The 70,251-nt window shown below is 46.9% G+C and overlaps 2 protein-coding genes across 6 annotated transcripts in view; one reads left to right on the forward strand and one right to left on the reverse strand.

Moving 5' to 3' along the window:
* ITPKB (inositol-trisphosphate 3-kinase B) overlaps positions 1-9,791 on the forward strand; it is a 65,527-nt gene extending 55,736 nt beyond the window's left edge. Inside the window, exons 6-8 of the mRNA XM_033055932.1 lie at positions 3,810-3,911; positions 5,262-5,333; positions 7,478-9,791. Coding sequence (XP_032911823.1) covers positions 3,810-3,911; positions 5,262-5,333; positions 7,478-7,693 — 390 coding nt within the window. The 3' untranslated portion in view covers positions 7,694-9,791. The remainder of the gene's footprint in view (positions 1-3,809; positions 3,912-5,261; positions 5,334-7,477) is intronic.
* Positions 9,792-16,465: 6,674 nt separating this feature from the next.
* Positions 16,466-60,324, reverse strand: STUM (stum, mechanosensory transduction mediator homolog). 5 transcript variants are annotated; one of them, XM_033055236.1, is made up of 6 exons: positions 60,122-60,324; positions 30,167-30,346; positions 25,251-25,259; positions 21,492-22,317; positions 19,795-19,928; positions 18,588-18,955 (listed from the first exon to the last, which is right to left on the reverse strand). In XM_033055236.1, the coding sequence occupies exons 1-4, from the start codon at positions 60,309-60,311 to the stop codon at positions 22,277-22,279; spliced, it is 420 nt and encodes a 139-aa protein (XP_032911127.1). In that variant the 5' UTR covers positions 60,312-60,324; the 3' UTR covers positions 18,588-18,955; positions 19,795-19,928; positions 21,492-22,276. The 5 variants fall into 5 exon arrangements, with proteins under 5 accessions (XP_032911125.1, XP_032911128.1, XP_032911129.1 ...); XM_033055234.1 differs by lacking the exons at positions 18,588-18,955; positions 19,795-19,928 and adding an exon at positions 16,466-18,578; XM_033055237.1 differs by lacking the exons at positions 18,588-18,955; positions 19,795-19,928 and adding an exon at positions 16,466-18,578 and having other exon boundaries at positions 21,492-22,498.
* Positions 60,325-70,251: the final 9,927 nt, after the last annotated feature.

Here is a 70,251-nt window from a genome sequence, read left to right on the forward strand (position 1 = left end):
AGGCCATGGGTTTAAAAGGTCAGCAGGAGTGGGTCACTCAGAGCTGCTACTTCTAACCACCCACAGAAGGGAGATGTCTCTTGCTCTGTGCACATTCCACCTTCTTCATTCAGCTGTTTCATGGCCAGTAGGATACAGTGCATTACCTCTAACTCAAACGCTCTCAGAAACCCCAGGAGCAGCTCTTGGGCTGAGCCCCTTCAAAAGTTTCCTGGCCAGCAATGCAAGGCACTCCTGCCCATCCCGTGTCTCTGCCTAGGATGCTCATGGTCATGCTCCCCACAACAGCTTTCTGCAGGGCCTGCATTGGGTAGGGCACTTGCCTGCTTATACAGCTTTTCCCTGATGTCCCCAGGTCTCCCAAAGACCTTTTCCTGCTGTGGATGCCCATGAGCACACTGAGCTGCTCCAGCTCGGGACAACCCCATGCCTAGTTCCCATTACTGTTTTCCTTTTCATGAAATTTAGGTTATATAAAAAAGGGAGACCAGTTGGGACTAAATCTCCCAAGCACTGATCTTCTTCCTACTTTTTTGGTGTAATCAGAAATATTTATAGTCCAACATGATAATACATCCTTGGTCTCCAGTGGTACTTCTCAGTCTGAGCATGGGGATAGGTCATATGTGAAGCACTTGAAATTAAAAAATGTAAAAAAAAAAAAACCAAAAACAACCCACACAAATAATATCCCAAGGGAGGCCAAAAAACACTGTGGAGGAAAATAAAAGCCATAAAAGAGTTATGAGATTTGCACCTCTGTTTAGCCAGCTATAAATGAGTTGCTGCCTGATCTGAGCAGTGGATTTTTTTTCAGAGGTGAAACAGCCCTTTAATTGAAAAATTCTGAGAAGTGCTGGCCTCCAGCAGTATTCCTGCTGCTACTGCTGCTAGGGTGCTGACTAATTTGATCAAGGCTCTAATTACTGTAATTTTCCTTAAATCCCTCAGCTTCTGGGTTATTTTCCCCTAAGCTAAAGCATTAGCAGTTCATGCTGTTTCACGGCTGGCTTTTTTTCCAACAGGGCTGGTCATGCTGTGCTGTATCCCTGTTGTTCTCCCTGTTTCTGGGATTGAGTTTCTGTGTTAGGGAAAGTGCCTTCAGTGCCCTGGCTGTCTTCCCGTGCTTTATTTCTTGCTGTGGATGCTTCCCTGTGAAGAGCAGTGGTGAATCTGCCCTGCCCCTCACTCATGGATAGGGGCTGCTAGAGGAGAGTACTGAGAAGTGCAAGGGAAGGACAGGATTTGACCCTGGACGTGTGAGAAGGGGTCATAGGAAGGAGAGGAGCAGTGGAAGCCTTTTGGATAGCACATTCAGATAAGGCAAACAAGCAGTTCAGGGTTGGGCATGAGGACAGCATCCCTTTCCTGACTGAGCTCTCCCTTTCCCAGGGGGCCTTGAGGATCCAGTTCTTCCTCTTTAAAATGGAAATTTTCCTTTGCAAAAGGAGATAATGACATTCATCTGACTTTCTGGAATAGCTTGAACCTGTTGGAAACAGTAGCTATTAATAAAATTTCCATGCTGAAAGTAACAGAATGATCCCTGGTGGCCCAGTAGAAACTTGCTGGGGCTCAGTGTAAGAAGTGACGCTCCTGAGCTGCTGCTCTGCTGTGAGTGTTACTCACCACTGCCTGCAGCAAGGCCACTGTGGGATGGCATTCCTCAGGGCTGGAATGTTTGCAGGGTCCCAAAACCAGCCCGGAAAGCCTCCACCTAACTTTGCCAAGGCAGACTCCCAAGCCCTGTCCAAGGCCAGAGGCAGTACTGGAGGGAGATGTGGCTGACCTGAGCCCTGCCCCGGTGACGCCAGCGTGAGCTGGAATCGCTGGTGGAGCGGAGGTTGTAATAGTCCTTATCAGCCCCCCTCACATTTCTTCTGTGTGGAAGGCAGCCCCTCGGGGCCTGGACACCTGTAAATGTCATGGCAGTTGTCAGCCTCATGGCAGCAACCTCTGGCTGGGCAAGGAAACTGCAGGAGGCGGGTAATGCTGGGAGCAGCACTACGGATAGGCTGCTTGGCTTTCCTGAAGCTGAGATTGCCTTATCTGAAAGGCCATCTGTGATTTTCTTTTATTTTTAGGAGCACTTATAAGTCCATCTCCTTTCTTGGATGCTTTGTGGAAAGTTGTGCTCTGTACACATGAAGTTAGTGCTGTGGCCCTTCTCCAGATTGATATCGATCATCCCCCTGGGAGAGGGTGGGTTCATTTCTGAGCTGCCACATCAGGGCTCGCATGAAGGACATATAGCAAAGTGCCCTTCCCCCATACATGACACACGTGCCACCAGAGCATCCTCAGCAAGGTCACAGCTAAAAGCAGAGATCCTACTCTGCATGGTCCATCAGCAGCTGGAGTCTCCTGTGAAAAGGTTGTCCCTGATCCCTTCCAATACACGCTCTGCCAGCCCTGAGCATTGCTTTTACACCCTGTGGAAGCAAAATGGTCAGGCTGAGTCCAGTGTGATTTGAAGCTGGGTGCAGTCGTTGCAATTGGTAAAAAGTTTTTCCTGGAGTTTTGCTTTTGTACGTTGCTTTTGTTACCACCTTTGTTAATGCTTACACAAAATACAAGCTGAAAGCTGAAGTGTGCTGTATGATTCATCCCAAACTGCAGTTCAGATGTTAGTTTGGTGGCAGGTTTGCCTTGGGCACTTGATCTTCCCCCAAGTTGAATTGGCCACCATGCCCACAGCAAGCCCACTCTCCAGGGAGATGCAAATTGCCCTATGCTGGGACACTTCCCTGAATGGGTCTCTAACCTCCAGGGCAGATTTCATTGTGCCTTCTTCCTCCCCCAGCCTCTGTTCTGCTCCTTCATCCTTCATCTTCCCCAGCCCACAGGATATCTTTTGGCCCCTGTCCCTTTGCTCTATTGTGTGCAAACAAGCTGTCTGGAGCAGTGGGATGGAGCCCTGCAATGGAGCTGTGAGCACAAGCAAGTGTGGTTTAAAATAGCCCCTGTATCCAGGAAGTGAGCTCTGCCTGCCTGTCCCACGGCCCCTCTGGACAATGAAACGAGTTGATGTAAAAATCAGAGCCCCAGAAGGACCAGGGAAAGGGAGAGAGACCTACAAAGCTGTCCAGAGTTCAGACAGGAGCCTCTGAGCCAGGGCTGAGTGCCGTCCCTGCACTGGACAAGCTATGCCATCCATCCCCATGGCAGGCCAAGGATGGGTGTGCCTCTGGGGAAAAGGCAGAAGAGAGCAGAAAGCTTCTGCATCTTGGTGCCAGGCTGCTGCCTTGAAGGGTTTGTGATCCATGGGCTGTCAAAGGACCAGTGAGGCCAGACAGCCATGGGGCTTGCTTCTTGCTGCAATGGTCCATGGAGGATTTCTCATGAAGCAGTTTTGTTCCTGCTCCTGAGGTGTTTCCATCCACGCTCAGTTTTGTCCCATCATGCTCTCTTGTCTCCCCAAGCCAGGGAGACAGTCCAGGGCTGTTGTCAGTGCCATTCTCAGCCACAGGAGCATGGGAAGCCATTTGGGCACAGAAACACCAGGAACAGGTAGTCTCCAGCAACAAGCACCAGGTCTCTGAGGAGAGTTTGTCCACACTGCCAGTGACCTGGGCAAGTATGTGATGATGGAGAGTTTCATTTGCAGTAGAGATTGGGGCTGTGAGATAACTTGGGATGTGCAAGCAGAGACCTGCTGCCTCTGCTCACCCCTGCTCCACAGACAGATCCTTCAGCTGCCAAAAATTCTGGTCACATCCTACTTGGCAACATGCATGGCTGTAGAAACACTACTCCTGCCCCAACTCCCTTCCTCCCCATCCAACTCATCCCTGTCCCTTCTTTTCAAGAAAGAGGATGGCACTGTGAACCGGGACTTCAAGAAGACACGGACAAAGGAACAAGTCATGGAGGCCTTCAGCGAGTTCACCAGAGGAAACAGGAACGTTTTGGTGAGTGGGCACTGCCTGGAGAGGGCATTTCCTGGCCTCAGGTCATCAGGTCCTGAAGCCTGAAGGGCTGAAGCCTTAGCAATCTCTCCTAACAAGCATGAGAAATGTTGAAGAGAAACAGCATCCTGGTGCAGGGTGAGGGGAAAGTAGTGGAGAGCTGGGAGGGGACTTGGCAGCAGCAGTGCTGCTTGACCCAAGTCTGAGTCTGCTGAGGATCTCCAGGGTTGGCTCCCAAAACCCACTGAGGAGTCACAGCCATGCTCTGCCCCTCACCCCTGGGCTGGTGGTCACCCCAAGCCCTCTCTGTACCCCTCTGTGTGAGTGGTGAGTCCTGGCAGGGTGGGCTGCCTATGCCTGGTCTCACAGAAGGGTGGTCCTGTGCCAGGCACACTTCACATGGGCAAGCCACAGCCGGCATTTCCAAGCTTCCCTAAGTTGCCAAGAGAATAAGAGATCTGGCTGTAAACAATTTACACCAACTGTGTCAAATAATTTATTTGACAAAGCACTCCCATTTTAAGCTGCACTGTATAAAGTCTCCAAATGCAAGGCTCCAGCTGGAGTGGCCCTTGGCACTGTCTCCTTCAAACTGGCATGCTTGCTTTCACGAGAATTACCCAGGGATTATTCCTGGATCTGAAGATGAAGTTGCCTTGGCTGCATTTTATCCCCAAAGAACTTGGAGCACACATCATGCCGTGGCTCTGGATGGGGCTCCTCGGCCAGTGCATTTTTATACAGCAATCCCCTCTTGTCCCCTTGCAAGTGTGTTACAGTGCCCAGATACTTGCTCTGTGTGTGCTCCTGTGCTTAATTCTTCTATATAAATCCTAAAATCAGTGGAGCCCCCTGAGAATGTTCAGTGCCTTCCAGCAATTTGCAGTGATGCTCGAACAGGCTCGTGGATCTTGACCTGTGTGCTGGCCATTGTGAAAGCCCTTCTGCCTATGGGACCAGCTTTGCAGAAGTGCTGATAACGGAGTTGCAGAAGTGTCTCGTGATGTGTGATTGACTGAGTGCTAAAAAGACAGATGAAGTGAAAAGTTGATCTATTAAGAGAGTTCAGGGGAGAAGAAGAAGTAGCAGCTGCTGAATTAGGTGTTCTCACCATGGACACAGCAGGGACACTCTGCAGAAAGCACCAGCTCAGCAAAAGCAAAGGCTTTCACTAAGTTTTGAAAGCCACAGGATAAGTGGATCATAAAAAAGGGAGACACTCTTGAAAGGGAAAGATCTGTGGGAGGATGCTGGGCACAGGGGTGACTTTCCTGTCTGCCCCAATGCAGTGGTTTTTATTTAGGTTTCCTGCAACACTGATGGCTTGGATTTGGTTTTTTTTTGTAATTCCAGAACAGTTATCTTAACCGGTTGAAGGGTATCCGCGCTACCCTGGAGACATCCCCGTTCTTCAAGTGCCATGAGGTAATACTGCTGTTTAGATAGATCTGCCTGGAGAGGCAGACTGTTTAATCTCAGCTTGTCCAAGCAGAGAAGTTGAAGTCAAGGGCTGTTTTATTCTTATATCTTTATTTTCATACGTGTATTTAAATACTTACATGCAAATATAGATGATAACGTACATTGTTTATGCATTTGACATGGGATCACATCTACTGAAAGCCAATGTTCAAACAGATTAAAAGTGATCCAGGAGGAACTTGGGCTGTTTATGACAGGGAATATTCCTGTCATAAACAGGAATATTCCCTGTCAGTGTAAAAGCACAGGGTTTTTCTCAGGAGAAATGTCTGTTTGAATGCAGGTATCTCTTGGCTGACAGTTGCTCCCCATGATCAAACAAGACTTCAACACAAACCATAAATTGCAGATACCCCAAATATGCCTTTCCTGAGGTAGCTGGGGCACTACAGTATGAACTCTTCCTTTAGGAGGAATTTCATACAGAAATGAGCATCCACAACACCAACATTTTCTACAGTGAAGATTCAGTGCTGATGGGAAAATAAGGAGGGAACATTATCTCTTTTGACCATTTGAGGAACTGAAATGCTTCACAATTTAATGCAATAATTTTGCTATTGCATCTACTTAACAAAATATGAGAGTGTATGTCCTTGTCACATGTGGTGTAGGAACAGAAGAGCCTCATAGGAACCTTTGACTCCCAGGATTCCAGAGCCACAGTTCCAAGGGCCCATTGTCCCTCATCCAGAGCTACATGAGCCACCTCAGCCCCAGCTACACAAGTAGGGTCCTGCCAGGAGCTAAAAACAGATGGGGCCATGCCTCCTGGTGGCAGCGCCTGGAAGGCAGTTGGAAGGGAAATGTCAAAACTGAGGGTTTCAGGGTAGTTCAACACAGGAAACAAAATTCTCCCTGAAACAGAGTGCCAGGGTTTCATTTGAAAACACAGAAACAAAGCAGCCTTTCAAAGAGGGTTTGAAAGGAGTTTCCACTCCTTAAAAATTAAAAAGCAACAGCTTTGACTTTCCATCCTGCTTTGAAATGAAGCACAGCAGAAGGTCTGCCAAGCTCTGTGTCCCTCTGTGGGGCCCTTGCTGAGCAGGGCTCCTCCAAGGAGCTGCAGGGGAATTGAGCAGTCCAGGACACGCAAATGAAGAATGTCAGCAAAAGGCTTTTCCTTAAAATTAGAATGCTATGTCCTGGCCAAGAGAGGACTGTAAGAGGTTAGCAGGAGGAGAGCTAAAGATAAGCATTTTTCGGAAATAATACGCATCTCTGGACCTTGGATGTTTTCCCAACACACTGGAGGAAAAAGTCTTCACAAAAATGTAAATTCATAACGGCTTTTGCAAACAGTACATGCATCCTGTTCAAAACCCTCATCTAAAGGTAAACCTCAGGCTAAGCCCTGCTGATAGCACGGATGTGGGAGTCCCCAGTAACATTTAGTGCTGCTGTTCTGGAGGGCTGACACCAGCTGGATTCTCTTCCATGTACCTACACATCATAAGGAGCATTGCTTGCTGCAGGATTTTCCCAAAGGCTTATCAGGATATGAAAGAGCCCTTCAAAGCAGATGCAGCTGAGTGAACTCAGGGAAAAGGAGATTCATGAGCATGCAGCTCTGTACCTTGCACCCCCAAAGTGCTGTGAGTGCCAGGGTCAGTCTGGGTGTAATTGGATGGTGTTTGAGGCAGGAGAGCAGGTTGCAAGTTACTTGTACTTGGAGTGTCCCCATCCCTGGGGTGGTGTCTGCAGGATTGGAGAGTGTGAAAAGCACAGGCTGATCACAAAGACCCAGCCTTGAAAAAATCCCCATCTGAAGGCTGAGACAATTCATCTTATTCCTTGCTAAGGGACCTTAGCTCATTTTCCAAAACAACATCTTTATCTTTCATGCCCATGTTTTTCTAATCCTTTCCTTCTGCCAAGACCTGGGATTTGTGTGAGTAAATCAGCTTGTCCAAATGCCCCATTTGCATGTGAGAACACAACCAGCAGCACCCAGAGCTTGCTTTTCCTCATGCAAAATTGCAGCAGCATCTCTTGGAAATGCAGGCTGAGATAAAGTGTTTGAAAGCCCCAAAGAGGGCTGAAAATGAGCAACAGGAGCACCATTAATTGGTCTCACCTCTCCACAGGTAATTGGGAGCTCTCTCCTCTTCATTCACGACAAGCAGGAGCAAGCCAAAGTCTGGATGATTGACTTTGGGAAAACCACCCCGCTACCAGAGGGACAAGTTCTCCAGCACAACGTGCCCTGGGTGGAAGGGAACAGAGAGGATGGCTACCTCTGGGGGCTGGACAACCTCATTCAGATCCTGACAGAGTTGTCCCAGAGCGAAGACTTGCATTAAAGCCGCGCATCCGACTCTGCCACTACCCCCAACCTGCCCCCGACTGACTCTTCTGAACTGCACTACAAGACACTTTCCAGCCCTCGCCCTTCCCATTTGGAAGCTATACTCTCCCTATTTAATGTGTTTTTGTTGTGGTTTTTTTTAGGTTGTCTTGGTTGTTTTCCCCCTACCCCTCCTTGTAAATAGAGAGCTAACCTGCCAGAGCAAAAGCTGAACTTGAAACCTTGGCTTTGCAGAGTCAGTGGGAGCAGGTGGCCCAGAGCAGCCTGGTGGGGTTGCTTAGGCAAGTGCATGCTTTACCTATCGTGTTTTTGTCTCTTGCTCAGCCTGATGTTAAGGGGGCTGGCAGAGGAAGGAGCCTGTTCTTGCACCAGGATTGTCCTGAAAACACTCAGTGACCCTGCCCAGGACCCTCTGGCAGTCAGAGAGTGTGAGTGAGGTGTGGAGATGGTGGAGGACACTGTAGTGGGAGCCCTTTAGTTGTCTCTGCCAGCATCCTTCAGCCCAAGGAGCTGGGTGTGCCAAGTCCTTCAGAGCTGCTAGAAGGGCAGATTTGGGGTGTCATTTGAATTCAAGACATCTTGTACAGGTTGCTTAGTTATTTCTGAGTGGCACTGGAGGGCCATGTAGTCAGGCACAGGTATTTGCCATGGCCAGGTGCTTCCCACCCGTGTCCCCCGTGCTGGGTGCCCTGGTGAGCAAAACTTTGGGCTCCTCTCTAGAGCTCCAGCTCCCCTGCTAGGAACTGCTTCCAGCCTACCTTACCTGGGGTCTCCAATCCTCCCTAGCTGGGAAAAAAAAGCTTATAAAGGACTACTATGAGACCTAAAGTAGCCATCCAGGTTGATCAGTCTTTTTTATCACCGGCTGAGCCACCAACACTCACACCTAGCCCAGGGCAACCCTCCCACCTGGAGCATCTCCATAATTTCCATCTGCATCAAGTGAAGGATTACAGCAGGAAGGCAGCTCCGGGGTTAGACACCTTTGGCAAAGTAGAGCTGGGGTCAGGCATCCCCGTGGTGCCTTCCCCTTTTTCCACAGAGCTGCGCTGCTCCCCAGCCTGGGGCCGTGTGACGGCTCCTGTGCTCCCACTCCTGCGAAAACACCCAGTTCCCTATTTAGGGCGGAGGCTATTTTTTAACTTCCTGGAACATTTGAACCGAGCGCGGCAGGGCTGGTGCGCTAAAGGTCACCCCTGGAGAGGCTGCTGGAGGCGGCAGCCCCCACATCGAGGAACGTGCAGCGCAGGAGCTTGGCAGCCACGAATCCCTCGCCTGCTCCATCCATCCCCAAACCCACTGTCCCATCTCACTCCCCAGGAGCAGGGCTCCAGACCCCTTTGCCATTGTTTGATGGGTCCAGCACCCTTGGTGGGGGAGACCTCCCTTGCAGCAATAAGGAGGAGTTGGCCACCAAGCCATCTGCAGCCAAGCCTCTTTCCCAAGGACTGAAGTTTCCTAAGGTTTTTCTCAGTTCATATCTCACCAGACAGGTGTCTTTTGTTCATCAGATGCCATTGTAAATGGTTGCACTGTTTTAGCTCCTTGCCAGGCTTTCTAGAATAGCCCATGTGGAAGTGCCTTATAGACTTTGCCTCTGTTCCATTAGTGTCATGGAAAAGGTTGGGGTTTTTTTTAAGTTATATTTATTTTCATCCCATTTTAATTGCACAAAACACTAAAACGTAATGCATGGAATCTTTTTTTTTTTTTTTTTAACTGTGTTTCTAGTTTTTAAGCCATGCCTTTCCCAGCTTTGGAGAAAGGGTGTGCACAGATACGCGTAGCTATGTTCCACTTACCGCTGTACTTTAGCTTCGAGCCGCTCTTATATATGTACGTTATTTTTTAAGCCTGTTTATAAACCAGATTCCTCGCTTCGTGGCTTCGGAAGAAGCAGATTGTTGCTCTCAGATGTCTTATGCTTTCCTGGAGGCTGGAAGGGTTGCTGTGAGGGGTTTTCCGTACTCCCACCATTCCTCTCGGTCATTGGGTAATACAGACAAAAAAAATCCAACCAGTCTGGAACATCAACGCACAGTGCCTGTAAAAACGTGCTGTAACATTGCAAATAAAGGCATATGGGAAGCATTCCCCTGGTGTGCATTCAGTGTCTGCCCTGTGCAGCTTGTGGCAGCTTTGGAACAGCATTTCATGTCCGTGACTGGGGGGAATCAGGCTCCAGCAGTGCTGCATAAAAGCAAGAGTAGGGAAGGACCCTGCATTAGGAACAGATCCAGACAAACAGGAACTGGCTCTGCAGGGAGCAGGGCCGGGGGAGAGCAGAGCTGGGGCTGTGGGAGGCCCAGGCTCAGTGGGAGCTATCCCCTAGAGAGGCCTGAATTTTTCCATCCCCCTTCTGCAGGGAAGGCCACTGAAGGCAGTTTCAATTTTTTTTTAATGTTTTTGGCTCCCACCGAGCAGTTTCTGAGTGCCACCTTGTGATTTCTGCACTGGAGAATACCAAAGTACCCAGGACAATCAGAGCTGCTTGGCACAGCCAAACACTCCCCCTGCTCCTCTCCCTCTCAGCTGCACTCCGGGCAGGGCCAGAGGAAGCGCTTTGGACCAAAGGGCACAAAAACCCCCAGACTGTTTCTGCAATGAAGGAGGAATCAGGTTGTAGAGCCTGAAGGCAGCTCCGTTCCCTCCTGGTTGGTTGTGCAAGCACAGGAGAGCAGGAGCTGCTCTGGCACAGACGTGGCTGAGGAGGGCCAGGTGAGCTGCCCCTTAGAAAAGCCAGATTTAGTGCTCAAATCCTCAGGAGCAGCCTGGCCTGGGAACCAGACCAGGCTCACCATGGGTCCTCTAAAACAAACTGCTGGAGGATCCCTGCAGCATGGAATTTGAAGACTAAAACCTCTTGGTGGGAGGCAGAGCTGGCAGGACACTGGATGGAGGCTGCTGCCTGTGCACCCAGTGGTGTCTCCTGAGCTGTGGGAAAGCAAACATTTCCTGTCTGGCTGCTGAGCTCACTGCAGCAGAGCTGACAGCCCCTGTTTTACTTACAGGTCCAGTTTTTGGGGTCTCTCTCTTATGTGACTCCTCTTCCTACCTTCAGAAGAAACCAAAAGCCTCCAAAACTTACCTAGCTGCATTCTGAAATGCAAAAACGCAGGGTCAAGAAGCCTGTTCTGTGAAAACCTCTTTTGAGAGTTGAGGAAACACCATGACATTGTGATGGAGAACATGCAGAAAAATTCACAATGCCAGAGGCTTATGTCCAGAAAGGAGACAGAGGAGTCCTGCAACTTTATTTGAATAAAGGGAAAGGCCATGGGGCATTTCCCCTGGGATCTCTCGAATTGCTGGAGGATGCAGCCTCCTTTTTATTCTAATTTCCTGTCCACAACACCCTCTTCCTTTCCCTTCCTTCCCTTCCATTGGCTGAGGTACTTGGAAGGTACAGAATTCTCAAAAGGCCTACTGTATGTCCCCCTTTAATATGCACATCCCCCCTTTTTTATATATAACAAAACAATATTCATAATTCCATTCAGTCTTTGTTCTTCTTCTCAACGTTCAGTGTTTTATCAGGGCCTTGGCTGAGGAGCAGTCTGTGTCAGTTGGTAACATTTTTTAGAACTGGTAGTTTCTCCCATTACTTCCCTATCTCTAAGTCCCTGGCCCTATCTACACGCAGATTTACATGGTCTGTAAAGACACATTCATCCTATGCCTTCGAAGAGGAAAAGGAACTAAGTCAAGAAAAGAAATCCCTTGTGACTGAGTGCTGGCATCTGCTGACGCCAGGTTTATGCAGAGGGCTGGGAGGGACGGGCTCCCATCGGCACATCTGTGGCTTGGCCCCCCAGCCCAGCTTTACTGCACTCCCAAGGCAAAGCCCAGAGCTCCCTGCCACCTTCTGCATTAATAAACTAAATTACTCAAAAACTCAATACAGAGAGGCCAGGACTTCCATTAATGCAACAAAGAAAACATTAGACCTTCTCTAAGAGAGAACAGATAAAACTTCAGACATTCTCTCACAGAACAGAGCCTACCAGCACCTCTAGCCGTGCCAGGGGGTGCAAGGCAATCTGCTTAGGCTGTAGGTAGGAGGGGCAGCTCCTTTCCTTCAACATTGTCTGATTAGGCACTACTTGACAGAGCCAGCCTCCCATAAATCAGGGGGTGCTGGGACATTGCAGCCTGTGAAAATGCAGGACTTGAGTGTGGTGGTTGATAGGGGTCAAACGGTGTGCTCAGGTTTGCTCCCAACACAAGCTGGTGGGGTTTTGGGGTCTCTGGGAAGGGCCTCAGGAGGGATTTTACCCTCTATGGATGATGCAGAGCATCAGCCCCCAGCCTGAAGCTTGGCACCAGCTCCGGGGCCCCTATATCCTCCTGCCCAGTGTGGCTGGAGGGAAGCAGGAGGTTGCCAGAGTGGAAAAGCTCCTGGCTGTGTGCTGCTGCAGGGAATGGATGGCCGGGAATGCATGGGGGACACCACGGCAGCACTGCCAGGTCCCGCGGGGGTGGATGCGAGGTCTCGGTACCGAGCAGGTCCCGGCGCTTCCCCCGGGAGCCGGGAGATGGCGATGTGCCCCCGGGAGATGGCGATGTGCCCCCGGGAGATGGCGATGTGCCCCCGGCGCGGGACCGGGAGCGCTTCCCGCGGGAAAGCTCCGCGCCCCAGCGCTGCCCGGGATGCGCTCCGCGCCCTGCGCCGCCCCGGGCGCCGCTGCCTTGAGGCTTTTCCTCCACTCCCGGCACTTAGGGGATTTGGCTTTCCCAGTACGAGCTGGGAGGGCCTTACAATTCATAAACTCCCGTAGTAGTGTCAGCTGTCTCGGTTCATCTCTTTTGACGCGTAGTTGGAAGTCCGTGAAAGTGGTCACACACTGCTCCTGCATCCCAGGGATCCCAGGGATGTCCTGCCGTGCCCAGCCCCCCCATAGTGGGGCTGTGGACTCTGCTCTGTCATGTCCTGCACCTCCAGTGCCTGACCCACCACCAGTGATGCCTCCAGAGAGGAAGGCTTTATGTGGGATTTACTGCTCTGGGGATGCCCTGGGGGCTGCGGCTGCTTTTATACAGTCAGGCGTTCTCTTCCCACCCTTAGGGGACCTGTCTTAGTTGCTGCTGCTCTCCAGGATGAAACTGTGCTTCCCCCCTGGAGCAGCCAGAGAGCACAGGAGAGCTGCTGCTAGTGACACTTAGAAGAGAAAGCCCATGGAGGAGACTGCTGAGTGAATCCCATTTGGGTCAGCTCTGGAGGAAACTGGAAAATTTTGGAGCCCCAGCAGCTCATCCCACTTCTGGCACTGCTGTTTGGGTCTGGTGCTTTCTCTTTGTGGGGACTTTATGCCTCCTACCATTTGTTTGTATTAATAATGTCAGACCTGCAAGACCTGGGGCCAGCTCCCCTCTCTCCACATTGCCTGGTGCCAGGCTGTTCAAACACACTTTCCCCAATGAAGAAATCTAACACTTGAAACCACCAGGACAAAGGAGCACAAAGAGAAATAGAGGCACAAAATTATTTACTCAAACATCTGACCGGAGCCAGGAAACAACATCAAATGCTTCAATTTCTACTGGCTGAGCTCTGTGTCAGAAGGGGCTTTTCTGCAAAGAGGTTTACATGCTGCTTTCCATGGCAGGAACCCCTGGACTTCTGCAGGGACACACATACACACACACAGAGAACTCTTCTCTTGCAGCGGTGAGAGTTGACTCAGAGAAGGGAATGTGAGAAGAAAAAGCAGCAGGAGTCTGTAGTAGCAAGATAGAGATGCTACAGATATGTTTCCCCATTTATAAAGGATCTGTGGCTGGAAAACATTTCCCACTGGCAGTGTGGTATCTTTTTCTAGTGCTAAATTCATGCTTCATCTCTTTTTATGCCTCCAGAACAAGGAGGGGAGATGGCAGGACCTGTGGGTGGGCTCTGCAGGGTGCCACGTGCTTCCTCCCACCGTTCATCAGCCCCAGGCAGGCACTTCAAACATGCCCAGCTGCTTTTCCCATGGGAAATGGCCTTGCAGGAAGACTCACAGCCCTATGGTTTACAGGGGGATCATTAAGGATCAGAGAGGATGTCCCTTGAGTGCTTGTGTGCCAGCATGGTACAGCCCACAGCGCTGCTGCCCAGGGAGCATCTCCAGGGCAGGTTGGTGCCATCCCATCCTCTGAACCCACTGTATCCTTCAGCCACAGGTGGGACAGGCAGTGGCAGTGGCTGCTTTGGTGGGCAGAGGTTCCAGCAGGGCAGGTCCCAGCATTCTGAGAGTGCCAGGGTACTCACACATTGTCCCTGCAGGGACAGTGGCTCCTAATCCCTGTGCTGCCCAGGCTGCTCAGCAGCATGTGGGCATTTGAATAAACAGAATTTAAGCCTGGAATTTGGCATTTGTGCGGCTGGCTTGGAACCAAGACCTATCCCTTAAAAACGCACAACCTCCCTTCACATCTCTGGCAGCACAATGCTCAATGTGCCGTAGACATAAGCACACACTCCCGCCAGTCTTGCAGCTTACATCCTCTTCCACAGGACTACAGTTTTCCTGTGGAAACAAGCTCTGAAATAGCCTGTAATTGTAATATTACCTCCTAGGATCAGGTGCTATCTTCTCATCGCTGTGTGTGGATCTGAACATGTATTTGGGCTGCATGACTTTGAGATTTAGAGATCATATGTGCATACCCAGCAATAACCCTCCTCTGCATGGACATTGTTTTTTAAAATGGTTGCTCAGTTTGAACAGAATACAGTTGAAATTATGCTTTTCTAAATGTGTATCGCTAAATGATCCAATATCCCAGTGGTGCATTTCCATGTCGCTGCATGGCCAGCAGTGAGAGCTGCTGGTGGGCAAACCCTGGCTCCTTTTTGGGGTGAGCTGCAAGCCATGACCTCCTGCACAAGCTGCTTTTGCCCCACCAGTGTTACAGCAGCCAACAGCCCAAATTCTCATGGATGGCCTGATGCAAAGCACACCTGGTTACACTGATTCTGGATCAGGCAGGAATTCACAGCTGCTCCCCATCACCCTGGGGGTGGTGTTGGTGCTGTGGCTGCAGCCCTATGGGGCTCCCAGCGAGAGGCTGCATGGCTGCATGTATCCCAGAGGTGTATGGCAGCTGTAAGGAGGTGAGTTAGTTTGGGGAGGCTGCAAGTGGAGAGGGAGGGAATTGTCCCTCTTGTGAGGTGGTTGTGATGCCTTGGGTTTTAGCTTTTATATTTTTCAGATTCTCTGCTCCTTAGTCTGTAACTCTGAAACTTCGTATTACTTGATACTAAGTTCTCTTCACAGGGTAGTTAGACAAAACAATCCCTTCCCAGCTAGAAAATCAAGGATGCCCCTTAACCAAAAAGCATAAACAATGTCAAAGGAAAGGGGCAAGCCAGGGGGCTGAGACTTCATAGCCTGGGGGTGTGGTTGGACAATTGACCCCAATATAAAAGTGTCAAAACTCATGACTGGGATCCATCTTGGATTCGATTTGGGTGTAGCCCCAGCCGGGCTCTTGCATTGCCCAAGGTGTATCCTTGGCAATAAAATACCTATTTTATTCCTTTTGCTCTGTCTAGTCTCTGTTCCAGGTCAGCCTTTCCAGGCATCAGTTGCTGGAAAAGGAGTTTCCTTGGACCCACTGCTGTGCTGCACAGAGAGGTGACAGCAAGGGCTGGGCTGTGCTCTGAGGGCACCTGGGCTGGCTCTGCTCTTGTGTTGGGGGGGGTGAGCCAGCTCATCCCTGAAGTCAGGGTGAGGTTGTGTGGTGGCTGTGGGCCTCCCCTTGGGCCACAGTGTGGGAGAGGTGGGTAGCTGGGCAGGGGGGTGCCCAGAAATGTGCCATGGAGGTTTTCCCTGTGTCTTATCTGTCTTCACCAAGCTCCACTTTTTGACTTTGCTTTTGTGTGGTTTATTGCTAATTTTCCTCTTCCTCTTCTGAAACAGTTCCATTAGCAGGGTGTTAAAGAAATCTCTTTCAGATAATTATTCCAGATCTCTCTTGTGAGTTTGCCACGTGCTGATGTGTCTGCATTGGGTGTATTAATAGTATCATACTACTATATACCAGTTTTCATCCCTGCTGAGGGCTGAAGCCTCAACAGGAACATACAGCAAGTGAAAGGAGCTTCTGCCCCACCTCCCAGACCCCTCAAAGCCATGGGGTGTGAGAAGACCCTTCTTGCACCAACTCTGAGTTTGGCCTCCCAATCCAGTTGGGATCTCCCATGTATTTCCCTACCCACAGTGGCTTTGGGGAGGCAGCACAGTAGTGTTTTGTGGCATTGGACATCACAGGATTTACACATGAAATGTGAGATGTTTTGACATGCTGCTGGCTCTTGCAGCAGAGCTGCCTTTCATGGGGAGGCTCTGCCACCTGCTCAGCTCTGTTCAGGTGTCTGTGGCCAAGCTCCTGACAGCACGTGGGCTGCTCTCTCATGGGGAATGGGGATAATGCGCCTGGAGTCATATTGAAATGTTCAAATTGCAAACAAAACCCAGTCAGGATGGATTGCTGGTAAGCATGTGCACAAGGGAACACAGGGTGGCTTTTCCCCCTCCCTTGTCTCCATTCCAGAGGTTCAGGTGAGGCTCCTCACCAGCTTTCTGCTCCCCTGGAAGGTTCTGGTCATGAATTCCTTAGGGAAGCCATGCCCTGGCCTCTGCCTCCTCTCCTCAGGGGATATGGGTGTGGGCTGGTGTCTGCTGGATGCTCTCCATCATATTGCTGGTGGGAGAACGAGAACCCATTTGGAATCAGGGATGATGGGGTTTCTCCAGGTGACATAAAGAGACTCTGCATTCCATTCCAGCTGTCCAGCAATAGAATATATTTAACTTTAAAAAAAAATATCCACAGTATCAAAACACAAGAAGTCACAATCCAATACTTGGTGATATAAATAGGCATACAAATGGTCCTCTGCAACCCCTCAGTTTGGGCTCCAGTACGAAAATTAAAGGTGGGCTCACCAGCAAGGTGCAAACAGCACAGGTGGGCAGGCCCCTGCTCCCTCCTTCCTAGGGTGGAAACTCTGATGTACCCATGCATGGCCAAAACCAAGGAGAACAGACTTGAGCCAAAGATCCCCCTCCCAGCCTTGGGAGCAGTGCCTGTCTTGGTGTGTGGAGGGGGAAGGAGGGGTGTGGGGCAGGGTGGGATCACTTGCTGGGTGTCTGGGGGAGCACTGCCATCACCTCCAGGCACTGCTGGTAGAGGTGAGCCCCTGTTGTGATCCCAAACCAAAACTGCCATTCCCTTTCACCTGCCTGTTGAAAGCATTCTCAGAGCTGGAAGATGGATTGAGCTGCTCTGGCTTTTGCCATTTTTCAGCCAGAACAAAGCCTTCACTTCCCACTGCACCATTCCAGCACTGGGGATAAGGCGTTGTTTCTCCCCTCTGGCTGGTTGGGTGGGTGCAAGAGAAGTAGGACTTGACTTTTAGCCTGGCTTAGTTATTTATACAGATGACCAGAGAAGGAAGGATGGGTTGTGGGCAGCATGAGCTCTGGTGATTCACTGTAATTAACCCTGTTTCTGATGGTGCCACTGTGACCTGGGGTTTTGCACCATGCTGCTCCCACAGGGATATGGGAATGCTGAGTGCCAGTTTGGGAAATAAATTGCAGCACTGCTTCAAAGTGCCTCATGTGTGTGAGCATGAAGCAAAGTCAGCTGGAAAATACAGGGCTGTGTTTCCACACCATGGTTAGCAGGCATGTGGGAGAAGACATTGCTTTTCCTGGGAGGAATGTCAGATCTAGCCAAGGTCTAAACCTGGGATTTAGATGTCAAGGAACTCTTGGTGGTATCTTGCAGAGGATGCAGTTTGGTCTGGGTAGCAATAAAATGCACCCTGGCTGGAGTGTATGCATGTGTGTGAACTGCAGGGTCATCCCACAATAAGCAGGAGGCAAGGAATAATAGGCCTCTGAAGAATATTGGGACTGTGAGCTTCAGCCTCCTGTCCACAGAGCTCAACACAACACTAAGCAAGACTTAAGGGGCGCTCTCCAGCAGAACTAGAAGGTCTTTAATAAAATGTGTGACAGTCAATGCACGCGGGGAGGAACATGTAGCTTTGTATCTTGGGAAGCTTGGGGTGTGGCACAGATGGAGCCACCTCTCTCATCTGGCACTCCTGACCCCATGGCTGCAGTGTGCCAGAGCTGCTCCCAGCACAAAGCCCCACTGACCTCCCCAGCTGTGACTCCATGGCTCAGAGCGATGCTGAGCCCCTGCAGCAAGCATGGCCAACCAGGCAAAAGGCTGGGAGGGTGGGGGTCACCTGCCAAAGCACCTTTTCCGTGGTAAATATGGGGTTGGCAACACCAATGGACTTGGAAAAATGGTGCTGTGCCCTGCATTGCAATGGCTGGGCTGACCCAGAATGAAGCTGGCTGCACATTTGGGTTGGTTCCTGCATGGAATTGCTTTCCATTGAGTAGTAAATCAGTTGTTTAGCCCAGCTGGGTTCAAGTACCAAGAAACTATTTCATTGAAGCCCTTTTTTTTTGTTTTTGTTCTGTTTGTTTGTTGTTTTGAGAAAGCTGGTTTTCACAATCGGAGAGGAGCAGCAGAAAATTCTGTGTTGCTGGCAGATGGGGGTGAAGCAACTCTGTTTATTCTCTGTTACCCACAGCCACTCTTCAGCTGTAAAACTCGCACGTCAAACATCTACATTGATAAAGCAGGTGATGGTGCTGGGGTAGCTGGGGGGCTGTGCACACTGGACCAGAGGAAGAACCTGGGACTGTGCCCTCTGTCTGTGCTGCTGAGGAGGGCAGGCTGCTTCAAGGCTGGTCCTGGCACAGCTCCCATGGGAGGGAGGGATTATCCAGCCCCGGTGGAGGTGGAGGTGTTTTCCCTCTGCAATGCTCCGGAAAGAGGTGTGAAAGCTCTGGGTGGTTCATTTTACCCTAAAGAGAAAGAAAGTAATTGTTGATGGGGGGAAGCTCCAAATTTTCACTCGTACCTGTGTCTTCACAGCGTGGCTCTTCTTGTCGTTGCCTGGATTGTGGGCACCACACACATCCCTCCAGCTGCCCACAGAACTCTGACTGACCTCTTGTGAGAAGAGGAAAACCAAGTCAGAGTGGAGTCATAAAGACAGGATGAACAGAACCCCTGGTGACCACAGCCCTGCCCTGGGCTCAGTGTCTGAGCTCCCCACAGCTCCCCAGTACTTGCCTTGGAGTGACCTGAAGCCAAGGTGGGGGGCTCACCATTGTCTCAGAGCAGGCTGCTGCTCACACCTGGGCTGGGGGGAGCTTGGCACTGCTAGTTTTATTCAGGGCTATTGGAAAAAGCAGAGGGATTTATCACTGTTATTACTACCACAGGACAGCCTTGGGGAAAACACAATTTGATGCTTGCTGCCTGGTAGCAAGGCCGATCTATAAAGTGGCTCCTGTCCTAAAGCAGAGAGTGGGAAACTGTCTGCTTCTAATTAAAATCAATTAAGCAAATCACCACAATAGGCAAAAATAAGGGTTTTTTTCCTTGGGTGTCATTTGACAGATTTCAGAGCCTCTGAAGTGGTACATTGAGTGTTTTCTTGGCTTCACCAATTGAGTCAGAAGGTCAAAGATAGGAAAAAATTTTACAGAACAAAACCTGAAAGTAAATTATAAATCCCACACCTGGTCTGTGCAGTGCTGCACTGTGGAACCAAACTCCCTCATGCAATAAATGCAGACAGCACCCAGACCTAACCAAAGTGATGCTCTCAGAGACCTGCAGCCATCCCAGGGAGGGCAGCATTTCCATTCAATCCTTTCCCTGCCAATCCAGTTCTCCCACCCTCACTAGAGCACAGAGACAGACAGCACCAAATGTGGCCCAAAAGGTCAGCAAAACCCTGGTGATGCTGATGCTGTCCCTTTTTGTTCCCAGGGGACCTTTTGTGCAGGTGCTGGGTCTCTGGGATGGGGCATCTGCTGCAGATGCTGCAGCCACAGAGCTGCAGATGCCACAGCACAGTCCCTTTGGTAGAAACGAACAAAGACACTGAAATTGTTGCATGTTGGGAGCAGAAATCCTTTTGGCCATCGCTGTGGTTGTGGTAATCTTGAGGAGCTCATCCCCTGGCTTTAGTGCAGATTCCAAATGGCTCTTGGGTTTTCCACCACTGACCTGCTTGACTGGTTCCCTCCAGCAGCTGCTGTCCTCCAATCCTATGCCTGGCAAAGCAAAGTAACTGTGGCTCACTGCAGCCTGGCATTCTGGCAGGATAACTGTGCTGCTTTTCCTCTTGAGAACTTCCAGCCCTGGGATGATGAGAAGCACCAGCTGGTACTTGTCTTCCGAGGAAACCTTTACTCCTCTGCTTCCTGTGTTTGTGCAACTTTTGTCGCCCTAAAAACTGATGGTTTTTCATCTTTTTTCCTCTAAAAGACAAATGCAAAGTTTTCCTGTCTGCACCATGTCATGATCTTCACTTTCTATGCAGCAGCCCAAAAAGTTGAGCTCAGCATCCCAGTTTGGATACAGGGTAGTGACTAAATACTTGTTTCTGTCTGTCCAGCATCAGCAAGCAGCAGCTTAGGGTGTGAGGCAAGAGAAATGCTGCCTGAGATATTCCTATGCTTCTGCCATGGATTTGCTTAGGAGACTGACATTTTTCCTTACTGTATACTGTCCTGCCTGAAGTCTGGCTTGGTAAAATATACAATTAATTGTTTGTGTTACAGATTTGCCTCTTTGCTTACATATATATATATATTTATTTTTTTTTTCCAGTTAGGACTGCTGAGATCCAAGGAAATGCTTGAGCCAGCATCTTCACAGTGAAAGCTGGTGCTCCCAAGGCTCCTAACTTTCTCCTGTTCTGGCAGCCCAAAGCTTTTTATAGTGCACAGCCACAGAAGGGTGAAGTGCAAAAAGTCTGTCATCCCTTCTGATGCCTGCATCGGACAAACAGGCATAGTTTGGAGGAGTCCTGTCCCAGTACAAGTTAGTTGGGACTGTGGATACTTGTCCTTAGCCCTGAAGAAGGATGTGCTGAGCTGGGGAGCAGAGATGTACTGCTGCCTGCTTTCCACAGCCTGTGGGCTCACAGCACAGTGCTGGCATTGGGCAGGGAGAAAACTGTCTGGGAAGAGAGATGTTGCATTAAATCCAGACAGTGTCCAGGCATCAGGAGAACAGCAGGGGCTGTGGGCATGCTAAGCCACAGGTTTGCACCAAAGGAGCTTCCTACCCCAGCAGCTCTCTCACTGACAGGTGCCCTACCCAGCACAGGGCTCTCCTCCACCCTTGGTGGGCAGCTCAAGGGCACTCACTGCTTTTTGACACCCCAGCTCTCTTTACAACAGGAGGTATTTTAGCTGACAGGACCTGCTCTGCATGAAAAATTAAAACCTTTGTTAAAAGCAGACCATGATACCAGGAGAGGCTGGACACTTGTAGGGCAGTGGGGTTTGCTGCCATGCCTTTCTCACCATCTGGGGCAGGAGTGATGGGCTGGGAGTGGGTCTCAGTTCTGCCATACTTGGGTGGCTCCCAGTTTTGGCAGCGAGTTTGTGTGAAACTCCTCTGGCTGGAAGGGCCCTCCCTGCACGTGAGCAGCCTGGCTTTGCCCTCTTTCAGCAGGGCTCCTCCTGCCATCTTTTTGGAGTGGAAAAGCATTTAGGTGCTGACACAAAGCAGAGCTTCTCTTGCCCTGCTGCAATCAGAGGGATCACTATACCTGTGGCCACAGCAACTCTGCACATCTTGTTCAAGCCACGAAATCACAGCCTCACCCTGTTTGGCCACGGGCCTTCCAACCACAACAGCTGCCAAGCACCTGGCTAGTACCAGGCTGTGATCCTGGAGCTTTGGACACTTACCCTGGGAAGTGGAGCTGGGATGCTGCTTCAGCCAGGAGCACTCGTTGCGCTCTAAGGGGATTCATTTCCAAAGCATGGAGACACTGCCAGCAAGTCCTTTCAGGGGCAGGAAAAGTCTTGTTCTTTGGCTCCCCCAGTATTGTTTTATACGAGAGGCTTTTGGCAGCATGAGGCTGTACTTGCTGCCCTGGAGGTGAGCTGCTGCAGGACACCAGTCCTGTGCTAGGGAAGGTGTTTCCTGGGCTGGTGGGAGCTCTGGTCTTTGCATGGTGGCAGCAGGTGGAAGCAGGGGATGGCCCCAGTCATTTCAGCGGTACAATACGATTTACAACAAGCACTTTTCTCAGGACATCTGTGGGGACAGAGCTTCAGTGAACATCATATATACACAGGCAGTAGAGGGGGCTGGGCTGGACCCTCCACTACTGCAAAGCAGTCACGGATGGAATCTCAGGGCGGGAAGAAAGTACCACTGGTTTGCTTTTACATCCTGTACATGTATCTATGAATAGCTCCTTGGCATTTGATGTTCACAGCCAGCGTCCTTTAACAGCGAGCGTAAAAAGGAGGCAAAACGTCTTCAGCAACCTCTCCCCGGGAGCAGAGGGAAAGCAGCATCTCCCCCTCCCTTGGTTCAGCTGCCTGCCCAGGTGCCACCTTTGCCAAGGGTGTTTCCTTGTCCTGGCACCCTCGTCCTCCTCCTCCTCGTCGGCCGCCCACCACGTGCTGGCCGGGACCAGTGCTAAGCCAAGCCGTGCTGGCCTCATCTCCACTGCTCAGGGGCATCAGTGCAAGTCTGCGCCGGCTGCTCTGCATCTCCGCTCCGCTGCACGGGCAGGTGGACCGGGCAGACACAAGGAGACAAAACAAAAGGGAGAAGAAGAGAGACAAAGGGTAATGAAAAGGTCCGTGGGCCACGGCTGCCAAAGGAAATCTCTCGCCGTGTTTCTCTGACCATACTTGTCCCAGCCACTACAGCTGCTGTGGGATCCCCTGCTCCTTGTAGCCTGTGAGGAGGGAGGGGAAGGGAACATGATTAGAGTTAATTCCAAATGAGGACCCTCGGTGAGGCTCAAGCAAGCCACGAGCCTGGTTTACCAGGAGTGGCAAAAACCACGTGGGAAATCAGGGGTGCTGCCACATTCCCCCTCGTGGCCAGGCTGCCCAGGGCAGCCACCCTGCCCTGCTTTAGCCAAGAGCTGCCTGGTGCTGCCACCTTCCTGGGCACAGCCACGTGGATGCTGGCAGCCAGCCCTGCCACCAGCCTGGCACGGGCACCTCTGCTTGAAGAGACTGTACCAGTGGTCACCAGTTCCAGCCCAATGAGCTGAAGTTTTTATGGAGTGTGCTTTTTCTGCAGCGCAGGGGAAATGGATGCCCTTGTATCCTGCTCCAGAGACACGGCTGTTCCCAAGCACTGCCCTGGTAGGTCGTGCATCCAACACACATCTCTCCTTGGGATCTACTTGTGTTTGAACCTCGTGCTCCAAGAGCACTGCCAGCTAGGAGGAGGTTGGTTTCCTCTATCCATCTTTTTGTTCCCATGCTGGCTTGTGCTGACGGCGTTCCCCAGCAGCAACCAATTTGCACTGCAGTCTGCACAGGTGAACAAACACCTCTTGGAGGAGAAGGGGAATGCCTTGAATCACAGGCTGGCATGTCAAACATAGACCTTGGGATGCCTCTAATCATATCCTCACTGCCTGGTTCTGCACTTGCTTTGCTCCAGCCCAGCAGAATTACAGGTGCTTTTGTTAGGCCACAGCAGCCATCCAGTGGGCCTCGAGGAAATTGATCTTTTCAGCAGCAAAACCAAGGAAACTGCCTGGATCCCTGTTCCTTCAGGCCCTTTCCTCTTGTGGCCGTGAGGTTTGATGCACTTCCCAAGACAGCAAAGCCTTTGGGGTCCCCACTGTGTTGCAGCCATGTGGATGTTGCAAGGGCTCAAGCAGCCTGTCCTGCTGTTTGTCACAGCTCCTTGGGGGTCCTGGGCCCCACATTATTTACTGTCCTGCACACAGAGTTTGAGGGCAGGCTGCAAATCCCAGAGGGGACAGCTTCATCCCTGGGGGACTACGGCAGGGAAGGGCAATAGGAGAGCACCTGCAGCTCCTGTGCTAGTACAGGATGATGAGAAAAATACTGGATTTTTTAACACTTTGCTAAACTATTGCAATGACTGTGCCAGAAGCTTTCCCCACTTTCCTTTCAAGAGAAGCTGGGCTTGTTATTCTGACTGTATCAATGCAAAAAACTCCTTATTAAAGAAGCAAACTGTCGTTTCTTGCAGTGCTTGCCACAGTGAAGATCTTTCAACTAAAAAACTTTCTTCAATTTGGAGGGTTTTTTTTTCTTAGCTTAAATAACGTAAGTAGCCTGTCATTTTTACATTTTGAATCTCAAAGAAGTCTGAAATTTCATATCTCAGAAGAATGCTTAACTTTTCAAACACTTTTCCATTTATGCTTTGTAATATTTCTTTCTAACCCTTATGTTAGGTTTTTGTAAGTCCCTTACAAAAGCTGAACACAAAATACCAGCAGGTGCCAGAACCCCTACCTTTAAGGGAGTTTTTTCTGAACTAAGAATTGACTCCAGTGAATAACTTTGCTGTACCTTGGAAATAATCCACACATTCACCCAGGTCTGGCAGCCTGGATCTCCTGCTGTTAAACAAGCATAAGGGACAGAATAATGACACTTAACTGAATTTCTGCCTATTGTGTGCAGCTGAACAGAAAGACTCTCATCCCTTTCAAACAGCTTTTTCTAGGGGGCAAAATGATGATTTCACATGCATTTATGTTTTAAGTGTGAGTCAGCTCTGAAAGCAAGGTGAGCTGACTGGGAACTTGTAACTTGGGCTTGTCTACAGCATAGGTTCAATTTGTTTAGGGAGCAGAGTTAAAAAATGAAACAAACAACCCTATGGACCAGAAAGGTGGAGCCTGCCTTAAATCTTTAGCTAAAGTAAGAGTAACTTATCTGTGCAGCCATGCCTTTTATTGAGATAGAAGAAAATTTAGATTGAGAAATCCTTTCAGTCTGGCTATCAGTGTTGAAGCTGGCTGGAAGGAAGTTATAGTGGCCAAGCCTGTCTCTTTACATGACCATAAACCAAAAAATGACCTGTCCTATGATAAACTTGTTTGTTACAATACTTCAGACTTAAATAGTTTATACGGGAAAATTGTTATTGCATTTCTTGCATAGGAATAGATGTTCTGTATGAAGCAGCTTTACATTAATATGCCTGCAATACAATTGAGGTGCAATTCTGTAGAACAGACAGCTCTGGTTTCAGGATTAAGTGGGCCTGTGCACTAAGTCACTGATTTAATCAAGTTTACTTGAAATTGCACTTCTCCTGTAAACCACTGTATGTAAGATTGAGGCAAAAAGAACCCAGTCTGTGCACAGGCTGTTCTTCTGCCACTGGGTTGGTGCAGAGGGCAGCTTCAGGATACTCCCAATGCTGAAATGGGTTCCTGCTCTGCCCCAAGGGTGTCCTTGGGGTTCCCCAGGGACATTTCAATGCTGTGTGAGGATTTTGAGCATCTGTGGGGCTGTGCAGCCACAGGACAGGCACAGAGACAGTGGGACACACACACATGTAAAGGCACATGGCTGGGCTTGGGCTGGGAGCGGGCAGCTCTGGCCAAAGTGAATTCCAGGTGTTCTGCCCCGACCGATGCTCGCTGCTCTCCGTGGGAAACGGCCTCGGAGTATGAGGAGGAGGAAGAACAGAAACAAACTTACCTTGTGAGACTTTGATGGTGAACAAAAGGAGGCAAAGGAACATGAAAGAAAGAGAGAGGGAGAAATGTAAACGAAATATCTGAAACACATGGAGAACCAGAAGAGAATGAACAAACTGAGGCTGCAGAGTAAACAGAGAACAGCTGCTCTACCATCAGACGTTCACACCAGGGCTAAACATTTCTTAAAATCCTTGTACTCGAAGTGGATCATTTCATTTGGGACTCTTGTTTAAAGATGATGGGGGAATCCTCATCTGCTTTTCCAGCCCCAAGCTGGACAGGCTGGATGCGTGAATGCTCCCAAAAACTCTTTCCTCTGTGCCACTGGCATTTCGTGGGTTTGTCTGAAGGGGAGCCACTGAAGGAAGGCATCAAACAAGACATCACAATGTACCAAAGAGCTCATGGCATACCATTCACAGTCCCAGAGTTGGGAAAACGACACCTGAAGAGTTTTTGGCAGCTTCCCTGCTCAGTTTGCTTGTGCCCACAGGTAACTCACAACCACAGCATGCCTCAACCTGCAAAAACTGGTGCTATGTAACATTCCTGCAATGTTTTAAGAACTTGCCCCACCACTGCATTTGGTAGGAAACAGCAAAAAAAGGGTATTTTAACTACTTTCCTCAGACTTAGTCTGGGAGACAGCTCTTTTTAGATTTCCTGGAAAGGCCATTCCAGTGTGCTCATTCCGCACAGCGGGGCTAACGGAGGTGTGGGCTGGGCACAAGGTGTGCCTGTACTTGAGGGAGCTTTGCCTGGCAAGCCTTAGGAGGTTTGTTCTCCAGTTGGCTTGGCCAGCTCATTAGCTGTGGTTTGCCCCAGCTCTGTGCCTCGTCCCCGCAGAGCTGGCCAGGGTTTGAGGAGAGCGTGCTGCAGCAGCGCTGCCCAGCCACTCTTTGGCAGAATAACAATTAAGTGCTCCCTTGTAATTCTACCTTTGCTTTCAGACCTAGGTACAGCAGAGGACAGCTCCCAAAGCCATATGGCTGCCTGAAGAAGAGATCTCTGGTGTCCAATGGGGCCAGCTGGCAATTTGTTTAAATTAGCAGAGAAAATACACTCTGCTGTAGTGCTGCCAGAAATAATTAAGTGTGACAGCAAAACTGCATTCAATTTATCTTCCTTCTGGGATATTACCCCGCTAAAGGGCACCCTGGAGGAGGTGAGAGTTGGACAGACCCCCAGGTCAGTCAGTCTCTTGCTGTGCCCCACCTTGTCCCTGGCAGACATGGATCTACCCACTCTTGGAGTCTTCCAGGGATGGAGAGAGCAGATCCTGCCATGCCACCTCTGCAGGATTTTGATCTTACTGGAGGAAAAATGTCTTTTAATTTCCACACAGATCCTTCCTGGTGTTATTTAAGTCTGTCTTAGGCTGAACCACTGCCCTGTCACATTTACTAGGCCTCTGAACACCTTCCTCATCTACATAGCTACTGTCTTATGGTTCTCTGGACTCTCTCCAGGTTTTCCACTCGAACTACTATGCATGCAAAGATAGGTGATGGGATCAGCAAAAGCCCTACAGGCTCTGCTCCCACCTTCCTGAGTGGCATTTGTTCCTTCGGCAGCAATGTTCCCTCTGTGCCACTTGTGACTCACTGCAGCCACCGTGTCCTTCCCTGAAAAACAAGCTGTTCCCTGGGGTGTATTTATGAGTCAATTAATCCTTCTCTGGAGCCTTGGGCTTGTCCCTGCTGAGCAGCACTTACTGTTTCCAGACCATGTCTTTGCCTGCCGTGGATCCTGGCGCTGCCCTGGCTGTGCCTGCAGCCCTGGAGTGTGGCTGGGGAGCTCCAACCCAGCCTCAAGCCACAAATGAAAATACTGAGCAGAGCTGGGACCTTTCAACACACCTCTCTTCATCTCTTCCCAGGTCAGGAAAATCCATTTAGAGGAAGGTTCTCAAGCGCATTTTCATGCATGCCACATCCCCCTGGCGTGCTGGCAGGAATGCTGTGTGAGATGAGGTCGGCATCTGAAGGTTGGGAGGGATGGCTGAGTGCTGCCTCCTCACACAAAATTAATTCTTCTGCCACCACAGGGCATCAAGCCAGTCTGACACAGCTCACTCTGGACGGTGACTTTGTGGGGGTGTTTTTATTCTCTAAATGCATGCGAGTCACTTACTTGATTACTTCTTCCAGAAACTGAAGTATACCTGACTGGCCTATAATTCTTTTCATTTTTCCCTCATTAAGGACAGCATACCATTATCCTCAGACCAGACCTCCCCCTTCCATGCCTAGGAAATAGCACTAGAAGATGAAAAGTTTCCAGAAGCCTCCTGTTCAAAAGGCACGTGGATGTGGCACTTTGGGGAACATGCTTCAGTGGTGGGCATGATGGTGATGGCTTAAGACTTGGACTCAATGGTTTTGGAAGTTTTTTCCAGCCTCAGTGATTTTATGATTCCATGGTTCTAACTCTCTCCCAACTCTCTCCCAGCTAACAGAGAGGCAGGCCCAGATCCAGGGAGTGAGGTGATTATCCCTTAGGGAAGCCTGGGCGGAACTCCTGACTCTCAGCTGCTTCCCACCCTCCTCCTCATGGCTAGCCCTCACCAGCTTAGAGGGGACCTGCTGTGTCCTCTAGCCCATCCAAATAGCCTGGCACCCTCACAGGGACACAGGGGATCGACCATTCCAAGGCAAGGTGACTAGAGGTGGGCAGTAGTTTCACACTTTTTTAACTATTTCCTGTCTGTATGCAGATTCAAGTTGCAGCGTGTATGGTTTCTGTCCTGTGCATCCAATGGTTTGCACAAAAACAAAACCCAGCCAAAGCAAACTGGCAGTGATCTTAAGTGAAATGTCTTATTTCTTGCATTTGAAACATGGTTTCCTTCTTAAGTTGTTTTGGGTTTGTTTTTTTTTTAATATGATAACAAGAACCAACCACTTTGGGTCTGACAGGGCTGTTTGATCCATGTAAGAGCAATCAATCACTTTGTTCTTTGTTTTGATTAAGTTTTTTTTTTTTCCTTCTCTTCTCCACCAACCAAGAGCTGCTGCATTTAGCCACTTCTTTCCCTGCATGGCAAGTAAACTTAAAAACAGCTATTTAATGAGATGGCAAGAAACTGCCAAGGGCTTGTCAGATGCTTCTGGTGAAATATAAGATGTTGACTCCTCTTGCCATTCTCTACTGCCACCAGAGGGATGAAGTACTGCTGCTGTGCTTGGGGAATTCTTGACTTGAGCATTCCCACCAGATGCTGCTCATCCATCCTCTGTCTCCCAAACTGCTGGAATGCAGCCAGATGTGGGAAAGAGTGTTGGGGAGAGACTTCCAAGCATGTTGTCTTCCTCAAAAGTAAAACTTGAGAAGACCCTCCCAGTAAGACCCTCCTAAGCATCAATCCCTCTAGCTGGAGAGCAGGGCTTTGGAGCAAAGCAAGTCACAGTTTCAGTGGTGGTTCTCTATCAGGACAGATGCTTTCCTCACTCTCCCCACACCTGCAGAATGGAGTCCTGCCAGACAGTGACCAACACATGGGGGCTGCCCCACAGAGGAAGAGCAGAAGAGTTTATGGTTATGAACATGCACTTATGGCATTACACACAAATCGGGCAGAGTGCTAAGGACACATCACAAGTGTACACCAACTCACAGTTTAGCCTCAGAAATAACCTGCTCTGCAGGTACATCTGGAAGGAAATGTGGTAGGTGGTTTGCAGGGTTAAGCAAAGAGCAGTACTGCCTTCTTGCTTTGCGCATGTTCAGGTTTTTAATATCCATTGTTTGCTCTGCATGGGGACTGCCTTAACTGAAGCTGGCTCAGAAATTAGCAGGTGGTTTGGTGAGAGGGTTTAACCCCTGGGTTTGGCAGCTGAAAATGCACACTGGTTTCCTGCCTTTTTTTTTTTTTTTTTCAATTTCATCCATTTTGTCTTTAGGTGGGTTCCTGGCAACTTCCTGAGATCTTCTCTCCCCCTGTGTTGTGCAGCCAGATGTCATCAGCAGAGATGACAAAGCAAAACCAAAAGGCAAAAGCTGCTGGTAAGATGGTCTCTGGGAGAAGGGCTTGCTTTGGGGACTGCCTGTCCTGTCAGTCTGAATGATCTCAGACCTGTTTGGTTTTAGGGCTTGTCCATCGCCCTCTGCCAGCCTCTGGAAAGGGAGTGGGGTCTTGCAGATGCCACCAGCACCTGATCTCTGTGTTGGTTCTTTGGAGGTGAGATGAGGTTTTCATCTCAATCTTCTGCACCAGGATACAGGAGATATGCCACAACTTTTACACCACTGAAAGCCTCTACCAGATGAAAGTTACAGAGGCTGTGTTCTGGATTTGTAATATCTACTAACTGGTGACTTAAATGATGTACATTTGATAAAGGATTCTTCTTTCCTTAAACAAATGTTTTAGTCAACTCACAAGGTGTATGAGATGTCATTCCAGACGCACCTAAACACTTCTGGCTCAGCCTAAGAACTTGGTCTGAAACATGAAAAAACTCTAAAACAATGGGTAAATGTATCCTGGGGAGGAAGGGGAGAGTCCAGGAGAGTCCCCAGGGCTTTTCTGGGGACTGCTGGCCCTGGGAGCAGAACCAGCCTAGAAAGAAGCTCTCACTTTGCAGCCGGAGTCACAAGGGAGAAAGGGCTGTCTTGTTCAAATGGATGTGGTCATGGCAGAAGGGGCTCCAGACAGCGGAGTTCACAGTGCTCCCCCTTCCTGCACATCTCATTTCATAAAGGGAAGTTCCTGACCCACGTGGCGGGATGGGAGACTCTCCCAGATATGTCCCAGGGCCCATTCCTACCACCTCCTTGCAATTTCTCTGCCTACTGTTTCTCATGGACTTGCAGAGCCCATCCTGTGGCTCTGCCCCGCTACAGCCCAGCCCAGTGGCTCACAGGGACCTTATCTGGGACCCAGCAGCAGGAGGGCGAGTGCACTGTACTTACTTGCCAGAATGACCATGTCCATGCCCCAGAATATGCTCATGATCCAGCCCACCATGACGATGGCCGTGAGGATCTGGATGAGGGCGGCAGCGATGTTGAGCCAGAAGACGCAGCACATGTGCCGGTCAGGGAGGTCGGTGCGCGCCCCGCACAGCACGGTGAACGCCGACACGAACGTGCCTGGGGACACAGAGCACAGCACAGTGAGAGACACAGAGAGAGAGAGCCCTCTCAGTGACCTCCTGCCACATCTCTCCCCTCAGAGCACCTCACTTCCTACACTGAAGCCAGGGTGGGAAAAGCTCTCCTTGGGTTTCAGCTCCTTCCCCCCACCCGAGAGAAACCACTTCTGCACTACAAGGGAATGCTGTGTAAATACATATCTGTGTGTCTGTGGAAATACCTTTGTTCTGCCTGGTGACTCTCTCCTGGGGAGAAACACTACACAGCAGCTCTACAAAGGAACACTGAACCCAGAGCTAGAAATCTCGAATGGTCTGGCAGTCTGTTACTAATCACAAATACTGCTCTAGAAGGAGCTAAACTTTCTAAGTGCTGGAGCCAGGGAACCTGGTGTGACAGCCCTTGGCTCTGCCTGACACCAACTTACAAGCCTTGCAACCACACTTAAAGCTTCCTAAAATGTTTCAGATTAAGGATCTTGTTGATGTATGAAAGTTAAAGCTGGGGGAAAAACCAAAAAGCTCAGCAGTCTTTCACAAAGATTCCTCCTAAATTTACATTCTTGGACAATGCAGATTTTTTACTTTTAGCTGATATGTTGTGCTCATGGCTGGTGAAACTCACAGCTCAGGGAAGCTTTGTCTGTCCCACAACCAACATGAAGAAATACACACCATGGGTAAGGAGCAGAAGAAGCAGCTCCTGGCTCCTACAAAACATGAGCTGTTGGACAGGAGGTTCTGGCACCTCATCTGAGTATGGATTTCAACACCTCTTTGCATTATGAACTGTCTTTGGGTTTTTCTAGAACAAATACAGCATTGCTAAGGTAAGTACCAAGGTGCAATGTTGATTGTATTGGATAACAGTTCAATGAAATGCCCTCTTTCATCAATATCTTGAATTAAAATGATGGTTTCTACAAAAACTGACTTTTTTCCTCTTAAAGGATGGAAGCCTGCAAACAGCCTGTAAGATGTGAATGAATGAAAACATCTTCAGTGTACATGAGTGCCTTGTTGAGCTCAGGGGAAGGTGGGAATCCCTTGGTTAGACTGAAGACAGGGATAAAACATTCAGTTTACACCCTTGTAGTAAATCTTATCAGACCAAGAGAGCAGAACCATCTGGTTAGAAGCAAAATACCGTTTTGTCCTGCACTGCCAGGGTGGTGAAAAAGAGAACCTCTTTCTTTGCTGCCTCTTCCTCAGTGGGTCACAAGGGTAACAGGCAGCTGAGATGCAAAATGCTAGGGAAGGCTGGCTACAGCCCATTTTTAATCCTGCCACCCTCTGCAAACTTCAATTCCAGCATCTTCCTAACACCCCACCAGCTCCTAACACTCTTCCTGCCGCTGGCTGGATCCGATTCCTTATTCCCACCCCCTCCCTGTGGCACCTGCCAGAGCTGGGCACAGAGGGGTGGGGAGTGAGTGGGTGCTGCTGGGGCAGGGGGAACACAGCCCTACAGCAGAGCATCACTGGCAGGGACCAGGGCAGCATTTTCTGCATGAGAACCACCCCTGGGCTTCCTCCTCTGGCTTTCACAGGCAGGGTTTCATCCCCTTATCCACAAAAACCAAAGGGTCTGCAGAGAGGAAAGGGAAAGTCATTATAATCCCAAAGGATGTTGTGTAAATCTCCCCATAGCTGTGTTTTGCTCTGTGGCATTGTCTTCCATTCCCCTGTGTGGGATTATGTGACATCTCTGCCCTGCTTCACCTTTTTTCTTTCCTTTCTAGTTTTTTTCAAAGCAGAAGGAAGCCTGGAATATTTCCCTCATGCTTCCTGAAAGTGTTGTCTTCAAAATTACACCACAGCACTCTCTGAGATAAAATATGGATTGAGGCAAGATCAGAGAACGGGTGTTTATGTTTTCCCATCAGGATGCAAAATCTTGCCAAATGTAAATGCCTGTCTCTTTTTAAAATGAAAAACTTCCCCTCTTGCCTGACCTTTAAGTCTTCCAAGATGTGTTACAAAGAAAGGTCATAAATGAGCAATAATTCTTAATCTACAGCTTCAAATCCTTCCAGTGAAGCTTTTAAGATATTTACATCATTAGAGCAAGGTGCTGAATTAGCCAATTAATGCCCTAAATACCACAGTGACTAAGCTGAAGTCTGGTCCTATTCAGAAAGGAATAAAGCTAACAAAGCCTTCCTCTGGACTGGGAACAGATACACAATCTGGGATTAAAATCCTATCAACCTTGGCTTCTGATTCCTCTTCAGGTCACTTGCCTACTCAAGGGGGCCAATTCATTTTGCCAGTGTCAGTGCATTTTCTTTATTGCTTATGGTTAGCCAATCTTTGGGAGCTTGCTGGCATTTTTGAATGCAAGACTTTAGCCATGCCAGCAGCATAGGATGGAAGCATTTTCCCTCTACTCCACATATGCTTGAGAACGTGAAGCAGGATTAAGAGTCCTAAATGCTTTTGCCAAAGTAGATGTTTTCCCCTTAGGGAGCCATTGTGGTTACACATTGCCAAACATGGAATTATTTGCATCTGGAAACAAAGAGATGTGGAGAGGAGGAGGAGGAAGGCAAGCAAGCTGTATCTGCTGATACCACCTGGCTGCCTCAGAGCTGGGGCACTGAACCATTTCCCTCCCTGACCAGGCATTCACTGAATCCCTACAGCCCAGAAATCCTAAAGCTGCAGTGCCAGCTGCTGGGGTGATGTTGGCCAAAAAAATCAGCAGTCCAAAAAGGTCTCAGGCTGTGAGTGCAACCAGCAAACACAAACCAGTAACTCCACAAGCAGATATAAACTGAACGGCCACGCAGTTATGGCAGTATAACATAAGCAAATTATAGTAAGCATTTCTTCTATCTTCCCAATGGAAAACACCCAAACTGCAATGAAATCTGGGATTAGTCTAAATCATGAATTAATGTGGCCTCTCCAGTGTCTGCTGGTACCTTGGCAGCCAAGGGCATCACCTGCTGCTTCCTGGCTTCACAGAACACAGCAAAATAGTATGAGAGAGATAGTTCTTTTTTTTTTTCGTTTAGAGCAAAACCTCACACCCTGGAGAGGGTTCCCCTGGTTTCCTGTTGCTTGAGTCACCCAGGGAGGAGAAAGGCATAAGGTCAAGACCATGACCTGGCCTGAACAGTGTCCTCTGTGTTACCTGAGTGCAGAAGGGAAGGTGTTATGGAACACCTTAAGCTATAGGAGAGTTTTTCCTCTCCTGTTTTTACAAGAAAGCCTGTCCTGGGCACTCCTGCAAGAGCTTTAGTCAGACACAGAGCTTGGCACATTTCATGTGGAGGACCAGCTGTGATGGCACCTTCCCAGGAGCATCAGAAGTGGGAGCCTGGTTGGAGCTGGAGGGAGACAAGACACTGATGACCACAGTGTAACTTGAGCATGCAGACAGCTTAGTGGGCTTCCCACTGACTGCCAGGTATCTGAGACTTCCCAGAGGAAAGAATCTGTGCTGCATGGAAATCACATCTGATGGGCTGGTACAGGTGGAGGAACAGCAGAAACCCAAATTATGCAATCAGGGGCCACATGTGGAGATGATGATGCTGATTCAATGATGATGATGATCCTTACCCTACAAAAGTCTGGAAGCCTGGGAGGAGGTGGGGAGTGTTTGAAACATTCCTGGGCAGTGCTGGGAATAAATAAGGCAGTGTTGGGAATAAATAAGGCAGTGTTGTAGTGCCTCCTTTCCTGCTCCCAGAGAGGAAAAGCAGGGCCATGTCACAACTCAGGAGCTGCAGGAAACACACAGCTGGAGGCAAGCACAGGCAAAGATGGGAACAAAAGTGTCTGTGGGAGCAGGGCTGTTGGATCATCACGGGGAGATGTAATTAGTGAGTGCTTTGTGGGGATGAGCTGTGCCTGTGTATTGTGTCAGGGGAGCGCTCTGTGTGGGGACGTCTGGTGCATGTCTTTGAATTTTCTTAAGTAAAATGATTATTAGCTGTCATTAAACAGGGCTGGCAGGTATGTGAGGCAGATGTGGATGTGCTGAAAATTCATGAGATGTACTGGCTCTGGCTCGTGTGAGTCAGAAAAAGCTGCACAGGAATGGTTGTAAGGATTACATTCCTTGCCTCGGTGTAGCAGGGAATATGGTATCTATTGGTCGAGGCATGCTTGGCTCCCCAGTGTCATTAACTTGTTTTTGTACTCTAGTTAGAGCTGTGAAAGCTGTTTCAGCCACGAAGGCCTCTCATCCTTGGCACCAATCCCGTGCCAGCTGTAGCCCTTTGGGTTCTGATGAGGGAAACCACTAACCCTTGCTTAAAGAAGGGGCAAGGCACTATCTGCTGATGCTCAGCACCATTCCCACCCTGTGCTTAGGTGGGTAGAGCTGGGCTGTGGAAAGGACACTATTAACAAGGTGATAAAATGGAGTTGCAAAACATCAATGCCCAGGATGATGATCTGCTGGAGCTTCCCAAAGCATGCAATTGTTTGTGTCATTGCTTGAGGAAACAGATGCAAAGTAAAATGCTCTGGAAGCATTCTGGCCGGTGTGAATCCTCACCAGAGATTAGTGCAGGGCAGGGAGGCTGCCACTGACACTGCAATTCCTCACTGGCTATTGGCTGCTGGATTTGTTTCTCTTGATGCCCTTAAAAAGTCTTTTCTGACCTTAACAATTCTGTGATACTCTGAAATATGAAGACTGTGGAGGTGGCAAGACTACAACACAGTGCTGCAGCACCAGCAAAGCTCAGGGGTCCCCCCCGTATCACCTGCCAGGGGCATCCCCTGCATCCCTCCACTTGTAGCTCATGTCAGCCATGGAGGTGAGTCAGGACTGAGTGCAATTACCTGGTTTGGGGGTGGTTATTTTTTTCCCTAGAAATGAGCATGTTTTAGACTAGCATCTTAAAAGCTGAGGTTTTAGGATAAAGCTTAATTAAACAGCCATGGGCAAGCTTTTTTCCCCCTTTCCAGTATCCATACAGACTGAGGTCTGCTCCTGTAAATACAGTGCAAGGGGGCTAGAGTGGATAGGAGGTTTTTGCAATTTGAGGGGTAAGAAGAGCAGGAACAGTGGGCAGCTTAGGAATCAGGATGTTTACTTAGTCCTTTTAGAATTAACAACGTGAATCCCACAGCTTCAGGTCTGCCAGCAGGGGACCCGATGATGCCTTGGTGTCAAAGCCATCTCCTGCAAATGCCAGGTCCTGTGGGCAGGACTTGGGCAGGAACAGCAGGAGCTGAAGGGTAGGAAAGGGAGAGGAGAAAGAGAAGGAGGAGAGAGTGGAGGCAGCAAACGTGACAGAACCTAGATGTTGCCATGGAGAGTAGCTCATGAATTTTTCCTCTGTGGCCTGCTATTAAAAATATTTTGTTTAGCTTCTGCCAGCACATTGTTTTTATTTTCCCCTTCCATATCCAAAGGACATCCAGAGGGAATTTTGGCTCCCTCCATTCCCTTTGGCCTTGCTGTGGACAAAAATATACAGTCCCTTGACAAGGGAGAGCTGGCACCTGCAATCCTCGTCTCCACAGGGTTTGTTCCAACTCTGGAGCCTGCAGGAGGCTGGCTGTGTATGGGGTCAGCTCTCTGCCTTCCCTGCACGTGTGGAAAATGACCCAAAGCGCTGTGTGCCCGTGGCTGATCCCAGCTGTCCCAGCACCTGGCTGTAGCTCCAGCTCTGCATCTGTTTGTTATTAGGAGCTTGGTGTCATGTGGTTGGAACACACTTGACAGTGTTTGTGTAGCTTCTGCAGGAGACAGCCCACGTGCAAGTAAGACAGCAGTCAGTGCCTTTGCATTGAAAATGAGATTTTTCTCGTATTTAATGCTCTAGAAAAAGTTAACTCTTCTAAAAACGCAGAGGTTTTAAACAAAAACTTCAAAGCTTGATTGCAACAAACTTGCACAGACTTCCAAGAACTAAAAATACACACAAAATATTTAATTACATGAAGGGGGGGCTGCATGGAGGTGAAGTGACTTACTAAAGCTTCAATTATACATGGACACACCAAAATTATTTTTACTCTGTAGCACTGCAATGTTTTGAGCACTTAAAAGCAGCCACCCATAAATAGTGAGATTGAAGTACAGCTTGTTCCACTGCCAGACATTCCACAATCCTTGGGTGAAGTTTTCCAGTCCAGTTCTATGGTTTAATTCTGTTGAGTTGATGCATAAAATTAAGGGTGTGCTTGAAGTATTTGAGACTGGAGAATTTCTGCTGAACAGCAAATGCAAGGCCCCACAGCATGATCCTCAGTGGTGGAGCTGACCTCAGAATTCTGCCAGGACTTGCTGAATTATCTTTGCAAGTTACTTGATTCCCAGATTGGCTTTTTTTCCCTCCTCTTGGGAAAAAATGATGGTGTCCCAGAACCACCAATGACATTTTGCATCATGCTTTACAATAGTGTGAGACACTGCAGAGAAGGTGTACCTTCCCAGAAGTGGGGGAAATATTGCTGCATGGACACCTGGACACAGGAAAAGGGGAAGTTGTAACAAGTAATACCTACCACCTACAGTCAAGGAGTGTGAATTGCTGGAAGTAAGCTCTTCAAAGTACATCAAAAGTGGGTGACAGCCCATCTGCAGGTTAGAGAGGGAACGAAGAGCCAGGGAGGCTGAACAACCTGGCACTAGTTCTGCTGCCACCCCTGTGAAAACAACTGAGGCACTGCAGCCTTGCTCCTGCTCAGTACTTGCTTTGTTTTTTTTCTTTGCTAATGGAATGGAGGGAGGATTTTAATTAATTTGCATCCTTATTAAGTATGCCAGCATTCAGAGAAATAGTGCAATTGGCTTCCAATTAAAACAAACACAAGGGAGAACAAAAGGCACGACTGCTGTTTACAGCACAGGGCACTTTGCTGAGAGCTCATCTGACCTAAGTGGACTCATTCTGGCTGCTCTGTAATTTTACCAGCAATTTAAGAGCTCTTTTTTTTCCTTATGGAGTCAGCTCTGCTGCTGGTTTCTCTCTATTGTCTCCTGCCATGCAGAACTTTCTATGTCTATCTTGTCTATTATTAAACCAGGTGCTTATCCCCTCCTTGTGTTCCCTTCTCCTGCCAGCTGCTGGAGCAGCAGTGTGGATGCCCTGCTGTGGCTCCACTAGCCCAAAACTGCTCTGCACCCACCCACTGCCTGGGACTTAAATGAAAGAGGAACCAAGGAGCCAGAAATAATCATCCACTAGACTATCTCTTCTTTCTAAGACTCTGATCCTATTCACAGAAATGAATTTTCTGTTTTCCAGAAACAAACCTCAAGCCATTCTGTTTTGTGCTGTTGATACAAAAATAATTTGAGTGTGGCTTTTCACCCAAACTTGACCAACCTGGAAGTCTCAACAGCAGAATGTTTGGGGAGAGCTGCTCCTCATTTCTCTTGCAAGAAGCAGCTCCAGTTTCTAAAGGGTGCTGGAAGTAAAAGCTGTGTAACAGCAGAAGCATAATGAGGAAAAGGCTATGGATCCTTATGAGCTTTCACACAGGCTCTTGCCAATTATACAGTGATGAACTGAAGTTTATTCCTAATTGTCTGTGCCAGGGAAAGCTTTTCTTTGTCAGGCACAGAGCAGGAAGAAGTCAGGAGTTCAAGGGCTACGGAGTGAAACCACATTAAATGCTCACTCACCTTCCTGCCTGTGCCCTGCACAGGTTAATCCAGTGCCATTAGCGCCCATCCTGGGGAGCTCTAATTGAGCAGAAGGAAAGCAGCAGGCCAGGGGCAGAGCAGGGCTCTCTCCAGCCCTGCCTGCATGATCCAGCCTGGCAGCCGCAGCTCCAGGCGAGGTCTGCAGCTGCTCTGCCTCCTCTGTCTCTCTAATCAACGCCTTGCAATGAATTCAGCCCTCTGAAGCTCCCTAGGAGCATCTGCTCTGCCCGTGGAAGGATGGATTAACTACTTCTAAGAGTCACTGAGCAGTGACTCTGAGCTTGCTGTGATACCCTGGAGCCCTTGACTGTGAAGACAAATCATGTTAATTAGGGACTACCAAGACACAAGACAGAATTAATCTAATTAGAAAGTTAGATGGGGATGCAGAGCAATTAGAGGTTACTCTACTGAACAGGGCAGCAGAAATGCCAGTGTAATAAATTGTATCAGCCTCCAAAATCACCTCGAAGTACAAGCTATCCTTTAAGGACTAGTGGAATGTTAAATAAAGCTGACATAAGTGCTCAGAGATCTGCAGTGCTAAGTATGCAGGAGACTAACAAAAACACCTTTTCATCTTTTTTTCTTGATCCAGAAAACTCAGTGGACACATTTTATGAGCAGGGACAAAGTGGACATAACTGTGTCTCAAGCAGGGACAAAACAGGACATAAGAGAATTGCACTCTGTAGCTGTGGTGTGGTGCTGTACCCAGGAGTCTGGAATATGATTTGTGAGACCAGAACTCCATCCTGGATTTACAGCTGCTTGCTAAGTAATTCTGATGCTGTAACTTTATTCTTATAATGCCAAAGTAACATTATTAAGGTGCTAATTTAGGGAGTCTGTCCGGAAATTTACTGTCTAGCCTGATGGGGCTGTATCCTTGTTGTTCTGTTCAGTGCTACCATTAGTCAAATAGTGACCAGGTCTTGCTTTTAAAGGACATTTTTCATAAAAACGCTATTAGATGAAAGGTAAAGCACTTTACCTGCTGAAGCCATTGCTGCTTTGCTGATGTACATAGCATCCAATTTATTTAGGGGATGGTGTTTTACACTCTAAGTTTGGCTTTGGCACCTTCAGGTGATTCAGATACTTTACAAACAAAAATCTAATTTCGTGGTCGTTTACTTGACTGAGAATATCAAGATGTTTTATCCTAGTCAGCAAAACCATTAGGGAACATTTTCAACAATACATGCAGCTTTTACATTCCTTTAAACTGGAACTTCCCACGTCCCCATCCCTGATCAGCAGACTGGAGCATGATGGATTCTGCACAAGAGCAGTGTGGGATGAGCAGGACAGGGATCCACACAGAGCTGAGCTGCAGCAGCCCACGGCCTCCTTGGTGAGGGTGTGTGATTCTAGAGGTAAAGCACAAAGCCAGAGGGAGCACATAACCAGTCTTGCTCCTGTGGACAAACTCCAGAGTCTTCCACAGCCATTCTGGCTGCCCTTGGAAAGGCCCCATGCAGGCCAACAAAAGCAAGGCTCTTCTGGCAGCAGAGAAATGAGCTGTGGTACCTCGTGCCTGACATCACCCCAGCCCAGGCTCCATAAATAGTGAGGGCTGGAGTGACCCCTGACTTTACAGATTCTGTGGCTATGAGCAGCAGCCAAGACAAATGAATCCAGTCCAGATAGAACAGTTTTCTAAAAGGAAGATTTCTGATTATGGTGGAGAAAATGTGGATGTTATAGAGGCTAGTGCATGTGTCAGCACCAGCAGGCATCCTGTGATGCTGTGGAGCAGGACCTAAGCAAACTTGGAGGAAGGATTAAGAGACCTCCAGAAGCCTCTTCCAGTCCCAGCTATTCCATGGTATTTCAGTAACTTTAACTACTCCACACAAAACTTAGCTGATCTCTGTTTTTTTCCCCAGAGCAGTATCCTTTTGCCACCTCATGTGACAGCCCTTGAACACAGGACTCTTCATGATTTCTCAATTTATTTTTGAAAAGCTGCTCTGGTTCTAAAATGTCAAGTGCAATTATTCTCACAGCAATCAGAAAACCTGATCACACCAAAACAGGTGAACTTCAAATCACTCCCTGGGCTGTGCATGTTCCTGCCCAACAGCTCAGCAGCCTCTGGGGGGAGATGCTTTTGTACTAAAGGGAAATACTGCTTTGTGCAGAAGTATGGCCCTTCTAAAGAAGAAATATTTGCTTGGATAAAATCATCATTTCTGCAGGGACTACTCCTCTTCCATCTGAGAGCAAAGCTAAAGGAAATGCCACAGCTTAGTTGAGCAGGTCACAAACAGATGAATACTTGTGTTTGAATGCCAGGTTATCCACAAACAGTTAATGCTTCTTGGCCATCTGGATGTGTCCAACAAGGCCTACAGAGGCACAGCCCTCTAAATGTGCTTGTGAGATTTTATATGAGGTCTTTTCATCTGAATTCCTTCTTCTTCCCATCATTTATGTTCCCAGTTTGCAGAAAATGGTGCTTGATTTACACATATTTCTATCCAAGGACAGATTCTCCCTTTACCAAATACTTTCCAATATCTGCAAACTAGCGACTGGTCAGCACTAGATAAAAATGAATTCATACTTTTCTGTAGATATCACAAAGAACTGAGCTCCCAACATCACAATAAAGCACATAATGATTTTGAGTAAAAAATTGAAAGTACAAAGTCTAGTGTACAATGACTCAAGGACCTCATTTTTCAGAGGCTAGAGGAGATTTACATGGCGTGAGGTGTACCAGGAAAAAGGGTTATACAGAGAAACTCAAAATTAACATGGTTTCACCCTGCCTCTTCTTTTTTAAAATTCTGGTGTGGAACAGGTCACAATGAGGTTGGGCACAATGGTAACATGGTTCAACACTCCTGTGCTGGGCTGCTGGAAGCATTTTTCTCACTGTCAGAAGGTGCAGCTGAGATTCAGATTCAGCTGAGATTCTTTTCCAGAAGTCACACTGGGGACAGCAGACCAACCATAACACCTGACATTGCACTGCAAGACTTCACAGTCTAAACAAAGCTGTTGTTTGTCTGGTTCTATCCTCCAGTTTGGCTAACTGGAATTCACTAGGGTCAATTTTCCATTGTGTTTTCTAAGCAAGGCTGTTTTGGGGAAAAAGAATTCACATTTGCCACTTGTGTGCCAGCCAGGGCCAGGCTTTAAGTGGTAGGCAGTCTTTGCACCCCCTGGGCCAAAAAGCTTTTTTTGCTTTCTTGCCTATCCCCAGAGCTACTCCTCTCATATTTTCTTGGGAGCTGTGTACCGTGGCTCCCTGGAGCAGCTCAAAAAACTTGATAAGCTCCCACTCACCAAGGACTGCCTTTTGCACCTTGCATGGCTCCCCCAGTTCAGGACTCTGGAGCAAGCAGCAGGGAAACCACAAGAATGCATTTCCTTGGAAAGAAGGAGGGGGCATAGATGGAAAGCACTTCTTTCAAGAAGGGCAGGCACAACTGAGGGATCATCCATCTAACCTTTATTCATGCCTCTGTTGTTTTACTTTTCCAAAAATACATCTATATTGGACCCAGATTCATCCCTGACATAAATCCACCGACTGAGTTACACTGGGGATTAGTTTGGTTCACCAGGTCTAACCTGATTTTGGCAGCAATTCTGAAGTGCAAACTGCAGAAAGACAGTACTTTAAAATAATAATAATCACAGGCCATGGCAAACGGGATATGCCTGCTGCTCAGTATGGAGCTGATAAATTCAAACATGGCTAACATGTATGGATACCTCCTTGAGCAGGATTAGAAATTGTAGAAAATTGATTCTATCTGCATGCATGTACTTTCCTAACTTCTCAGCAATTCTGTTGAGCTGTATGAGGAGCAGGCTCGGCTCAGCAGATGGTGTTGCTATCCTTGCTCCCCAGCTGAGCAGCCCAGCCTGGTGATCATGGCAGGTTCTTTGGGCTTGCCTTGTGTCCAGAAGCTGTACAGCTGGGAGACTCATTATCCAGCTCCTGTGACTGTCCAGCTTCCAATGGCCAGCTGTTGTTCAAACTCATCATGTTCACTGTGTCAGCATTCACACTACAACATGAATTCAGTTTATGGGACTGCACAGCTGAATCTAAGGGGAGATCTACACTTTACCCCACTACAGAAAAAGGTCCCTTGCAAGTCTCCTACCTCAGCAGAGTTGTGTCAGTCATGCAGCTTCACTTGTCACTCCAGCTCCCCTAACCAACTTCCTTCCTCCCTTGATTTATCTTGAAAATGTTGCAACTTTACCTAAATTTCCCTTTTTTCACAAATGAAGTTACTGTCCTCTGACAGAACAGCTGAAACAGTTCCAACCAAGGTCTTCAAAGAGTCTGGATGAGTGTCAGGACCTGTGCTCCATGTTTGTGGTTCCTAGCTCTGCACTAGGGCTCTCTGCTCTGACATCTTGCCATCTGCTTCCCTCCTGTCTCCTTCCATGTCCTCAGCATCTCTCACTCTTTGTTGCCATCCTTCTCATCCTGTTCCACAGAGGCACTGACTCAGCTGTGCAATTCCCTTCCCCATTTTCTGCTCCCTCCATACCATGCCCTCTTTCCATTTCACCTGCACACAAGCCTTTGTGTGCCATCTCCATTTCTTTGCCAGTGACTCAATTCCTGCATCTCTTTAGGACACTTCTCCCATATCCTGCCCACTCCTTCTGGTCTCTCTGCTTGGACATCCTCTCCTCTTAATGAAGATGGCAAAGTCAAACTCAATTTCTTTGCACTGTGAATGTTTTTTACTGATGACACCACCAACCACCTTTCCATCAATCTGGCTTGCAAGGAAATAGAAAAGGAGGATAATTATGTATTTAATTACTCCCTCTCCTTTCCCTGTGCACTCAGGTCACTCCAACTTCTATTTCTTTTTCCTCTCTCTCATAAAATTAAATATTTTTCCTTCCTGATATTCACCTACTCTCCAGCCAGAGTTCCCTTTCACATGCCACATCAAATGCTTTACCACCTAAGACTTTGCTCTCAGAGCTGGTGAAAATCTGTTCCTGTTTTTATTTACAGACATCCTGCAACACAAATGCCCTGCCTTGAATTAGGGATCTGTTCTAGATGGTGTGACTTGCTGTAACAATTTATTTCTGTAGTTAACCAATATCCCAGTCTGTATTAGGAATCTATAAAGACTGCATCACTTAAACCATTGTTGTGTCATTTTATTTTTATTTATAGGTCAGATGCTTTTCTTGCACATGCAGGTACTTGCAGTTCCAACTACCAAAAGGACAGCCAGCAATACTTTCTCCTGCCCAAAATTCAGTAACAGCTCCTTCCCACACCCCTCTTCAAAGCATGGGCTCCTGTGTGCTCTGAAAGCAGGGACCATTGATGTGCTACTCACCTCAATGTTCTCCTCCTATTTAGGGATTTCTTACTCTTCTCTGCTAATCCCTGCAGGTGTCTGGAGTGTATTTCTACAGTCATTATAACTTCCTACACTTAAGCATTAAATTGCCTCATGTTTCTAACTAAAATAATTCATATATCTTTTAATTTTAGTGATTAAAAATGTAGCACTTTTTCTTCTCTCACATTTTACAAAACAAGATTTCTAGTACAGTACTGTACAAAAGCAACAATCTGACATATCAGGGCTATTCTGCCATCTTTTATTGTGCCTGCAGTGAAAAAAGAAAGCATGTATTTTTAGCTGTGCCACACAGAACAATCTGATAGCATAAGCCTGTTATTGTTTATTAATTATTATTGTTATTAATTTTAAAATCAGTATTTTTCAGAGAAAAGTGACTGGACAAAATCAGGGTCAGGGGTGGGCCTGAGTGTAGGTGGACCAAACCAACCTGAATGTGTCATTCATGAAGGGTCCCAAACCACAGGGAGCTCAAGGCTGCAGTGTTCCCCTGGAAGTTCCTGCTGTGCTCCCCTGCAAGAAACCAGAGGCAGCCCCAGGACTTTTTAGAAATCCTTGCATTCACCTTTGAAATTTGCTCTGTACTCTCCTCAACCAATTCTCAACAGAAAGCAAGACCAGATTCAGGGTGGGAAGAGGACTGGATGGATGGAGTGAAAATTTTGATTAATTCCCTTTAGTACTCATTGAACTAATACTGATCAAAATACACACAGAAGAAAGATCAAAGAAAAGAATAATACAGGGCTGCAAGTACCACTCGTAGGGTAGGAAATTCCCTGAACCTTAGAATACCTTGAGGAAGAAAGGAGTACCTGGAGAAGGTGCAGGTGCATTTGCTGGCATGGCTGGCTGCACAAAGCAGAACCTGTGTGGTGCTGGGGGAAGTTCAGTCTCATCATTCCCAGACAAGTGACACATCATACAAGGCAGGCACATCCATGGGATCCGTGTGAAACATCCCATTTCTACATACAGGGTTAAGGCAGTACAAGTCTAGCAGAAAAGTGGTTTTTCTTTTCCTGTTAGTGAAAATTAACAGCTGAGCCAAACTGCTCAGCAGGGAGAGTGCAACATTGGCTGGTGCCAGGTCAGAGACAGACAGCACAAACGCTGTGAGGAACGGCTGAGGGAGCTGGGGTTGTTCAGCCTGGAGAAAAGGAGACCCAGGGGTGACCTTGTCACTCTCTACAGCTCCCTGAAAGGTGGCTGTAGGAATTGGTCTCTTTCTCCAGGCAACACTGACAGAACCAGAGGACACAGTCTCAAGCTGCACCAAGGGAGACACAGGTTGGATATTAGGAAGAAGTTTTTCATGGAAAGAATAATAAAGTACTGGAATGCTTTGCCCAGGGAGGTGGTGGAGTCACCATCCCTGGATGTGTTTAAAAAAAGACAGGATGTGACACTTGGGGCCATGGTCTAGTTGAGATGTTGGGTTGGACTTGATGGTCTTGGAGGTCTCTTCCAACCCAGTCATCCTGTGAGTCCATGAATTCCATGACACGACACTCTGTGTTTCATGTGACAAAAGACTAAGCACTTCATTCTTGTGAACGCTCCTTAAATAGAGAGATTGAATTTCCCAGGCACACACATGTGATTGGTTATGGTCTCAGTCACTCATTTCCTTGGCCAGTGATCTCTCAGTGATTTCCTTGGCAGTGATCTGCACTCAGGGTGCAATAGGTTGTCTGGGATTCTCTGTTTTTGTTCAAATCTGTCACTCACCCAGGTGCCTGCCTGCTTGGGTTTCACACTGCAGCTTTAAACCAGCTGCAATCTGCAATATAACAGGAGAGAACACAAACATAATTCTTACCCTTCTCAAGTGTCTGGCCCTAAACTATTTACAATACTTCAGATTTTTTTTAAACATACACAAGTAACTGCACCTATTTTTCTATTTATTCTGTTTTAAAGATGTCTCTTCTCTCATAATGGCCATACTGACCAAGAGCAGCACTTCCTCTAATTCTCTTTATTTTAGCATCTCATAAGTAGTAATGATACCCCAGTGTATGTCTGTGGAATTACACATGACAATGTTCTCTTCCTTCTGTTGAAGAACGATAGAAGGAAGGCAAAGAAACTAAAGCATGGACCTTTGAAAATACTTAGGCACCAAATTTCTACTGAAATCAAAGAATTCCAGGCTAAAGCATGCCTCAGGTCATGGTGAAAGAGCCATCAGGTTGCTCAATGAAATTCTGCCTTTCCTAGTTCAGCCTTGCTGCCCTCCATGGGTTTTGGCTATAATGAAATATATAGATTAGGATTACAAGTATGGACCAGAAAAACAAGTGTAACAGGATATTAAGGAATGTCTTTCCCATGCTGTCGTATTTCTTCCTGCTTAAGCAATGCTAATGACATTTTATGAGGATTTTTATGACTGAAGGAGAGCAGAACTGATCCAATAGTGTCCTATCAAGTGCTCATGCTGTACAGCTGTATTAGGACTTAACAGGCTGAAGAGGAACAGTGGCCAGGCAATTAATCTCTTCTCAGTATAGGTTATAAACCTGTATCAGAGTCAACAGAAGGAAACATGTATCTGTGCCACAGCAGGTTCAGTGCAAAGTCTTTCCAGAGCTCTCCTAAACTTAAACCTGGCCTTTAACTGTGGCTTTGCACTGAGTTTTTGGTAGGTGATTTTCTCAACTTTTTCTTGATGTGAGGTGCTGTCATCTCCAGCCAAGATCAAGGGACAGATACTGTTTGTAGTACAGTCAAGTCTGTGATGGATATGCCAGTGCCCCAGCAGTCAAAGGAGTGAGAAGGGAAATCTTTTTCCATCAGCCATCACACCAGGGCCAGGCACCATGCTGGCTGGGTGGGTGCAGTGAGGAGAGGCAGGAGCCCCAGAGTCCCCTGGGTTCACTTGTCAGCCCTACTGTAAATTCAGCAGCCCTCAATGCTACTGATACAGAGCATGCAAGGACCTCTCATGTTTTCTACCCCTTAGATAATGCATGAAGGAAAGCAACACTGAGAACATGCAGCACATCCCTCCATAAACATCACCATGAATGGTGCTGAGAGAACACGTGCTCAAGGTGTTCCACGGTCAGCAAAGCCCTCAGGATTCTCAGGCTGGGCTAAGGAGGGATGCTGTGGAAGAGCAGGACAGAAATTGCTTTTCCCTTGTTCTGGTGCCACAGGCTGCAGTCCTTTGGGGTAAATTTTCCCTCACACAAGCTCTCCACAAGCTGTAGCTCCTGCCAGGAACTGTTCCAGCGTGGGCTCTCCATGCACATCTTTCTAGGATATTCTCACAGGTGTGTCCCCCTCCCTCCCTCCCTCTCAGTATCACATGCTTTGGGAAAGAGCTACCCAAGAGCTGCACTCTGCAGTGATGGCAATTAAAGAAATTATAGGGTTTTATGTTGAGTGCTCATAAGAAAGAGAGGTGGTCTGAATTTCAAAAATTGCCCACATCCCATGAGACACAGCAGATGTGTATGCATTAGGAGACAGCACAGAGGTCAGAACTACTTCAGTTCTAAGGATGAGATGATCCAGAACGATGTGTGGGCAATGCCTGAAGTGTTTTGAAAGTATTGAAGCAAATGTCTTATTTTGCAAACCAGGTAATGGGTAACTTTCATCTGACTTAACTTAGGATATCTGCAAGGGAGGTGTCTTGATCTGAGCCACTTACCCTTTAGAGGCAGAAAAAAAAAAGAGGGGAAAAAAAAAAAAGTAGATGGAAGCCCCCAAAAGGTGTGATTCACTTAACCTGATTTAAAGAGATGAGTCACATGGTGGTAGTACCTAATTCCTCCATAAAAATTATAAAGGCAACCAATTCAGGTGCAGAGGTTACATGAAGCCCATCTAATCTGCCCAATAAATACGTTTGCCATTAATCTATTTTGATTAAATAATTCTAATAAAAATCCTCCTGCTCTAGTGTACCAGCTAGCTAATCAACTCCTTTAGGAGGAGCTCTTCCTACAGGCCAGCAGGATTTTACTCTGTGCATTGCAGATCTTCCTCTGAAAATCTGGTACTGACAGTGCGAGGCACAACAGAGGCAGGACTTTGTTCTTGCGCCCTCCGTGCAGAAAACATCCCTGTTACTACGGATACAGGAGGATGGCAGGACCTAAACTGTGGTTTAATACCTACTTTTAAACAATATTTTTACTGCTCATCCCTGTTGATAAAGAGAAGTAAAGATGAATTCTTTGTTCTGATCATTGTAGTTTATCAAAATGACCTTGTTGTTGCCTGAAGGCTTTAATGAAATGCTCCTGCAACAGCAGGAAGACATCTAAATTTGATGTTTCTAGCTCTTTTCACATTGCTTTTCTTCTGGAGGGTATCTTTTTCCAAAAGGACAGTGTTTGCAGGGCTCAGATGAGCCCTGTTGCTAAGAAACAAGTCCCAACTGTGCCTTTAAAACTGCCTTTAAACATACAATACAAGGAAATGTTTTTCTTTTCATTACGCGGTATTGCATGTTTTTATCAGAACTTCTTTGAACTTGGATCTGACTCTTGGGGTTACATTTCTGTGACAGTCTTCTGGGAGAGGACCTTTTCTTTTTCCATTGTCTGTACAGTACCATGGTCACCTACATAGTTGCATATATTTTAAAACAGTATTATTTAAAATTATTTAAAGGTCACAGTAACGCCCCATTTTGCACACAATTGCCATGCAACCATGAATGAATACAGTGCCCACTTACTGCAAATATTGGTTAATACTAAACTACAAAGCACAAAAGAAATCAGTGCTCTTGCAAATGGCAAGCCTGGGCTGCATTTGTGCTTGCCTGCCTTTGGGTTTTGGTGGGGGTTTTCTTTTTTGCCATATACTAAAACATGCTGAAGCCCCTCGTGTGTGTGCAAGAAAGTTTGTGGTGCTCAGAAGCACAGAGCAGATCATAGAAACATGTGAGGGAGCAACCAGCACAGCCAAACTAAAAAGTGCTTTGTCCATCCTACCTATTTACTGTGTTTTCATTAATGCATGGCACAGACAACACCTCTCTTCTCAATGAACACAAAGTCCAGCAGTGATGGAAGTAGCTCATTGACAACAGTTTTCCTGGAAGAGATTAATGGAAACTAAAGTGTGGCTGCATTATTTGAGGAGCTGAATTGAAAGAAGTCTGTGTAGATTCTCTCACCAGTTTTGCCACCGACTTCCTGGACAATCTGAGTCTTTCCCCTGAATTCTCCACTCAGATTACAGATAGTCTTAAATGTATGACAAAACTCCTTCATATGACAACATTCCCTTCTGGATCATAACAGGGCTTGAGTGTAGCCTGCACCTCACAGTGCTACTGAAATAATAATGCTGTGTCCATGTGGTACATTGGGATGTTGTTTAGGGCTGGCTGTGATGGGTTAATGATTGGACTCAATGATCTTAAAGGTCTTTTTCAGCCTAAATGATGCTATGAAAACGCTGCTTGACTACCTAATGGCACTTCTCACACCAGTAAATAGTGAACTTCTCAGGAAAGACTTAAATCACAGCCACTGGAGTAAATTATCATGTTATTTAGGTATCATTCCTTTTACAAAATGTACTGAAGAACATTTACTAGAGTGTGAGGAAGTGCCATAAAGATTTAAAACACACCTACATTTGTAAAGGAGAAAGCAGATTAAGTTTCATGATTCAGCATAAACCAGATTTTTAGCTTTGGCTGCTGGCTAATTTGGGAAATACAATTCTCAGTGAGTGTCCAGCTTGGTACTGCAACTTCCCTGGTTCAAAGGGCAGAGAGCTCAGCTCTGCAGTTCTTCTTTACAGTAAATAATACTTATTCACAGGAGCAACCTCAAGGGGCCAGCTCAATGTTGCTAGAGCAGAGGAGGTGAGCAGGAGTGAGACAAAATATTTCTTAGAGGCTCAACACCACATTGCTCTGTGAGTGGTGGGTTCCCAGATCTTACTTAGAGGAGTAAAGCTTGCAGTGGGAACATTTTGTACCTGTTTTGCACAGTTCATATGATGGGTTGGTGTTCCAAGCAGTGTGACCTGGAATCTACAGAGCAACTGTCTGTGCAGCTCTGCCTTGGCACTAAATGAATAAATGAACACTGAAAGATGGGGTGCAGTGAAAGCAGAACACAGACATGCCTGCATTGTACCAAAACCACCGTGTTTCAGTTAGTGCACAGAACAAAAATCTTTTATTCTTTGTGTCAGTACAGCTAAGGGTGGACTGCTACCATTTACTCATCACAGCCTCAGGAAAAGGAGGGTTCCCTCTGGAACTGCTGAGCAAGAGTGGCTCCTGGGAACATATGCTTGTTCTAAAATCCATTCCCAGCTCCACCACAGGCTTCTTCTAAGTGTCAGCTGCACACAGCACAAGGAGAAGAATCTTGCTTTTTTTTTTTTTTAATCCTGCACTGCCTTGAATTCACCATCCTAGGTGGAAATACTAAGGCTGTGACAGAAATGAGCGTCGTGCCAACGTAAAGCATTTGTCCTTTGGGTCAGGATGGGCTGGCTGAGCCCAGAGTCCCCCATTCTGCTCTCCACACCCAGGGCTTGGTGCAGGCCCTGCCCTGCACGTGCTCAGCTGTCCACACCTCTGCAGCGTGGGTGTGAAAATTAAAATCACACAGACTTTTCGTGGCAATGCGCGATGTAAGGGGTTGGCTCTCCAGGCACAAAAATCAGCTCCCCACGTACAGCTGACCAAGAAAACAAGAACCAAGTGAGATTACCTCAGGGAGTCAACTCCAAAGGGGTGTCAGGAGACTCCATTTCCACGGTGTTTTTGTGGGATATGTGAGGGACTGAGTGAAATAGGTACTCAGATGCAAGTCAATGTATAAAATTACATTCTGACTTTCGAAAGAGAAAACAAGAGACTGTTTTTATACTCTCAACTGACAATGATTGTAGTCCCTGTGCTCTCTTCTCTCTTTTACACAAGACAAGAAACCATCCCACCAGCTGTCTGCAGCCACAATGAAATTTTAGTAGGAGGAAAAAAAAAATCCCGTGATGCTGAGTCTAAAATATTGTTTTTTAAAAAGTTTAGTTCTTGTTTTGTAAAAAACTTGCTACACCTTCCCTGGGATTGACCAATTTGTTGGATGCAGATCTAAAGCAGAAAGACATGCAGCAAAAAAAGCATTATCAGATTTGGACTACAGACAGGAAAATTTGGCAATGCTTTCACAGTTATCAGCTCAAGAGTGATAATTTAATGGCCCAATCCAATCCACACTCATCTAATTCTCTGACTACAGTGATAAAATGTTCCAAGTCTTTCAGTGGATTACTCAGTAACTACTCTGGTGCAGATGAGTTTTGAAAGGGGTCTCTCATTTGTTGCAAGCATTTAAAAAAGACAGAAGGAGAGTATGAGGAAATCATGCTGACCCCTCAGCTGGGGAGGGATTTTGCTCTGGCTACACCTCACAAGTGTCTCCATTTTTGACCATTCCTTTCTCACCATCCTAAATCCTTCCACTAAGACAGCAATTCCAGAGTGTGTTGAGGGCAAAGAGAGGTCCAGCTGTATTTTCAGCCAGAATTTAGTCTTCACATCCTTGGAACCCATTTTCAGTGGAAACTTGAAGTTTCCTCACTCCAAAACAGTGTTCACAAAAAGACATGAAAAGAAATTAAAAATCTAATTTACAGGGAATATAAATATATAAAAGTTGATCCAAGAGCTTTACTTTTTCTTACTATAATGAACTTGTCCTGACCACTGTCAGTGAGAGGCCTGAGTCTATGGGGCTCTGTGCATCACAATTTCTGTGGTGCCAAGTTGCCATCTCCTTTCCCCACACAGCACAGCAAATACAATGTTGGATAGTCACATCCAAAATATCATGTTTATGGAAATCAAATTGTCATGGCAACAGAAGAGGTCTTGCAAGTATTTTTAAAATAGCAGATTAACAAAACCAATTTATGAAATCTAAAATCCACTCTTTTGTGAATGCTCTTAAACAGATACAACAAATTATTTTCTGCCTGCGGGAGGCCTTTCTTGAATGCTATGGTCTCATTTCACCACAGGAGCATAAGTAATAGGTATGCATGCAAATAAATACATATTTTAAACTTAAATCAGCAAAACTATTTCAGCTGGACTGTGTCACACTAATGTGATCATTTAGCTTATTTCAGGTAAAATATTTTCACAAAAACATCATAACTCATAATTCGCAAAATTATGGAACTTTTTAACAGTGAACTTGTGGCTCATAATAATCTAATTTTTAGTCTACAATAAATCTCAGTTCTTCAAAGGCTTATTAACACAAACACTTAGTAAAAATGTACAAACACTTTTTAAAAACAACGTTCTTATTTGGTCCAATTGAATTTTTTCCCCCCAACAAAATCACAAGATTAATTTGACCATTTAGCCCTTTTGCATTCTTTACAAACTTGTTTGTGGTTTAACTAAAACAAAATTATTCTCCACAATCTCAAAGCATTTTTAAGTTTTGTGTGGATATTCACCAATGCTTGTGGCCAGCTGAGAGTTCAGCCCAGATAAACAACATCCTGGTGAGAGGCTGGATAATGATCTGTCACATTTAAATTCACATTCCCAGAGATGCCCCTGGTGTCCTGCACCATTCCTTGTATAAGCATTATTTCTGAAGTTGGAAATGTAATACAGGATGAACCCCTGCACAGAATGCGATTATGTTTCCAAGAATTCCTCCATTGATTGTATCCACCATTTCCTCTAACAAGATTTGACTGTGATCCACTCCAGGCATATCCTTTGGGTATGTTTATACTGAGATTTTTAATTTAAGTTGGTGTATTGCCTGTCAGCTTTCATCAGCCACCTAATTTATATTTACTGTGTTTCATGATGTTATGCTCAAAGACATGGATGTCCATGGTTTTGTCTAATATGGCAGAACTGGGAATTAGTCATGTATCCTCTTTTTAAATTTAAGAGCTCAGTATAATATTGCCATTTTCCAGTGCTGAAAAATCATGACTCAGATTCTCTAAGACTGAGAATTAGGGAGAAAAAAAAAGGCAATTCATTCTTTCTTCCCACAGCCTCCATTTTTTTTCCCTTTTGAGACAGGATCATTATCTTCAAATCCTGTTCCACAGCCATAAGAGTTACATTTTTTTCTTTCTTCTTGAAAGCAAAGGTTCCCATCTAATCAAGAGCCTCAGGGGACAAGGTTCTAAGGAAACACCAAATATTGTGTGAGTCAGGGCTGCATTGCTTTTGAGGAGCTGTCAAGTAGTTAGAGAGAAACTGTTTGGTCTGTAACTCCTTTGGAATGGAAACACTGAGCTTGAACTGCCTTTATTACAAGGTCTACATTGCTGAAGGAGGGAGGGTTGAGAGCAGCTTCTAAGTGGTAAGATGGAGAGAGAACAAACTGTGGAAATGAGTATTTAAAATCAAATATTTGAGTTCTGCTCATTTATTTTTTCCTTGACTCTACACAGAATGAAACCTAAGTTCATAACACCAGAAATCAACAAGTGAAATGTAACTAGATAGAATGGCATGGGCTTTTTTTCTCAAGTTCTTACAGTATTTTCATTTTGGGCCTCCCTAGATGACACAAATGCTCAAAAACCCTGGGAAGGGGAAAGGGGAAGAGGGATTTACTTCCTCCCTTAATTAAAAAACTCCTTATCTTCAGCAGAACCAGGAAAACCCAAGTTTCACATTCCTACAATCTCTGAAGCAAGGTGAATGACATGAACTTGAGCCCTAAGCCTGTCAGTGTTTAAAAGCCATTTGGCCTTAATAAACTGCTTTAACTTGGTCAGCCCTGAACTGGGCAGGCAGCTGGACAGGATGATAATTGTAGGTCCTTTCCAAATGAAATAATCTATTTTGTTTTGTCTCTGACTAGCATCTTTGCACAGTGCTACAACCAAGTTTGTGCTCATCCACTGTGGTGCTGCCACTGTCTCACTTTAAAGTTGTAAAGTTCTACAATGAAGACAAGTCCTAAGACAGGAGAAAGGATGTCATATGTCAGACTGACTTTATTTTATTACAAAGCTTAGGACTATTTTAGAATCCTTTACCATCCAATCATTTTTTTTCTCCACAGAATTCAAAACTTGACAAAGGTTCTAAAATTCCCCTTTGTGCCAGACATTGCCAGCTGTGGGTATATTTGTGTTCAGGGTCCTGCACACAGTTTTGTGGGTAAGGAAGAGCCTGAGGAACCTGGTTTCTGCTTCCTGTTCCTCTCTTTATGGTCCTGAACAGCTCAAAAACTCTCAAAGTTTTTTTTCATGGCAGAGAGATTAAAAGGCAGTGAGCTGCTGCAGGCAATGGTGCTTTATAAGGCTTTGTAAATCCCTCCAACACCCACTGATTCAGAGCAGGAGAAAATTCACTTCCTTCCTGCTATCCAGACTAGGAAAAATTCACCTATCAAAAGCACTCTCTTCATCCAAGTCACTTTTATCTTCAAATCCTTTCACTCATTTTCTCCCTTGCTGCAAGAAGTTTCAGTTCTTTTGCCTTCTCACTGAATCTCTGCAAATGTACTTTTCTCCTTCTGGACTTGATTCTCTCTTTCTCTCCACGTCACACCCTTTGTTTGGAACAGCCTTCTATCCACCTTAAAATTCAGCTGCTTTACTTGGCCATTTAACAGCTCTTCTCTGCTGTCTGCTCCCACCTTCACTCTTAATCTCCAAGTACATCTGTCCAAACTGCATGAAATGACAAACAAGATTACAAGATGTTGAGCATCTGTCTCCTTATGTGTTCATTAAGTAATGAGTATCTCCACAGAGCTCTTGAAAAACAGCAGTGAACAGAAACCACTGAGCAAAAACGTCCCTGGCCAATTCTTTTGTCTTTTGTTTTGGTGGAATCAGAAGGAGGGAGGCAGAGAAACTTGTTTGGTTTTAGCTGGTCTGGCAAGGACAGCAATTCGAAGGCTGCAGCATTGGGTTAATGCACAGCTTGACAGCAAAATGAACCAAAAAGTCATTTTAAATGCAAGTGGAGCTCAACAGCCGACTTCTACCAACTGCAGCAAGTGAAGGGCAAAATCCAGCCAAAGGCCAGAAACAGTTTTCAACATTTGGACTGCGACTTGAGGCTGAGCAAGGCATGAGAGCTTGTGCCATGTGTGCCCATATCTGCCTTTGTAAAGGAGGGCACAGCAGGAGGATGAGGATGAGCACTTACATGACCATCACGGCTGGGCAGACAGACTCAAGGAAGGAATCCAGTGTTACACACAGGAAGGGGAGGAAGAGGAATATGTTAAGTGTTCAGGCAAGTACAGGAAAAGCAGAAAACAACTTTCTGCCAAAAACACAGCAAAGCGTGCTGTTCAACACTGGATTAAACTGAGGGGTCACATCAGGTCCCTCAGCAGATAAAATACCTTTTTTCTTTTTTTTTTTTTTCTGATGGGATACACTAGGGGGAGTTGTCTCAATCAAGGAGCTGCAAAGTTGAAACACTTCAGCATTTATTCAGATTACCAACTACCTGTGAACCTCTTGTGAGTTCCCCAGGATTGATTGTCTTTCTAGGTGGTCCAGACACTTCGTGGAACAAAAATATTGCAGACTACCCAGTGGCAGTAAGATTGTGGAATGACTGTTCAATACCATCTGTCAGGTAAGTTATATAACACAATTATATTTCTCACTTAAATCTCTGTTATAAAAATAAAAGAAAAGAAAATAGAAGAGGGATTTAGGGCCTTCTACATGCTGATAAGAAAAAAGACCTGCAGGTGGAGACACCTCAGATTCAGCTGTTCTTGTGCCCACCTTTACCTCACTGTGAGGATAATCTACAGCTGACACCACTAATTCCACTAATGGAGCAGTAAACCTAGATGCACACATTTTACTTCAGGTCTCATTTCCCACCTTGCACAAGCACAAGTCACCATAAAGAACTTCTTGACCTTTTTAGTGGAAAATACAAAACCTGACAGAGTGAAGTCTACTGGAAATAGATTTGCTTTGTTCAATTATGTTCCCATAAACAGCTTTTTTGTGCAATACTACCAGCACCACAGCCTGAAAGGCAATTTTAGCAAAAAACTGCAGCAGCACAGTTCACAAGCACAAATTCACACAAACACTCAAGAAAAATCTTTGTTTTCCACAAATGAGCTTGTAAATCACACAGATTCATCGGTTTGCATGTTTAAAGGAAAAAAAAATAAAAGGATCCTAAATACTGGAGGGAGTTAGATTTTAATGCACGTATGTCTGAAAGCCCAAATTTATTTTTTGCACTGTTTGCTCTACCGTAGATAAGAAAATGTGTTTTTTCCTTGAAATTCTTAGTTTCAGTAATGAAGGCAATGGATGTTTGCTTGAGGCATCTATTTACCGTTCCAACCACAAAAATAAAATGAGTACTGGTAATTTTATGCAGATCTTATCCTTTCAACTTTCTCGAGTGTTGTGTTCTGTACTTCAGCTCTTTGGAGAGCTCATTCTGCTCAGGAGAGCCTTGGTTTTTAATGAGAAGATGCCTGGCTTCTATAAATCGTGTATTTAAGCCACATTCACACAGCTGAAGGTGCAGTGCTTGAACTCTCTCAAGACTGACTGAATAAACAGATGGCAGAAGACTCGTGGTATGGAGCTGACACAGGAGAGCTGCCCTGTGGAACCGTGGAAGGAAAAAGTTCAGTGGGTTGGGAATCACTCCTTCGTCCCAAAGCTTTTGTGAGAGGCTGTCACCCCTGAACTCCTCCAGGGGCTGTTTCATGGCACATGGGTGGCTGCTCTCCTATCCTGTACTAACACAATTTTATGCTGCGTATTTCAATTACTCGCTGCATAAAAATAGTGTACACGTATAGCGCGGGCTGCGATCCAAAATCCGCCCCCCTCCCGACAGGAGGGATTAATCTTGGAGAATAACTCAGACTTTCAGATAATTTCACTCACTTCTCACATTTCCCTCAAATTCTCCCCCCTTCGTTTACCCCCCTCCCACACACGTGATGTTGAGAGAAGGAAGAGCAGAGAGGAAGGAGGGCAAGATTCCCATGTATCAGCTCCGGGAACGACGAGGAGCCAGATCTTCTCCCACGCTGACTGGCACACGGCAGCTCCAGGAGAACACAGTCTGCCAGCTAAAGGGCACGGCCAGCCCTTCTCCCATTTGCCATCTGCAGCACTCCATCCTGCGGGAACGGCAGAGCTGGGCATCCTCTGTGTCTGCTGACAGCTGCATCTCCCATGCTCCAGAGAGATCCATCATCACTGCATGGTCTGGCCCTGATGCCGGAGCGCTGGTAGCCAAGGCAGGATGGCTTTTGCCACAGCACCTGCTGACCCCTCTGTCTTCTTCTTCCTACCCACTCTTTTTGTGAACCTGAGCTTGGGCACCTTCACTGCAGCTCAGCCCTACAGCCCTCTTGGACACAGGTGAGAGACTGCACTGGACCTTGGAAAACTGATCCAGAACACTTCCAAGGGTTGCACCTGTCACAGCGTAATTTCAAAGTAGGCTAATCAAGATTTCTTACACTGCACTTGGTCTGAATTTGAAGTTTTGGCAAGGCAAAAGTTAACATATCCCCCGCGTAAGAAAAAATTCCTATGAACTGCATCTTTTGTAGCACGCATGGAATGAGTAGTTAAAACCCAGTTTACAATGCATCTTAAAACCTGCAGTTCTGGGTTATTACATAAAACTCTGAAAATTAGCCAACTGAAAATAATAAACTGTAAACAAAATAATGACTGTAAACAAAGAGAAAGTGTTACTTCTCCTGTCCAAATAGAGTACTACTGTAAAACATAAATAGCACAAAGGAAAAACAAACCAGATATTTAAAATTCTCAGATTTCACCCTCACAGGTGACTTCCATAACACAGAAAAGGTAGTTTAACTAAACAAAATAGAGGCTTTCAGATGCTGAGAGGCTACCCCAGGATTTAATAACCCGCATCAGAGCACAATTTCTATTTGGATATCACCACTCTGAAGCGTGGGGCACTACTGAAAACCTCAAATGCACCAGTCTCCAAGCAATGGAAAACTTGATTTATTCAATGTTGCCCATTTTCATGTCTACCCCAGTGGTCTCTGACCCTTATTTGCAATTGCACTGCAGAGTCTTATACACAAGTGACAACTACATGCAAAATGGATGAGGGATGGATTTAGGGACTGAGAAACACACCTAAACATAGTCACACTCTCCAACTAAGCAGGCAGAAATATACAGCAAGCCTGTGAAACATCATTTTAACATGTTAAAAATCTGGACTACAAGAATTGATGGGAATTTTACCATTTACTTTACAGGGAACAGGCTCACATCCTTGTTGTGAATCCTTCCCACCACTGCAAATCTTACCTATTTTACAAGCGTTGCTCAGCTCATTGAGATGGCTGAAGTACAACAATGACACAAAATCTCTTTTTACCTTGAACATTCCTGCCAGTGGATTCGTGATCCTCCTGTTTCCCCTCATGTGTGGGCTATGTGATACATGACAGGATATGGCTGAGATTGTAAATAGCTGTATTCTAGTCAGGTGTGTCATCTCAGACTAAGTTTTCTCTCAAAATTCATGTGAAATTAGCAGCTTTATTAACAGAATGGTTCATTTATGTGCAAACTAAGTGCCATGCTTTGCATACTGAGCTTGGGATGCATCCCCCAAACACTGCATTTCGCCAGGCTGTGGGGATGCCACAGGGAAGGATTCCCTTTCATTTGTAGTTTTTTTGGTTTGCTACTTTTGAGACAGGGTACCAGGAGAAAGAGTGGCACGGCCACACAGATCGTACCACATAAATCAGTGCATCAAAGGGCAAACAAATTTAAAAAAAAACACCTCCATCTGTTAAAAAAAAACTTCAAATAGATTTAATAATAGAATTAAAATCTATTTTGTGCTGGTCCAGCCTGTCAGTGGTTACACAATCAAGACAGCTGCATAGTCCAGATTGAACTCCCAAGCTTTCAACCAGCACAGGCTGGGAGCCCTGAGCACTCACCTAGCTGCTGTCCTTCCTTAGGCACCTTCTGTAGGAGGGAAGGCACAACACTGGCTGTCCTCAGCAGACCCACAGCAGTGATGCCTTGGGTTTTAGCTTTTAGCACCCAGAGAAGAACCCTGGGCAGAGAACCACACTTCAAGCCAATTCCAGCATAAGGATGGCTTATGGGGACCTGTCCTGCTGGGATGAAGGGAGAACACTGAGTTTTCCAGTGTGCTTTGTGAAGTGTCATCTAATTTGGGTAAGGAAAAGTGTATGGTAAGTCAGGCTTTTTTCCTGTACACAAGAAAGGTGTGGTGCCTTCAATGCCAACAGAAAACAGCACTCGCTTTGAAAACTCTGGTTTTGAACTTCTCTCTCTGAAATGGGAAACTAAGCCCCAGGAAACCTAAAGCCCCGTGACAGAACTCAGCTCCAGAGCTTGTCTTTGATTCATCACTCGAGGTTCTTCAGGTGGCTGCACACAAGGGGTGGGCAAACAACACACCCAGGCAAAATGCACTGCACCTGGAAACACACACACACACACACACACACACACACACACACACACACACACACACACACACACACACACACACACACACACACACACACACACACACACACACACACACACACACACACACACACACACACACACACACACACACACACACACACACACACACACACACACACACACACACACACACACACACACACACCCACCAGTCCTTCCACAGGAAAACTCAGAGGTATTTCAAAAGGTGCAGGTTTTCCCCCGGAATACATCCACAGTTTTGGAGAAGCTGGAGCAGCAACAGCCTCTACATGTTGCACACACTGTCCCATCCACACTTAAGGAGCACTTTAATCAGAACTTTAAGAATTTGAGATTTGTTAAACAATTAAGCCCCCTGAAGCACATGAAGCAATTAAAGGCAGGAGTAGCTATTTAAAAGCAGGGCCAGGTGAGGATGCTCCCATATCACAAAGAAGGCTTCCGTGGTGACCACAGTAGCAGAAAGAACAGCCAGGAATGGACTATGAGAGCCTGAGGTATGGGTTAATGAGTTATGGATTATTTTGTTTGGGTTTGGTTTTGGTTTTTTATTAATGTGGCTATTTTGCTTTCAGCTGGAACGTTTGTATTTAGTCTTGTATTCCAGGAGCTTTTGTAGTGTTCAAACTCTAAGCTCCAGTTGCAGTAAGCAATTCCTAATTCGAGTGGAGGAAAAGGAAATACAGAAAGGATGCAGCCACATCTTAGAGACCTGAGCAGACTAGAGACTTTATGTTGAGAAACCGAATCTCCAGTTTCTCTGGACGACGGTGCTAACATTTTCCAGGGGTCTCCTTAGAAAACCCGGGACGGTGGGCTCTGGAAGCTCGTCTCTAGCGAGCGAGTGATGCGGTCACCGTGAGCTTAGGTCCTCTGGCTGAAATCACAGCTGGCGAGAGCCGGAACAGCTGAATCCCTTGCACAGCGCACGATCCCCGCCCGGCGAGCACGGAGCGGTGGGAAGGGATGCTTCCCACCCTCCGGCGGGGGATGCTCTGTCCCCGGCCCGGAGGCCAGCCGGGTGTCCCAGCCCCGCTGCCGCTGCCATCCCAGGGAAACGCGAGCCTCGCCCGCTCCGCTCGCCGGGCGCGGATCCCTGGGGACCCGCAGGGCGCTGCCCCGGCCCCCGACGCGAAACTTTGCGGAGCGGCTCCCGCCTCCCTCCGTTCCTCCATCCCTCCCCGCGCTGCCGTCGGGCAAAGTGCGGCAGCCGCAGGTGGGAGAGGGACCCCGAGCCCCGGGCGCCTTCCCTCGCTCCCTCCCGCAGCATCCTTACCCAGCCCCGGCACGAAGGTGTTGAGGAAGAGGCAGATGACGGCCACGGGGAAGGGCATGTAGGGGATGGCGGCGCGCAGGGGGCCCTTCTTCTCCCGGACCTGCACCACCACGCCGCTGGAAGGGGCCGTGCCGCCCCGGCCGGGCTCCGCGGCCGCCGCGCTCTCGCCGTCTTTGGGCGAGGGCTCCATGGCCGTGCCCCGGCGGGACCGCAGCTCCCGCCGCCGAGCGCGCTCCCGCCGCCGGGCGCGGCCCCGCCTGCGCGCCCCCCGCCCTCCGCCCGCCCCTCGATGGGCTGGATCCCGCCCGCATCCCGGCTTCTATCCCGGCCCCCCGATGGGCTGGATCCCGGCTCCTTCCCCGACCCCTCGCGGGGCTGGATCCCGCCCGCATCCCGGCTCCTTCCCCGCAGCGCTTCCCGAGCCGCGGGCTCCCCTCCGTGCGCACCCAGACGCGGGGCAAGGCGCTGTCCCGCTCCATGTAAGGGAGCGCAGAAGCGGTGGAAGATCGTGCCCTGCACGCCCTTAAAAGCAGAAGGTGTAAGAAAGGGTGTAAAATAAACCCGCACGCGTTTATTGTCTGAAAATCCCTGCAGTAAGGAGGAAGAGGGAGGCGAGCAGCAAGGAGGCAAAGAAAGCTGTCCCTGGAGAGCTTGGTGTGAAAGTGTGTCTTCGTTCCTCGGTGCCAAGAGACGAAACATGGCTTTGTAGGGCTGGTAATTATTGTTCACAGAATTCAGAGGGTGAAATGGGAACGAAACTTGAGCGTGTCTAGGTAAAAAAATTCCCCCAATAATTGCCCCTGTAGATGGGATTCAGCAGAAAAAATGGGGAAAATATTAAAGGCATTAATCCTGATAAGAAATGTAAGTGTGGCGCGTATAGAGAATCTTTCCATGGGAGAGAGGATAGTCTGTGTCTTACTGTGCATTTTGAAGCTGCGGTTTTGCCAAAACTCCTGCTAGGAATTTAGATCCCAATAGAAACCTTGAGCTACTTTACTTATACCACCTGGCAAATGCGTAATTCAACAGTTTAATTGATTAGAGTACGAATTAGCACAACAGAAAGGTTGGGTAGACTAAATGAGGGAAATGCTGAATCTTCTTCCTGGGTTACACAGTTTTATTTTTCTACTAACTGGGCTTGAAACCACAAAAACATAGACAACCCAAGTCAATTCTCTCATCTTTAACAACAGGTTTTCTTTGCTTATCTTCTTATCTCTTTATTTTCTTCGCTTATCTTTTGGCTTGTCTTCTGAGTGCATTTCATCCAAAAGGTCTTCTTTTTTGATTAAGCGCATAGGACCTTTTTTTTTTGTTTTAGTGCAAAGTTTAGATTATGTTTGTGAAATGCATTAAGTAATCTGGCTTTTGTGGGAAGGGGTTTTTTTGTTTCTTTTTGATTTGGGTTTTTTGTTTTGGATTTTTATTTTTGTTTAGTTGGGGGTTTTTTTAAATGGTGACATTTATTTCCATCAAAATAGTTCATGACAGCCTGGACACAAAGCTAGTGGAGAGCTGCACTTTCTCTTGGAAAGAGCTGACGTAACTGATATGAACTCTGTATTTCTCTGCTGGTTGATCAAACCACAGTCAGCTGAGAAATCCTTATGGTATGAATATGGATTAATTAGAGCCTGTACAAAGCAGAATCCAAGTTGGAACACAATCAATAACTTGCAGTGACATAATTCTCTATAGCTTCTGGAAATGATGTGTGGGTGAGCCCACATCACCTACAGTAAAAGCGAGCAAAAGGCCATTGCGAGAGTAGCCCAAACAGAAAATCAAAGACAGAGATTAATTAAAACAATATTTTGTCAGAAATACTTAATAGCAAGTTGGCTTTTATAGAACGTTTCCTTGGAATATCTCAAAGCCTGTGACAAATGAGAGTTAATTCATTTACTTCTCCAAGATTAGCTGGCAGTGTGCAAGGCTTCCTCTCCCCACTATTAAAATGCCACCACTCCCAGGCTGAGCTGCATCGTTAATTTTGTGCTGCTGGTGCTCGTGGAAGTTCTCAGGCGCCTCGGGCAGAAGTTATGACTGCCTCCCAAGGATATTAAGGGTACCATCATGTAACAAGTTGTGACATTCCCAAGCTTTTCCAAACAAGTGAATTGGTGGCAGCATTACTCTGCTGAGGCTGCCGCTCCCTCCCCGAGTGCGTGGCAGCGGTGCAAAGCATCTTGTACTGAGCACCCGTGTGCTGCAGGCTTTGCTCTGCTGAGGAGACAGGAGAGCTTCAGCTAGCACAGGCAGGCATCCATGGAAAGGTGAACTGGCACCTAAGCAACGAAATGAGGCACAGGGCTGAATTTATTTTTTTAAATGAAAATAAGGTTATCGTTTATAAATAGTGGTGATATTTATGTGTACTAAGAATACTCAGGTTTCCTCAGATTTGATCTTTTAAAATGTTCATTTTGCTTCTCAGCATGAAACCAGCTCACAGAACTGCTGTGTGTATATGACATTATTTTTCTGTAGTTGAGACATAAAATGATTTTAAAAGAAACAACAAACGAACCTGACCTGAATTCAAAATGATGTTTCAGACCACGGAACTCCCCTGGCACACCAGTATAGCACCAGTATGTTGACACACAGGGCTGGGAACACATCCTCTCCCAGACTTCTATCTGGAGGGATGCTGCAGGATGCACTGCAAAGCTGAAGTCAAGGTAGTTTTATTGCCAAGGCTTTGTGTTGAGTTCCATGCATGTGGGTGTATCCATACCCTAAGAAGTTAACATCCATCAGGCCTGAGGGACTCCAGCCTGAGGCTCATGGCCACCAAACACCCAGTGAGAGGAGAATAATACCCCAGCTGAGAGCAGGAGAAGGGATTTGTTGTGGTCCATAGCTGATGTTCAAGGAGCTGCAATAGGAGATTTTATGATGGGAGTTTTCCCCTTTGTTTTCCACAGATATGCTGAATAATCTGTGTCTCAAACAGTTTGCAGGTATGGACGTTTTGAGTTGTAGACTAAACAACGTGGGAAGTGTTGTCAGGCCAAAGGGAACTTAAGAACAGATAGTTGTATTAGTTTACCCTGCAGCTGTAGAATGACCTTTTCTTCTTTCCCTGCTTGCCCTAGTGTTTGTGGTGTTCTTGTGGAGAACTGGAGATCCTGCAAAAGGAAGGGATGGTGCTTCTCTGTTAGGTGTTCTGAGGACTGGGTGCACCAGGCTGCCTCTGACTTTGGAAAGGGAGAAAAAAAACTCCTGCAAACTGAATGAGTACCAATGACATATCTACAGCAACCTGGGGTGCATGAATTTTAAATACACCCCACTCCTGAGCTCGGGTTCTTTCCAAAGCAGCCTTGAGTATCTTACAAGTATGTTGAGAGATACAAAAATAGATGCAAACACAAACCATTAGGAGTGTTATTAACAAAGACAGCAGGGAGCCAAGTGGAGCTGCTGCTCACTAAAAATCCCTGAGGGACAGGAGGAGCCCTGCAGTCTGCACTCCAGAGCACCAGAGTCAGTGCAGGATGGCTTCACACGCTGTGACTGAAAGCAGAGTTTGGCTCAAGGAGAACAGTGCCCTCCCAACAGACAAGATCAATTAATTTAATTCGTGTGCAGGAGGCTAGAATTATGTCTGCCTCTAGAAAATCCATTGTACCAGCTGGAATTGGGGCAGCCCTGTGTCCTCTCAGAGACCAGTGTGCCTCTGTGCAGAGGAATGAGTTATTTAAGTGCCACTTGTGGCCTGTGTCAGAAAGGAGACTTGAGACTGTCATGATACTGAGACCTCATAAATTGCTTTCATTTCATCTGACAAATGTCAGACAGTCACATGAGGCTGGCTTTGTGACTCAGGGAGCTTTTCCTGGTGCAAATGAGAGCTAGGCTTGTTGTTGACATAGTACCCACTAGTTAAAAAAAAAAAAAAATTCTTTGTGTCCAGTCTGGTGGAAATCCTGCATTGATTCCAGTGGGAACAATAGTAGCTTCATATTTATTAATTATTTTTCTGTTCCATGAATGTCAAAACAAAAGGAAATCTTAGTTTCAATAAATTTCTATTAGCTTTAGACTTTCAATATTGGCATTTATAGCTGTGTCCTGCTATGCCTTGAAAACATGTGATGGTTCCAAGATCACAAAGAAATGCTTAGGACTCCAGGACAAATCTGTTTCCCTGACTCCTGCCTTCCTTTCCAGGCTTCAGTTAAAGCATCCCTTCATCCTTACAGCCCATGCAAAATGAATGGCAGTAATTTCTGGGAAACATAAGGATCTCACGAGAGTCTTCATGTTTTAATGCACGTAGCTGGTTTTCTTTCTTTTCAGCTCAGTGTTCATGCAGTTGTTCTTCCTCCAAACAGCTTTGGGCTGTTATGTGTTGTTCTGTGTGTCTGTGCCAGGCTCCCTAACAGCCCCTAAATTCACCCAGTGTAAACTGTGTTGCTCAGAGAGAGAAAATCCACAATAAGTAAATTCTCCCAACAGAGAAACTGGGAAAGTGGTCAGGAAAATCTGTACTTACTGTAACAATGACAAGGTAGGTGAGGAAAGAGGACAGGCACCAGACAAACATTCTGGACAGGCCCAAAGCAATTCTGCGAGCACAAACATTGCCTTGTCCTGTTTTGAGTCATTCATGCTTGCCCTGAAAGTAGAGCAGATATCCTGGTCCCTAGTTTGTCCTCCTGCATTCAGAATTTTCCATGAAATGTGAGATATGAACGAAAACCTGGAGCTCAATCTATTGATCACAGCATCACAGCTTTGGGTTTGGGTCTGTCTGCAGTTCAGTTGTGGCTTGCTGTTTTAAACTGGTGTGACTTAAGCTTAATGTCAGTCTTCATTTGTCCAAATGATTTAGCAACACCTCTATGTGATCTCTAGAAATTCAGAGATTTATTCTGGAATTTACCTGTGACTGTTAAGGGTTAACAAAGATGTTAAGCTTTACTGAAACCATCACTAGTGTCAGGCAGCTGCATCATGTAAGATGAAGAAAGCAACCTGACTAGAATTAATTTATACCCTGCTTGTTCAGTCTCTTTACTATTGCAAATTTCCCTTTTCTTAATTTTCTTGATGTAACCTCATTACCCCCTTTTACATCTTTCTCTGTGGAACTTTTTACCTTGGAAGACAGGGTAACACTTTGTTACTGATTCAGCATTCTGTGCACTTCCATCGTGTTCTTTGCTTTGAGCAATCCTTCCCAACATGAACTAATTATTGATCACAGGCATTATGTGGTGCTCCTGGGCATTCACTTTTTGTAAGTGTGGGCAGTAGAAAGTTTCTAGGTGTTAGCTCTTGTGACAAGTAGTACTTTGGATTAGTCAGTCCTCTCATACCATGGTTCAAAAATCAGTTACCATGCTTGGAAATGCCCAAGGCTTTTGGCTTAAAATGTTTGCGTTTTCCAAGTTTATTGCTGCAGTTCACAAAACACAGTCTCCCCTTCCCCTCCATCTTTTCTACTGAGGGGAATCTCCTTGCCAAATGCAGTGTCTCCACATACTGATCCATTTTCCTCTTTGAGCCTTGACCTGTACTTCTGGTACCAGCCTTACTCCAACACAAGAAAATTGCTGCTGAAGGCCAAGATGAGACCCTGCTTCTTCGAGAGCTTGTAGCTTCACCCAAAAAATCCAGTTTCCTTACACAGCTGCGTAAGTTCTGTCTTGCATTTGTTTCTGTGGTTAAGTTTAGGAGGAACCTGTAGGGAAAATAAAGTGTCTTCATCCATTTGGCATCCTTTCTGCTTTTCCCTCTTTGGGGGACAAGCATCTAATGGTTTAGTACACTTTGTGCAAAGCAGAACCAAGCATCTGTGTGTTTGGTTTCCCAAGAGGGTATATTTTGCCAGAGACTGTAATTTAAAAGCTGAGTGCTGTTCCTGTCATGCTCTGGTCATGGCTGCTCTGAAGGACATAGGAAGGATTCAAAAGCCTGAAGTAAATCACAGCAGAGCTGCAGGTGATAGAGAAATACCACTGTTCATAGAGGAGCACTAATGAGCAACAGGAGGCAACTGAAATTATGTGACAGGGAAATAATTTGTCTGTGTGATGAGGCACCTTTAAATTTAGGCGCCTGAAAGATTAAACAATCCTGGAAGGTAAGTGGGAGTGGATCACTGAGTGGATTTAGTGGCTTTAGAATGTCTGAGTTACAACTTAAGGCAGTGTTTGGACAGACGAGATTCCCTTCATTTTACACTTAATCTGTCAGGTAAACTACTGCCAAGCTGTAATGCTCTGCCTGAAATGAAATTGCTCTTTAGATCAAATTTTTTTTCCTCTTACATAGTACTTTTTACTTCTCAATAAAAGCTAGTTCAGACGGGATTAAATGTTATGTATTGTAAGTCAGCCCTTCCAGAAAGCTGAGAAATAGAAAAGCATGATCCTGCTCCCCTTTCTTGGGATTTGCTTGAATTGTGGTGGTGACAGAGCCTGGGTTACCAGCACACATAAATTTTGATCCTGGGGAAAGGTACCCATCTATTCTACAGCTGTGAGGAATCAATTTACCAACACAGGAGCAGTGGAAAGGAGTTTTCTTCCTTGTACTGTTCTACCTGTTATCTGGAAGGACCAATAATAAAAGTTAGTTAAAGGTGCAGAAGAGCGTGTCATTCAGTCTCTGTTTCTCTGCTGCAACTGCCCATAACTCTGTAGCCTCAGTTGGCTGGAAACCAGCAGCTCTGGTGACACAGGTCACAGCAGAGGATGCCATAAGCACTGCTGGATAGCTCAGGGGTTCCCAGCAGGGTGGGGAGTGTTACATGGAATAGAAGATGTTTTATGTTCTCCTGAGCACGGCTGCCTGGGCTCTGGTCCATGCTGAAGGTTTTGTCCAGCCTTTTGTGGGACAGCAGTAGATCTCTGGTCTGTTCCAAGGTGTGGACAGCCTCAGCAGGAGTTTAATAGTTTCAAGCAGACCTGCTGAGGCAGATAAAGGGTTTTGCCTGATGGCCAGCGTAAGAATTTCAGGGGGTTTTATGATATAACCCACTGGGCTTCAAGCTTTCCAGTGGGGATGGGACTCGGTGACAGGGCATCCTGTGATCCAAAGGGGAGGCCTCTTGTTATGTTCAAGAGGGAGAAGTTTTAAATATGCACTGTCAAGTATTCATTGCAACATGAACTTTCTCTGCTGCCAATTCTTTGTCTCCCTTATGAGCAAGTAGGGGACTTAATTTTAATTTTCTGAGACTGTACTCGCCTGTTTTGCAAATGCTGCACTGACATACAACAGATTGTAGCGATGTTCTGTAGCTATTAGGAATTAAAATAGGAGAAAAACGGTATTTTTAAGCTTGCTCAGCAAAAGAAGAAATTGCAAATCTTCACTCGAAGCTTAATGCACCCAACTAGTGTTGGCAAGAGTAGTGAATGTAAAAGGGAAGGTTGTCATAATCAGGGAGGCAATAATGACAGGAGCTGCTGCTCAGGCAATGGGAGCTGTGTGCATGGGGACTGAAAGTCCTGCTGTGAGTGGACTCAAGCAAGGACAAGTGGGAAGGAAGGCTGGTTCGTTTGTTTTAGCAATTCATCTAGCTCCAAAAGACTTCTTGTGCTATCAGTCTAAACACTGCCTGCTAAGCTATATTTATTTTCTTCCTGAGATCCATCTACTTCTTTTTCATTTCTCTTGCCAGAACTGAAAGATTACTTTAAATTGCTTTTTGGCATAGAAGAACACCTGCTTAAATTCCTTTTAATCTAGAACAGGATTAATGTTGCATTTGCTGATCCTGTGAGTTATTCTTGCCCACAGGAAGCCTATACCTGGTACATTGATTTAAAGAGATGAGTCAATGCAATGGAGACTGGGCAGGGAGTATTCCCAACACCCTGAAAGGGGTATATATGGTGGAAATTATTCCATTTCTGGATTTCTTAGGCAAAAAGGGGTAGCAGTTAGATAGATGCTGGATAGAAGACTATGAAGAGCTCAGGGAAAGAATACCGTAACTGCTTTTGGTTTTCAAAGGCTGGGGGACAGAGGACAGCTTGCAGTTTTCTACCCTTGAATAAAACTGCCTAATTCAATGTGAATCACTTTCTTTCAGGGAGATTGCAGTTTTCAGTGGTGCTTTCCATCTCAAAGTGATTTTTCTGTGCTAGAGGAGGGCTCTTTGCTGGGGAAATCTGCACTGGCCTCTGTGTCACAAATAGCTGGCAAAAATTTCACTGCAGTGTCTGATTCTCCTGGGCTCTATAGGAATGCTGGCTGAGTCAGCTGGAGTGCTTATTATTGATATGGTTGTAGGGAACTGTCCAGCCATGTCACCAGAGACTGAGAGATTCCATCACATGATCTCACCCTAAGCATTCTGAGCCTGTTCTGGGAGGCCAGTGCACATTCCTCCTGTGAAACCCTTACTCTGGTTGCTTGGAAGACTTTGCCCCAGTGTGTTCTGTGTTGAACAGACTTCTCTGACAAATTGCACTGCATTTAAAAGAGCATTTCAAATGTCCAATTAAACTGGAAAAATCCATGCCCAACAGATATAGGTATGATTCTACATTTAGTCATTATCATTAATAATAAAGTCATCACATCCTGAGTTCTCCTGTGTCCTTAATTAACACCTCTGTTCTGAGTCCACCCCCTCCAGTGGAAGTGAAACTGTGGGGTTTTTCCTTGTTTTTGGATCCCTCACAGACCTCAATATGCACCAGCACCTCCCCAGCCCACCAGCTTCTGTTCATTTCTGGTCTCTCTGGTTGTTTTTTATCACTCTTGTCCCAGAAAAAGTGTCCCCATCTCTCTTATTTAGCAGCAACACGAAGTGCTATGGACAGCACCTTTCCCCAAAGGTGTTTGCTGCCTTTTGAATTGGGCACCTTGCAAGTGGCTGCAAAACTCTGAAGTTTCTCCCTGGAAGAAGCTGTATCCTCAGGAGATTTACAGTAATTTCACGAATACAAGCCGCACCAATTTGACTAAGATTTTGCTCCTAAACCGGAAATGCGGCTAATAATCAGGAGCGGCTAATACAACCTCAGAAGTGCCTGCCAGAGTGCTGAGCCGAGCTGCTGCAAAGTCGGCATTTTGCGATTGTTACAAATCGCTACTTTGTTGCACCACGGGTGGAGCCTGGCTCCCTGTAGGCAGCACGGGGGGCGGGGAGAGAGGCGGGAGAGCTCTCTTTCCTCCTCTGCCACAGCCCAGGGGAGAGACGGGGGGGGGGGGGGGGGGGGGGGGCACCGCCATTGCCGCGGCCCGGGGAGGAGAGGGGGGACCCGGGCTGCCCCTACCGCGGCCCGGGGAGGGGGGGGGAAGCCCGCGCCGCCATTGCCGCGGCCCGGGGAGGGGGGGGAAGCGCGCGCCGCCATTGCCGCGGCTCGGGGAGCCGACGGGGTGCTTTGTCCCCGCCCACCGCCGCCGCGGCAGGAGTGGGGAAACTCCGTCCCTGCCCGCCGCCGGCGCCACGGGCGCGGGAAAGCTCCGTCCCTGCCCGCTGCCATAGGAGCAGGGGAAGCTCCGTCCCTGCCTGCCACCGCGGGGCAGCGCCGACCCGGGGTGACCGAGCCCAGTGGCAGCGGCGGCCGGCCCCGAGCTGCAGCACCGTGCTGGGCCACCTGGCCCCGTCAGCGGCCCCTAGCGGGCCGAGCCTGCACAGCCTTAGCTCAGCCAGTAAACCCCGCCCTCCCGCGGTTCTGTTACTAATTGCACGCGGGTCCTCGCTGCGAACGACAGAGCGGCTTATATTCGGGTGCGGCTTATCTATGGACAAAAACCGAAATATTTGCCAACACCCAGAGATGCGGCTTATACTCAGTGCGGCTTGTATTCGTGAATTTACTGTACCTTCCTGAGGGACATTCAGCATGGCTTTTACTGAGCTCAGGCAGGGCTTATTTCACTCAGTTGTCCATGTGAAAGTGGGGAAAGTGGCAGGGGTGAAGCATGATGGACCTCACTCCTTTGATTCTTATGCTGCTGTATGTTTTTGTGGTTTTGGTTTGGGTTTTTTTTCCCCTTTTTTGTTTTTGTGGGTTTTTTTTAATTGCTTGTCTTTTCTGAGACAGATCCCATCTGGCCCTGATGTTTTGTCAGGCTTGTGACATTCTAAAAAATTTTATAACTATTTCTGGCATTGTCTCAATTTCTAACTATTTCTACTTTCTTCC

This window comes from Catharus ustulatus, chromosome 3 (assembly GCF_009819885.2).
Source record: "Catharus ustulatus isolate bCatUst1 chromosome 3, bCatUst1.pri.v2, whole genome shotgun sequence".
NCBI lineage: Eukaryota > Metazoa > Chordata > Aves > Passeriformes > Turdidae > Catharus > Catharus ustulatus.

Bases quoted from the DNA above. Each gene is read 5' to 3' on its own strand.
- STUM (XM_033055234.1), bottom strand. From the start codon at position 60,311: ATGGAGCCCTCGCCCAAAGACGGCGAGAGCGCGGCGGCCGCGGAGCCC. The intron at 30,347-60,121 runs GTAAGGATGCTG...CTGTGTCCCCAG, and splicing joins CACCTTCGTGCCGGGGCTGG to GCACGTTCGTGTCGGCGTTC.